Genomic DNA, 72089 nt, shown 5'->3' with positions numbered 1-72089 from the left:
GAGTGTGGAGACAAGAGTCCAACAGGATCAATATGATCATCCCCAGATCCCAGTCAGAGTGATGAGGTAAACGAGGGTTAACAGAAAGAGAGGAACCTGCAGTACTGGGTTATTGGTTAGTCCCAGGTGGATGAAATGTCACCTCTGTATTATTCTTCATGGGTGTGATTTGAGAATCATGAGCTGCTCTGCGGCAACAAGAGATTGACGAACAGAACGATCAACAAAGATAAGTTGCACAGAAATTGAAATGCATAAACATCATTTTATTAGAACTGTAACTTATTTTTGAATATTGTCCATTTCTTAGCATGGGAATGACAATGCAATTTAGTGATAACTTATCCGTACAAGAATAAACTTTTGTACAGGAAGGTTTATCACAGATCATCTTCCCAACTTCTTATTTTTGTATATGAGTACATTGAGTCACAGGAAGTGGTAAAGAGCTGTCCAAGGTCACATGCCAAGAATGGACTGAACTCCCAAATCAGACCTTTTGGGTCCGCTAATAACTTCCACGTCAATAGTGTTTATGTGTATTCAATCCTCATTGATTGGTTGTTTTGTCCATATATATCACAGGTATTTTGGCAACAAAGAGATTGAGTATTCAAGTTTACATGGTTATTGGCAGAGTCATGTTTAGACACATGCAGAATGGCTCCTCAGCTAAATGTCATCAATGAATTTGAATTTATTTTAATCCCATTCAATATACAGTTAATCATGGTGTCCATTCTTCCAAGCTTAGTGCTTGGGGTTGCACAGTAGAGCAATCCACAAATACACGTGTATAAATGCAAGGAGATTAATGTAATATTAGAGACACATACAATAAACAAAGGCAAGAGAAGATACAGAATTGGGTGTAAAATATTGGGTTCTGGGCTCCTGTGTATATATGCATTCACACAAAAGAACTCCCACTTACCACCTGGGAGACGTTGGCCCTAAACCAAGTTTCCCGAGCCTCATTTTATCCACCAGTAAAGTGAAGGTGGTATTGGAACCTACCTCTGTGCTCCTGTGAGTGTTAGATGAAATAATCAGGACAAACAGCTCACACGATATGGGTTCACACGATATCAGCACCATCCTGATGAGTTCTATCCATAATATTACAATTAAGATGGAACAATGGGTATCTGTCGGTTTAGGAAGTTTGGTGGCAACGTGTGGGGCTTCAAAGTGCAAGTGGGTTTTGACAGCTGACAGATTTACTCTGATTTGTATTTTCTCACGCGCTATGTCTACTCAGATCTTTTGTTTCTTCCAGTACTTCTCACTCTGTCCTACGTCTCTCATAGAGGTGGCTTTCTACCCATTCTGTGTGAGAACACTTACACAGATCTCTTTTGCTTAATTTCTTCCTTTCAATCCACATTTTAGCTTGGGTCAAAAGATTCCTATTTTATCTTAGACTCATTCTTATTGTCATTATTGTCAGCTGTAGCTGGGTCATAAATACTGAAGCTTGAAAACCCATGTCTTTCGGGGTTGACCCTAGTCTGTAGATTGTATTTGAGGAAACTCGATGTTTTAAATCTTTTTATTTATATTTGAAGTCTTGGAGGAATATCCACCATCTTCCTCTTGGCCCCTCCACACATTGCCATGTCTGGAGTTTATAATATTTTTGCTTGCAAACCCACAACTCAATAATAGTATAAGCCATAATTTCTTGTTTAGCATTTGTTATGTTTTGTGATGACTGGAATGTTCTTACTGGGCCCATGTAGATAATCCAGTATAAAATTGTCATCTCAAAATCCTTAACTTAGTACATACACAATACTTTTTACTATGTAAAAGAACATAATCCCAAATTCCAGGATTAGGATGTGGACGTACTGGGGAGCATTATTTTGACTGCCACAATGGGGATTAAAATAATATATAATAGGTAAATTGTCTAGGAAGTTAAAGATCGTTGAATCTGAGGGACCTTCATGTATCTCGTGGCCAATTTTCTGATTAAGTATAATGATCAGCAGAAGAGCAGAAAGAGTCATTACCTTGTCCAAGGTCACATATCTGGAATAAATCCATTTCCAAATCAGATTTCCAGGGTATAGCGACAGCCATAACACAGTGCTAAGGTGCTAGTTTATCTCATACATTGAGAGCAATCAGAAAAGACAACAGACAAAAAGGCAGGCAGACAGACATCACAGACAGAAAGATAGAAGATAGATGGATAACAAATGGAAGGAGGAATGAATGGGTGGATGGATAGATAGATAGTTAGGCAGACAGATATATATCAGAGGCTAGAGGAAGAGAGAGTATGTATACACACGAGCACACACACACACACACACATACACACACAAATACCAGTTACAGTTAAGAAAATAGAGAATTTAAGAGGTTGTATGCTTTCCTTTTATTGTACATCTAGCATGGGATCGATTCAGATTCAAACCCACGTCTAACTTATTCCAATATCTATGGCTTTAGACACCGCACTTGTCAGATTTTCCAGATGAGCAAGTCATGAGAGGGTAGGTTGTGGGAAAGTGATAGTGAAAATGGACTAGGAATCTTGGTAGCCTCGTGAAGATCCTTCTAGAATCTAAAGAAGTATCATTTCACCCTGTTTGGTTAGCTATCCCTTAAAGGACAAGTAAACACATAGTAAACAGGAGGAATTTACCACCTCCTCGATGAGAGTATCATCTATCATCAGGGTACTGTAAGCTCTGACAGTTGGTCTTTCTTTTTTTGTAACGCAAGGGCCTGATTTAGGCTTTGAGGCATCCACTTCAAAGACAGCTATCTCAATAAGCACATTGCCAGCCACTAGATAAAGAGCCAGCCTTCACCACCTCCCTGGCTCCTTGTTTTAAACATCTTGGTTGATTTAGATAAGCTACCAGTTGGAATTGGAAAAATAATTGTATTTTTCTCTTCCCATGCTCTAAATTCCCTCTCTCATAGTTTAAAAGAGTGAACGTGGAGACGTGCCTAGGTGCCTCAGTCGGTTAAGCATCAGGCTGTTGACTTTGGCTCAGGTTATGATCTCAGGTTCATGGATTTGAGCCCCACATCGGGCTTTGTGCTGGCAGTGCAGAGTCTGCGAGGGATTCTCTCCCTCCCTCTCTCCCTGCTCTTCCGCTGCTCACATGCTCTGTCTGTCTCTCAAAATAAAAAAATAAACTTTAAAAAAATTATAGAAGAGTGAGTGAATCCAGGAAACCCAGGTTTCTACCCTCAACCACAATAAAAGCAGAACCCAGGTCTGCTCTCTCTCATTGTCTGTGACCCTGCTGTGTGGCCCCAGGTGTGCCATGTGATTTCTAGGACTTGTGAGTAATAAACCTTGTGTTTTATAGTTTCCTGAAGGTTACTGCTGAGTACATAGATAGTTAGGCAGACAGATATATATCAGAGGCAAGTCCTACATCTACCATGGATTTTTCTGTGTGTTTATAAGAGTCATTTACCTTACCCTGAGCTCAGATTCCTTATTTGTGTATAGATAATAATAAAATTATTTCTCCCACAACTTCACGGAATTTTGTCTGTAAATAGTAAATGGAGATGGGTCTACAAAGACCTTAGTAAGTGTTATCCTTTCAACATAAAATAACATAATTATTATCTTAGGGTGCTTCCCCTGACTGTGGTTGCAGGGTCACTGCCAACACTCAGTTTGGGGAAAGACTGGTGTGTGTACTAAAAAACATTAGCATTCATTTTGCTAAATAGTGACCAAATCAGGGTCTGGTTCCTTTTACAATATTGTCATGTGGAGTCATGATATGATTTCAGACCCTAATTAATGGGAACCAGGAGAAAATTTGTAGGTGTGAAATTCCTAGGGGACAGGCCCGTATGAGGGCAATCACTTCTATCTAGGGAAGAAGCAATTAAACACAACATATAGTTTCTTCTGTTGAGTAACAAACAGTGCATTTGTGGTGATTTTTTTCTTCCCTCAACTTTATTAAGTTGTTATTCAGTACATGAGTAGTGGGTTCAATGCATTTATGTTTTTGTATTATTTATACTTGTAATATATTCTAAAAACATTTTCTTTTCTGTCTGCTATGATTATGCTCATTTCACTTTTCCCTTTTCTGTTCTTTTATTTCTGATAGTTAATTTAAAGCTACTGGATTTTTAGAGATTGATAAATAAAATCCTTGTTTTTCCTTTTTGTGCTTACAACAAACTGACAGTATGACACATAGGTCAGAAATATGGAGAGTAAAACGGACTTATTACTAACAACTCAATTCAAAAATTCGATTCTGATCTGTAGGCAGAGAGACCTCTTTTCTAACCTAAATTACTCTTTTCTGGCAACTATTATTGGTGCTCTATCCACATCCCCTTGGCACTCATCATCTACGTTCAGGCCAATCCTTATTATGAAAAAAAATCAGCATCTCTTAGACCAAAGGCATATTTTACTGCAAAAGCATGTTAAGCCTGTGTGGGGAACATTTAATTTTTCTAGTGTCAATGATCAATAACTGACACAGAAACAGAGTGATAAATACTCGATTCCTCATCTTTCATGTAGTATAACTCTGAGGTAAGCTGTTTACAGTCTTCCAGTGGTTTCTAGTAGATCAAGCCTCTTCCACAGGTATCACCTATTGACTAATGAAGGTCTCTTCTTTCATCCATCCCTGACTCACTTTCCTACTACTTTATCAGTGCTTTCTGCTATTAACTCCCAAATAAACTATTTGAACTTAAATCACTGATTGTGGATCTTCTTCTGGGGAAGTTAATCTCATATGCATCTCAAGATTATAGGTATTTCTTACGAATGCTATTGCATTGTCTTTACCACATAAACAGAGCAGGAGAGGACAGAAGGTGTCTGTCATGCGGATAAGCCAGTTCAAAAGAGAAAGCAAAATGAACAAAACATGTTCTATTCCATTTTCCAAATTCCTTAATCAAGATAAATACTGCTGAAATGCTTTCACTATACAACTGCACGTATATTTTTGTATATATACTAATGTCTGATTTTGCCATTAAACTCAAATGATAGTTCATCTAGGTATAAAAATCTGGACTCATATTTTTCCCTTGGCGTTTTGAAGCTATTAGTCCACTGTTTGCTAACTTTTGTTTCTTTCTGATGAGAAAATTGATATCAATATTATTATTACTTTGTATGCTTATCTCTCTGATAAGATGATAAACACATCTGAAATGTGTTTCTTGCCCTTGTTTTTCTGCATAATAAAAGAATCAACAAAATGAAAAAGGAGCCTATAGAATGGGACAAACCATTTGCAAACTACATATCTGATAATGAGTTGATATCCAAAATATATAAAGAACTCATACAACTCAATAGGAAAAAAATATAATTTTCCAATTAAAATATGGTAAAGGAGCTAGACAACATTTTTCTAAAGAAAATATTAGAATGATCAGTAGGTACACGAAAGTGTGGTCGACACAACTAATATAAAGAAAATGCAAATAAAAAACTCATGAGATATCACTTCACACCTGTCAGGATGGCTATTACAAAAAAGAAAACAGATGACAAATATTGATGAGGACCTAAACAAAAAGGGAACACTTGTGCACTATTGCTGGTAATGTATTGGTACAGCCACAGTGGAAAACACTGTGGAAGTTTCTCAAAAAATTAAAAATAAAACTACCACATGATCCAATAATTCCCACTCTGGGTATATATTGAGAGGAAATGGATTCACTGTCTCATAGAGATGTCTGCATCGCCATGCTCACTCAGTATTATTTACAACAGCCAAAAAATAGGGTCATGGAAACAACCTAAGTGTCCTATGATGGATGAATGGATAAAGAAAATGTAGTATATATTTACTCAGTGGAATAGTATTCAGCCATAAAAAAGAAAAGAAATCCTGCCATTTGCAACAACATGCATGAAACCGGAGGGCATAATGTTAAGTGAAATATGTCACATAGAGAAAAACAAATACTGTATATCTGATTTATATGTGGAATCCAAGAAAACGGAACTCATAGAAACATAATAGATTGGTGGTTCCAGAGGTGGAGGTTGGGGAAGTCAGATGAATCCATGAAGGTTGTCAATGGTACAAATATCCAGTTATAAGATAAATAAGTACTAGCGATGTCATTTTCACTATGATAACTACAATTAACAATACTGTATTGAATATTTGAAGGTTTCTAAGACATTAGAACTTAAAAGTTCTCATCACACAAAAAGAAATTTGTAACTATTTAAGGTGGTGGTTGTTAACCAAAATTATTGTGGCAATCATGCCCAATAATTATGTTGTACACTATAAACTTATATAATATAATATGTCAATTGTATCTAAATAAACTGGAAAAAACTGAAATCAGTCAAGGTAGTTAATCACTTTAATAGAACAGAAGGAAAAAACCACATAATTATCTGATTTATTAATTCAGAAAAAGTATTTGACAAAAATCTCCAATGCCATCACCATAAAAACAACCAGAAATCTAATAATAGAAGTGAATGTCCTCAAAATTATAAAGAGAATTAATGAAAAACCCACTGCTAACATCTTATGCAAATGTGAAACAGTGAAATCTTTCCCTGTAAGATCACATACTAGACAGGTATGCCTGCTTTCACCACTTGTATTAAAAGTTGTACTGAAAGTTCTATCTAAAGCAATTACATAAGAATAAAAGAATTACATGATAAATGAATTGGAAAGGAAGAAGTAAAACCATGTAATTTTCAGATGTCATGATCTTACATAGAGAAAATCCAAAAAAATGTACAAGAAATTATTAGTCAATAAACTTATTCACTAAACAAGAATAAGTTGTGCTTACATACACTAGCAAAAAATAATACCAGAAGAAAATTAAGGACAAAATTCCACTTACAATAGCATCCTTAGGTTAAAATAAAAAGAAATTTAACCAAGGGTGAAAGTGTTGTACACTGAAACTATGAAATGAATTGCTAAAATTCAAGGAGCCCTAAATAAATGGAAAGACATTCCGTGTTCATGAATTGGGTGATATGATACTGTTTACTGGCAATGCTTTCCAAAGTGATCTATAGCTTTGATGCAATCCCTGTCATAATTCTAATGAACACAAAGAGGAAGGCTATTACGAAAATTCAAATGGAATTTTAAGGGACCATCAACAGCCAAAACAATATTGAGAAGAAAGAACAAAGTGGGAGGACTCACCCTTCTGGATTTCAAAACAAATACAAATCTAAATTAATCAAAACAATTTGATACTGCCTCAAGGATGGAGACATAGATCAACTGAATAGAATTGGAAGACAAGATATAAACCCATATATCTATTGCTAACTGATTTTTAACAAAGGTGTCAAGTTCATTCAATGGGAAAAGAAATCTTCAACAAATGGGTTGGGACAGCTGGTTATCCACATGCAAGACTGAAGGTGAACTTCTTCTCACAGCATATATGAAACTCAACACAAAATGGTTGATGACTGAAATATGAGCGTTAACAACATAAAACCATTAGAAAATGTGAGAAAAATTCCAGACCTTGGATTGGGCAATGGTTTCTTATGTATTACATCAAAAACACAAGAAACAAAAGAAAAAAGAGATGAGTTGAACTTCTTCCAAATTACAAATTTTTGTATATCAAAGTACACTTTCAAGAAAATGAAAAGAAAAGCTTAAGAATGGGAGAAAAATATTTGCAAATCACATTTCTGATAAGGGCATAATATGCAGGCTATATAAAGGACTCTTACAACTCAACAACAGAGAAACCCATAGACTCGTTGATAAATGGGTAAAGTACTTGAACAGACATTTCTCCAAAGACGATTTCCTCAAAATCAATAAGCACATGGAAGTATGCTCAAAATCATTAGGCATTAGGGAAAAATAAATCAAAACCATGAGATACCATTTCACACCCATTAGGATGGTGAAAACTAACAAATTGTGGCTAGAATGTGGATAAACGGGAACCCTTGCACATTACTGGTGGGAATGAAAAATGGAACATTTATGAAAAACAGTTTGATGTTCTTTAGGGTGCCTGGGTGGCTCAGTCAGTTAAGCGGCCTACTTTGGCTCAGGTCATGAACTCACAGTTCCTGGTTTCAAGCCCCACGTCGGGCTCTGTATTGACAGCCTTTGTCCTGACAGCTCAGAGCCTGGAGCCTGCTTCAGATTCTGTGTTTCCCTCTCTCTCTGCCCCTCTCTCACTCATGCTCTCTCTCTCTCTCTCTCTCTCTCTCTCAAAAATAAGTAAAAACGTAAGAAAAATTTAAAAAAGAAGTCAGACATAAAAGATCACTTACCATATGATTCTATTTACATGAGATATCCATAATAGGTAAATTCATAGGTTATTGGTTCCCGGGGACAGGGATCCTTCATGGGTACAGGATCTTCTTTGCAAATAAAAAAAAAATTCTTTTGGAACTAAATCGAGGTGATGATTGCAGAATATTGTTAATGTGCTAAATACTACTGAGTTGCACAACTTAAAACACTAGATTTTGTTGCTAATCTCACATACATTAAAAAAGGCCAGGCAGAGGGAAATTAAACAGACAATAGGAGGAGAAAATAATGTGATCACAAAGGCAGAAACTGATGGAAATACCACTGAGGAATGCTGGCGGTCACCTGCAGCTGAAATACACCAGGGACGGAGTCTCCCCTAGAGACTCCCGAGACTGAGATCTTTGTTTCATCCCAGTGAAACTGATTTCCAACAACTGGCCTTCAGAACTGCGAGAAAACAAATGCGTGTGGTTTTAAGGTCCCAGAGTGTGGTCATTTGTTACAGCAACCATAGGAAACTAACATAAAATCTTTATTATCTTTGCTGTGTTCAACCACTGGGTTTTCAATTTAACGTGTTCCTGCAGCATGAGCTAGCATGCTTTGTTGTTTGTGTTCTGTTTTTACAAACAGATGATGAGTTTTTCTGTTCCGTGTCAGTTCCTCTTCTCATGCAGTTATTCATTCCTTAAAATCTTTTACTGAGCCTCAGCTCTGAGCTCTCAAGAGTCTTTGTTAGTGAGCAAATGAGAAATTGTTCCCGGCTGCATAGAACTTTTATTCTAATAGAGAAAACAAATAAAATGAGTAAACACACAAAAATGAATAAACAATATTTTGACCACTGTTATGAAGAAGATGATAGAGATAAATATTTGTGCCCTTTTTTTCCCCATGTAAATTTGTTCCTATACAGAATCACATTTCATTAGCTACTCTTGAGTTCTATGGAATAAACATTAGACTCTGAGAATACATATCTAAATGAGATAACATCTGTGGGCTCAAAAGTCTTGCAATTCAGTGCTACAACTAAACCTATAAAAACAAAGCAATATAATTCGTAACTGTTTTAGTAGTTCTATGGAGAAGGTTGGCATTATAGATGATTGAAAGAGAGATAAGAAAAGGAGCAGAAGGGAAAGGATGCTGACATGTTTTGAGCAGCTACTCTGTTCCAGGCACTGTGCTATAGTCTGGCTCGTTCAGTACCCGTTTAATAGAAGTCTGTGAGAGAGGCAGTAGTTTCCCCATTAGAAACTCAGAACACTTACATAACTTGCCCTACATCACAAAGTTTGGTTTGGAACTGAATTCACATTGGATTTGTTCTCTCTCCGAAACGTATGCTAAGTTGGCGCTAGCCATTTTGGTTATGATTTGGAGGCTGGTGAGGATTCAAAAGAAATCATTGTAGAATCAGGATATGCTGGAGAAATTTGATAGTTTTCTCAGCATAAATCCTCCCCACCCCCACAACATCCTCCAGATGATCTTATGGGAAACTCTCTGAATCTGTTAGGGTCAATAATACTAGCTGCCTAGCAAGCAAACTGCAAACAGCAATGACATGACCATAGAGGTCTTTCGTGCTTGCATATTGTTCCATTAGTTGTTCTGGGGGAACTTATACAGAGATTCAATTGACCTAGATTCTTTCCATTAGTGGTTTTGTCATTCTTGTGGTCTGAATCCTCTCCATCCAACTGGTAACAAAGAAAAAGAGTGAACAGGACATCACCTGGGAAGTTTCATAGTCCAAACTTGGAATTAGCATATATGACCTGTACTCACATTCTGTAGTTAAGAACACAAGCACATGGTCACTACTAATTGTATGAAGGCAGAGGAATAAAGCCTATGCAATTTTCCAGGAGTAAAAAGGAAATAGTTTGGGAAAACAACTAACCAGTCTTTTCCACTGTAATGCTTATGATCATCAAATATCCATCTTATACTTCCTTCCACACAGGAAATTTATTATTCACCTCCACTAGGGAGATAACCTAATCCCAACCAACAAATATAGAAGCACAATGTCCAAGAAGTTCAATCATTTTCTCCATCCAGTCCATGTGTGGCTCCTTGTTGCCTAGCAACTTATGCACTAAAAAGAAAACTTAGCTTGTTCCACATTCATACCCAATAAATAATGTTGGGTCTGAGTAAAGATAACCGGGGGAAAAGAAGCCTCCATTCAGAACATACAGTAATGGAAGACAAATAGGATTTCAGTTTAGAAACCTTATGGAATTGACATTACCAAGGCCCCTGATCCTGGTGATGGGATTTATTTCTCTGTGAGACCCTGATTTTTTTTTTTCTGGAGGAAACTCCATTATCCACTGTTTTCCTCAATACCTGGTCCAATATCTTAAATGTTTTTCTTTTCTTTTCCATTATTTTTTCTTACCATTTCTGAAGTACATCAAGGAAAAAAAAAGTATGTCCAATGCAATACTAACAAAGAAGTTTTCTTCATAAACTGCTTTGGTTAAAAAGAATTATCATATTTTTTCTGTATTTTGGATACCTGGATCAGTTACAAAATTAAAGAAATAAATAATATTAGAGTAAATTTTATGTTTTAATACCCTATATGGCCATGAACATTGAGTTATGGCATAGAGTAGATCTAAGTTGGATAAAGTAACTTTTGTGGATTCTACATCACTAAAAGACTAAACCTAGAGAATATTTTGCCCTCTCAACAACCTTCTTGATAGCATTCTTGACCTCTTTGTTCCTTAAGCTGTAGACCACAGGGTTCAGCATGGGGATGACCATAGTATAGAACACAGATGCGATTTTGTCTGTATCCATGGAATGACTTGAACTTGGCTGTACATACATGATGATGACTGTCCCATAAAATATGGAAACTGCAACAAGATGAGAAGCACAGGTAGATAAAGCCTTTTGGTATCCCTCACCTGACTGTATCTTCAAAACAGTAATAAATATGAACATGTAGGAAATCAAGATAACTAGAACTGCAAAAAAGATATTAAAGCTTGAAATAAGAACAAGAATCAGCTCATTAGTGTCTTTATCTGAGCAAGTCAGGGTCATGACTGCTGGAATATCACAGAAAAAGTGATGGACTACATTGGACATACAGAAAGAGAGATAGAATGTGTCTCCAATGTCAATAGCAGCAGTTAGAAAAGCAAAGACATAGGAGCCTATGGCCAGACGAGCACACACACTCGTTGTCATGGTGGTGGTGTAATGCAGGGGTTTGCACACTGCTGCGTAGCGGTCATAGGCCATTGAAGCTAAGAGGTAACTTTCCACAGTCGCAAAGAGAACAAAAAAGAACATCTGGGCGGCACATGCATTGTAGGAGATGACCTTGTCTCCTATAAGTAATCCAGCCATGACCTTAGGAGTGATTGTTGAGGAGTAACAAAAGTCTACCAGGGACAGGTTACTGAGAAAGAAGTACATGGGAATGTGGAGATGAGAGTCGAACAGGATCAGCACGATCATCCCCAGGTTCCCAATCAGAGTGACGAGGTAGATGAGGGTGAACATTAGAAAGAGAGGAACTTGCAGCTCTGTGTTATTGGTTAGTCCCAGCAGGACGAATCCTTTCACCTCTGTATTATTCTTCATGGATGTGATTTGCATATCACAAGATGCTCTGTGGCTCTGTGGCAAAGAAAAGTAAAGGAACACAGTGATGAACAAAAACCAGTTGCACAATAATCGAAATGTACAAGCATTTTTTTTTATTAGAGCAATATTTTTGTTCTTCAATATTCTTCATTTCTAAAGCGTGGGCATGGCAACACAATTTAGTGATAACTTATCTCTAGAGTAATACACTTTTGGATAGGATGGGTCCTTACAGATCATCTCCAACTTCTAGATTTTATAGATGAGTAAACTAAGTTACAGGAAAGGCTAACGAGTTGTCAAAGTTCATATGCCTGGAATCTCCTATTTCATATCTTTTAAAAAAATGTTTAATGTTTATTCAATTTTGAGAGAGAATGAGAGAGAGCAAGTGGGGGAGGGACAGAGAGAAGTGGGCTCTGTGCTGACAGCAGCAAACCTGACCTGGGGCTCGAACTCACAAACCACGAGATCATGACCTGAGCTGAAGTTGCATAATTCACAAATAAATACATAGTAGACCCAGTGGACTAAATACAGCATTAGAAGCATGTACAGTCAACAAAGCCAATTCTGAACAGAAGGTATAGCATTGGATGTAAAGTATTCGACTCTGAGAAGCATGTGTGTGCAATCACATATCACCCCTACCATTTACTGGGAGACATTTGTCCTAACTTAACTTCTCTAAATCTCTGTCCACCAGCAAAAAGGCATTGGAAACCGCCTCAAGGGATTATTGTAAGAGTTAAAAGAAATGATGTATAAACAGAGTTAGCACAATGTGGGTGCTCAAGCCTGATGAGTACTAGCTATAATATTAGCATAGAACAATCATCTCCATGTTGGTTTAGGAAAGTCAAGTGGCAGATGTCGGGGCTGGGTTTTAAAATCTGGTGGCCTTAACCTTTGATTTGCCATTTTTGCACATTCTGTCTATGAAAATATTTTGTTTCCCCCACATTTCTCACTCTGTGCTCATGGCTGGGTCAATCATTTTGTGTGAGAACCTGGGGATCTTCAAGTTTTCTTTTTCTTAATGTCTTTCTTGAGATCCACGTTTTACCTTGTGGTGGAGTACTCCCCTTTAACTTAGACTCATTCTTACCATCATTCCTATCAACACTTAGCTGGATCACAGACACTGAAGGGTGAAAATTCGTGGCACGGGGGTTAATACTAATCTGTAGATCTATTCATGAGGAAGCACAAATCTTTGTATTTTTAGTTGAAGCTTTGTGAAAGACATTCATTCTTTGGTAACCACTATTCTCTACCATCTTCCTCGTGGCTCCTAAACATTTTCTTTTACAGATCTTCACCTTAAAGTATTTGTGTTTGTCAATACCTCATCCACATAGTAATATAATAGATTGTCATGATATCACACCTATATCTGTGGTCTATGATGACTAATAGTTCTCCTGAGGTTAGTAACAGCTTAAATTTCCTGCTTACATGTAGTGTATCTCATAGATCGAGAGACAAATATATGGATAATAGATGATACTGATGATGATGATGATGATGATGATAGGAAAATAGAAATAGAAGAAGAGGAAGGGATATAATTGTGTAGGCATACTCACACACCATATACCTATAACTTTACGTTTAAGAAAATGGAAGATTCGAGAAGTTATGTGTCTTCTTAAAATTCTACAGCTAGTATGAGATATTTAAGATACAGACCCATGTCTAACTGATCTTAATGCCTGTAGCTTTCATCACTGCCTTGTCAGATTTTCTAGATGAACAAATAGTAACAGAGTAAGTTGTAGGGAAATAATAGTGAAGAGTGTGTAAGGGTTTTGGTAGCTTCCTGATGATCTTTCTGGATTCTAAAGAAGTATCATTTCACCTTGTCTGGTTAGTTATTCCTTCAGTGACAAGTCGACACATTACCACCTACTCAATCAGAATACCATCTATCACAGTTTTTTGCTATCCTCTTAAGAAATTACAATGCTGATGACAATGCTTTGCCTTTGACTCCTACACTTATGCCAATGTTCAGAAATAGTGTCCAAGCAACCAGATAAGAGATCAATAACTCACAGAAGATGTAGCCACCCTGCTGTTTCTGCATCAATCACATATTTCACTGCAAATGTATATTGAATCTAGAAGCTTACCTTGCTCTTGAAAAGAAGGGAAAGACAATTCTGAATTGTGAGTCTGCAATCAGGAACTCAGCCCTAGAAGAATGTTATAAATAATGTAGGAGAAATTCTGTCTCATGTTCTGGTGAAGACATTCCAAGTTTCCTGAAGCATGAAGACATGCAGAAAGGATCATTAATGTGAGTCTCCTAGGAAGCCTGCATTTAACAATCGCATCTACCATGGATTTCTCTGGGTACACGGAAATTATTTACCTTCTGCTCATCTCAGTTTCCTTCTTTATGATAAAGAGATAATAAAGTGATCTCTCCCACATACTTTACAGAATTGTATCTGTGACCAGCAAGTGAGGGTGGGTGCATGAAAGACCTTAGTAAAGGCTTAACTTTTCAACATGAATCAATTTTGTTTTTATTTCAGGGTGTTCTCCCTGTCTGTCATTGCAGACTCACTGAAACTACCCAGTTGGGGCAGAAGCCAACAGTTGTAGCTTTCAGTTCAATAAATTATGACCAAATAGGCTCTGCTCAGAATCTGGTCCTTTTAAATAAGGGCTGGCAGAATCATGATGGGATTCCAGCATCTAATGAACAAGAACAAGTAGAAAATTATACAGGGATGGAACTCTTGGGGGAACAGAATCCCCATGAGGGCAATCACTTCTTTTCATTGTACTTACTAAGGAGGAAACAACTGAACTGTGTGTAGGGACATAATTTGATATGTTGAGTAGCATATACGTTTATTGGCAGTCTTGCTGCCTTTTCTTCCTCTACCCCATTTAAAAAATTCAAGTGCCTTTTACACACGTCAAGAGTAGCTTTGTTTAATCCATTTATAATTATTTTGATTTTTGATGCTTGACATGTATTTTTTTATTGAAGTATAATTGATAGACAATGTTAATTAGTTTCAGGTATACAACATAATGATTAACAATCCTACACATTATATTATGCTCACCACAAGTGTAGCTACAATGTGTCACCATACAACCATTACGATACCATCAACTACATTCCCTCTGATGTACCTTTTATCCCCATTTCTGAAAATTACTTTTGTTTTTTATCTGCCACATTTTGTATTATGTTTTTCGCCTTTCTGTTTTTGAGATGCGACAACTAAGTCTTAGAAATTGTAAATATTGATAAATAGCATCCAGGTTTTTTTCCTTCTTGAGTTTACAAGGAACAAATATGGCACATGGGTCAAAGAGATGAAGATTAAATTCCGCCTTAATTCTGGGTGGTCAATTTGAAAGTTTGGTTCAAACCTGTAGAAAGATGGGTTGCTTTTCTTCAATTTACCCTTCTGTAGTCAGTGCTGATGGTGCTCTGCCCACATACCCTTGGTGCTCCTCACTGCTGTACAGGCCGACACTTACTGTGGGAAAAAAATGAATCTGACACTTGTATCTTTTTAAAGATTTATTTATTTAAATTCAAGTTAGTTGACATACAATGTAGTATTGGTTTGAGGAGTAGAACCCAATGATTCATACTTACATATAACACCCAGTGCTCATCCCAACAAGTGCCCTCCTTAATGCCCATCACCCAGTTAGCCCATAACCCTACTCATCTGCCCTCCAGAAACCCTCAGTTTATTCTCCGTATTTAAGAGTCTCTTATGGTTTGCCTCCCTCTCTGTTTTTATCTTATTTTTCATTCCCTTCCTCCTTGTTCATCTGTTTTATTTCTTAAATTTCACATATGAGTAAATTCATTTGATATTTGTGTTTCCCTGACTGACTTATTTTGCTTAGTATAATACACTCTAGCTCCATCCACATTGTTGTCAATTGTAAGATTTCATTCCTTTAGATTGCTAAGTAGCATTCCACAGTATATATACACCACATCTTCTTTGTTCACTTGTCAGTCAATGGACATTTGGGCTTTTTCCATAATTTAGCTATCATGATAGCACTGCTATAAACATTGGAGTGCAGGGGGCACCTGGGTGGCTCAGTTGGTTGAGCACCCTGCTTTGGTTCAGGTCATGATCTCGTGGTTCATGAGTTCGAGCCCCACATATGGCTCACTGCTGTCAGCCTGTCAGTGCAGAGCCCACTTCAGATCCTCTGTCTTCCTCTTTCTGCCCACTTGCACTTGCACTTGCCCAAAAATAAGTAAATAAATACAAATTTAAGAAAAACATTGGGGTGTATGTGCCCCTTCAAATCAGCGGTTTTGTATTCTTTGGATAAAAACCTACTAGTGCAATTGCTGGGTCATAGGGTAGTTCTATTTTTAATTTTTCGAGGATCATCCATAACTGTTTTCCAGAGTAGTTGCACCAGTTTGTATTCCCACTAGCAATGCAGAAGGGTCTTTTTCTGCATCCTCACCAACATCTATTGTTGCCTGAGTTGTTAATTTTAGCCATTCTGACAGGTGTGAGGTGATATCTCATTTTGGTTTTGATTTGTATTTCCCTCATAAGGAGTGAAGTTGGGCATTTTTTCATGTGCCAGTTAGCCATCTGGATGTCTTCTTTGGAGAAGTGTCTATTCATGTCTTTTGCCCATTTCTTCACTGGATGATTTGTTTTTTGGGTGTTGAGTTTGATAAGGTCTTTATAGATTTTGGATACTAACCCTTTATCTGAAATGTCACTTGCAAATATCTTCTCCCATTCTGTCAGTTGCCTTTTAGTTTTGTTGATTGTTTCTTTTGCTGTGCAGATGCTTTTTATCTTGATGAGGCCCCGACAGTTCATTTTTGCTTTTGTTTTCCTTGCCTCTGGATACATGTCTAGTAAGAGGTTGCTGTGGCTGAGGTCAAAAGGTTGCTGCCTGTTTTCTCTGTAGGATTTGGATAGTTTCCTGTCTCACATTTAGGTCTTTCATCCATTTTGAATTTATATTTGTGTATGGTATAAGTAAGTGATCCAGTTTCATTCTTCTGAATGTTGCTGTCCAGTTTTCCCAGCACAATTTGCTTACATGACTCTTTTTTCCATTGGATCCTTTTTCCTGCTTTGTCGAAGATTAGTTGGCCATACGTTTATGGGTCCATTTCTGGGTTCTGCACTCTATTCCATTGATGTTTATTTTTGTACCGGTACTATACTGTCTAGATGATTACAGCTTTGTAGTATACGTACCTTGAAGTCTGAAACTGTGGTGCCTCCAACTTTGGTTTTCTTTTTCAACATTACTTTGGCTATTCAGGGTCTCTTGTGGTTCCATACAGATTTTAGAATAGTTTGTTCTAGCTCTATGAAGAATGCTGGTGTTATTTTGATAGGGATTGCATTGAATGTGTATATTCCTTTGAGTAGTATCAACATTTTAATAATATTTATTCTTCCAATCCATGAACATGGAATATTTTTCCATTTCTTTGTGTCTTCTTCAATTTCTTTCATAAGGTTTCTATATTTTTCAGTGTACAGAACTTTTACCTCTTCGGTTAGGTTTATTCCTAGGTATCTTATGGGGTTTGGTGCAATTATAAATGGGATCAATTCCTTGATTTCTCTTTCTGCTGCTTCATTATTGGTATACAGAAATGCAACCAATTTCTGTATGTTGATTTTTATATCCTGCAACTTTGCTGAATTCCCATATCAGTTCTAGCAGTTTTCTGGTCGAGTCTTTCCAGTTTTCCATGTAGAGTATCATATCATCTGTGAAGAGTGGAAGTTTGACTTCTTTGCCAATTTATATGCCTTTTATCTCTTTTGTTGTCTGATTGCTGAGGCTAGGACTTCCAGTACTATGTTGAACAACAGGGGTGAGAGTGGACATCCTTGTCATTCTCCTGACCTTAGGGGGAAAGCTTTCAGTTTTTCCCCATCAGGATGATATTAGCTGTGGACCTTTCATATATGGCCTTTATGATGTTGAGGTATGTACCTTTGTCCCTACTTTGTTGAGAGTTTTTATCAAGAATGGATGCTGTATTTTGTCAAATGCTTTTTCTGCATCTATTGAGAGGATCATGTGGTTCTTATCCTTTCTTTTATTAATGTGGCGTATCACATTGATTGATTTGCAAATATTGAACCAGACCTGCATCCCAGGCATAAATCCCACTTGATTGTGGAGAATAATTCTTTTAATATACTGTTGAAATCGATTTGCTAGTATCTGGTGGAGAATTTTTGTATCCGTGTTCATCAGGGATATTGGCCTGTAATTCTCCTTTGTTTGGTCTTGGAATCAAGGTAATGCTGGCTTTGTGGAATGAGTTTGGAAGCTTTCCTTTCATTTCTATTTTTTGGAACAATTTGAGGAGAATAGGTATTAGCACTTCTTTAAATGTCTAGTTGAATTCCCCTGGGAAGCCATCTAACCCAGGTCCCTAGTTTGCTGGGAGATTTTAGATTACTGATTCAATTTCTTTGCTGGCTATGGGCCTATTCAAAATTTCTATTTCTTACTGTTTCAGTTTTGGTAGTGCATGAGTTTCTAGGAATTTGTCCATTTCTTTCAGATTTCCCAGTTTGTCAGCATATAATTTTTCATAGTACTCTCTTATAATTGTTTATATTTCTGTGGTGTTGGTTGTGATATGTTCTCTTTCATTCATAATTTTATCTATTTGGGTCCTCTCCCTTGTCTTTTTGATAAGTCTGACAAAAGGGTTTGTTGGTTTTGTTTATTCTTTCAGAGAAGCAGCACTTAGTTTCATTGATCTATTCTACTGGGTTTTTTTGTTTGTTTCTATATCATTTATTTCTTCTCTAATCTGATCTAATCTTTATTATTTCCCTTCCCTTATTATTATTTGCTGTTCCTTTTCTAGCTCCTTTAGGTTAGGTTGTACATTTGAGACCTTTCTTACTTCTGGAGATAGGACTGAATTGCAATACACTTTCCTCTTAGATTGCTTTTGCCGCATCCCAAAGGGTTTGGGCTGCCTTTTTTTCTTTCATTTTTCTTTGCTTCCATATATATTTTTTTAAGTTTATTTGTTTATATTGGAGAGAAAGATAGACACCTCACAGGAATGGCACAGAGAGAGAGAGAGAGAGAGAGAGAGAGAGAGAGGAGACTAATGTGGGGTAGAACTCCCAAACGGTGAGATCACGACATGAGCTGAAATCAAAAGCTGGACACTTAACTGACTGAGCCAGCCAGGCACCCTGACTAATATTTCTTTGTCTGGTGTACCAGTTTAAAAACCATTTATCCAATGAAGGACATCTTCATCACTTCAAGACTTACCCATTATGAATAAAGCAGCTATAAATATGTAGGTGCAGATTTTGAGTAGATGGAAGTTTTCAGCTCTTTTGACTAAAGAACAAAGAGAAATTGCAAGATAATATGATAAAAGTATGTTTAATGTTTTTTAAAATGTTTATTTTTTATTTTTGAGAGACAGAGAGCAAGAGAGAGTGTGGGAAGTGCGGGGGGGGGGGTGGTGGTGGAGGGAGGGGACAGAAGATCCAAAGCGGGCTCTGTGCTAACAACAGGAGCCCGATGCAGGGCTTGAATTCACAAACTGTGATATAATGACCTGAGCCGAAGTTGGACACTTAGCCGACTGAGCTACCCAGGTGCCTCATATGTTTAATTTTGTAAGAAACTGACAAACAGTCTTCCAAAGTAGCTGTACCATTTTGCTTTCCCACCAGCAGTGAATAAGAGTTCCTGTTGCTCTATATCCTCTCCAGCATTTGGTATTGTCAAGCTTCCAGATTCGGGCCATTCTGATAGGTGTGTGGTGGTATTTCACTGATTTTTTTTTAATGAGGTATAATTCACATACAACTTTAGCTTTAGGCATAGAACCTAATGATTTGATATCTGCATACATTGTAAAATGAGCATCACTAAAAATCTAGTGAACCTCCATCATTAAACATAGTTACAGATTTTTTTCTTGTTTTAAGTTATATTCCCTCATGACATATGCTGTGTATCATCTTTCCATATGCTTATTTGTCTTCTGTATGTCTTGTTTGGTGAGGTGTTTGTTACGGTCTTTGTCTTTTAATCAGCTTGTGTTTTTTTGTTTTGTTTTTTTTACTTATTGTTAAGTTTTAAGAGTTCTTTGTATGTGTGGGTAACAGTCTTTTATCAGATGTGGTTTTTGCAAATATTTCCCCCAGTCTGTGGTTTGTCTTGTCATTCTCTTGAAGATATCTTTCATAAGCAGAAGTTTTTAATTTTTATGAAGTCCAGGTACTCAGTTGTTTTCGTTCATGGATCATGCCTTTGGTGTCATCTCTAAAAAGTCATTGCCAAACCCAAGGTCATCTAGGCTTTCTTCTGTTACCTTTCAGGAGTTTTATAATTTTGTATTTTATATTCAGGTCTATGATCCATTTTGAGTTAATTTTTGTGTAGGAGGTAAGATTTGTGTGTAGATTCACATTTTTCCATGAGGATGTCCAGTTATTCCAGCATCATTTGTTGAAAACGTTATCTTTGCTCTTCATTGGATTGCCTTTGCTTCTTTATTACAAATTAGTTGAATATATTTATGTAAGTCTATTTCTGGGCTCTCTATTTTGTTCCGCTGATCTATTGGTCTATTCATTTGCCGATACCTCACTGTCTTTTTTTTTTTTATCATGATAAGTGTACTCTTAATCCCCATCACCTATTTCACCCACTCTCCCCCCAACCTCATCTCTGGTAACCATCAGTTTGTTCTCTGTACTTAAGTGTCTGTTTCTTGGTTTGTTTCTCTATCTTATTTCCCTTTGCTCATTTGTTTTGTTTCTTAAATTGCACATAAGAGTAAAAGCATATAGTTGTTTTTCTCTGACTGACTTATTTCACTTAGCATAATACTTTTTAACTCCATACATGTTGCAAGTGGGAAGTTTTCATTCTTTTCTATGGCTATATATATATATATATATATATATACCACTTTGTTGTTAACCACTCATCAGTCAATGAACATTTGGGTTGTTTCCATAATTTGGCTATTGTAAATAAAGCTGTAATACCTTATCATCTTGATTATTAAAATTTTATAGTAAGTCTTGAAGTTCAGTAGTGTCAATTTCTAATTTTGTTCTTTCCCTTTAATATTGTGTTAGCTCTTCTGGGTCTCTTACCTTTCTCTATAAACATTAGAATCAATTTGTTGATATTCACAAAATAACTTACTGGGATTTTGTTTGAGACTGCAATGAATCTATAGATAATATTGGGAGAAATGACATCTTGACAATGTTGCGTCTTCTTATCCATGAAAATGGAATATCTTTCCATTTACTTAGTTATTCTTTGGATTTACTCAACAACATCAGAGTTTTGTAGTTTTCTTCATTAGATTTTGCATATATTTTCTGAGATTTATAACTAAGTATATCCTTTTTGGGGTGCTAATATAAAAGGTTTTGTATTTTTTATTTCAACTTTTGCTTGTTCCTTGTCAGTATATAGGAAAGTGATAGAATTTTGGGTATTAACCTGGCAGCATACAACCCTGCTATAATCAATTAGTACCAAGAGGGTTTTTTATTTGTCTATTATTTCAGATTTTTCTGCATAGACAATCATATCACCTGTGAGCAAAGACAATATTTATTTCTTTCTTCCCAAAGCCTCCATATTGTGTGATTCCATCCATATAACATAGGGTTGGAAAACAAAAAAGCTCAGTGATTTCCAAGGGTTGGAGGAGTAAGAGTGGCTGTCTATAAAAGGAATGGACATGGAAATTTTAGGATGATAATATATTCTTTAGGGTACTGAGCTGATGAACACATGACTTTGTACTTGTTAAAACTCATAGAACTCCACATAGCAAAGGTAAAATTTAATATATGTAAATCAGGAGAATCAGCCAGGAGCACAGGAGAATCCCAGAAGTGAATATAGACTGTGAAAAAAAAAATCTAAATGTACTACAAATGTATGAGTTAACCTCACTGAAGGGAGACAAGGAAAGAAATGCATTAAGTTAAGTAATGCTGGAAATCAGTGTGTTGATCAGAAACTGCAAGGCTAAAAATAAAAGAAACTATTTTAAAATGTTGTACTTTACTTACTATTGTATATGTGCATTTAGTAAAGTATATGTTTCTCGTGGGGGGGGGATGTGTTAACAATTATGGAACTGCTCTACTTGTTAATTTGTCACACAAATAAATGGAAAATGAGATTGTTGAGACCCAAGTTTCTCACTATTATAAATGGAAATTATAGATAATACAGGGGGAATGTTGGATAAACAGATTAGAATCAGAGCATCAGTATGCACTAATGTTCAGTTTAATATAGATACGAATGATAGGTAGGGGAAATAGTATAATTATGAATGTATACAGACTAATATGCTGCCTACTTCTGTCAACAAAAAGACCTAGAAGAAGTGGAACTCCAGTATCAGGAAGCACACTCAGCATCCAAGTCTTGGCTTTTAAATACCATTCTCTAGTAAAATAAGGGGTCTTAATAGAAATCATCAATTCTATGTTAGGGGCAGAGAAAATACAAGATGAGCCCAGAGCATCATGTAATACCATAAAGTAAGGACGTGCTCAAAACACAAAAGAATGAACCAATGTCAAAGGGACACAGGAGTTAACCGAAAGAGTCTTGAATGGTGAAAGTGGAACAATTTGAACAAAAATAAGTAACCTTGTATTGGTTGTTATGTAACATATAAAGCCAATAAATGAGAACACATTCAGATAAATAAATGATTGGGTAAATAAATAATTGAGGGAAAATAAGCAAATATTGTCTTTTTAAAAATTTTTTAAATTTTTTTTTCAACGTTTTTATTTATTTTTGGGACAGAGAGAGACAGAGCATGAACGGGGGAGGGGCAGAGAGAGAGGGAGACACAGAATCAGAAACAGGCTCCAGGCTCTGAGCCATCAGCCCAGAGCCTGACGCGGGGCTCGAACTCATGGACCGCGAGATCGTGACCTGGTTGAAGTCGGATGCTTAACTGACTGCGCCACCCAGGCGCCCCGTTTTTTAAAAAATTAAAAAAAAATGTTTATTTATTTTTGAGACAGAGAGAGACAGAGCATGAACGGGGGAGGGTCAGAGAGAGGGAAACACAGAATCTGAAACAGGCTCCAGGCTCTGAGCTGTCAGCACAGAGCCTGATGAGGGGCTCAAACTCACAGACCATGAGATCATGACCTGAGCTGAAGTAGGATGCCCAACCGACTGAGCCACCCAGGGACCCCGCAAATATTGTTAACAGAAGAACTTCAAATAAGTTATTTAAATATTGCCCTCTCCAGAATGTGGAGCTTGCTTCTCCAACACCTGGAGTGTGAGCTGAACTTTGTGACTTATTTCTTTAAAATAGACCTTAGAAAAAGGGAGGAAAAGTAACTCCACAAAGGAGAAACCTTGAAATCTTCATGGATGACATGTGATCAAGGTTAATGTTATCAGGGATAAATCATCTTGATAGCATGTACCCTTGATACGATGTGATGAGAAGAACATTTCACCTTAGTGGTAGTACTCTATGAAAACTACAATCCCAATCTCATCATGAGAAAACATCAGAAAATCACTACTGAAGGACATTTTATGATATACCTGATGAGTACTCTTCAAAGCTGTCAAGACCATCGAAAACAGGGACAGAGAGTTTGTCATAGACCAGAAGAGACTAACGAGGTATGACAGCTGAATATAAGAAGAGGAAAAGGATGCTACTAATGAAATCTGAATAAAGTCTGAAATTTCAAAAATAATATGGTGTCACGCTTGGTTTCCTAGTTTTACAAATTTTCCAGGTAATATAAGATTACGTTGTAGGGGAAACCAGCCAAGAGCTGTATTAGTTGCCTATGGTTGCTATAACAAATGACCGCAACCTTGGAGGCTTAAATAATATGTATTCATTCTTTCACAGTCTAGAATCCAGAAATCCAAAACCAATTTTCCTGGACAAAAGTCAGTGTATTAGAAGAGCCATTCTCCCTCCATAGGCTCTAAGACAAAATCTATTTCTTGCGTCTCCCATTTTCTGGTGACCACTGTCCTCCACGGTTTGTGGTCACATTACTTCAATCTGTTTTCAAGGTCACATTGTCTACTCCTCTTTTACCTGTGGTCACATCTCTCTGACTCCCTATGTATACATGGCATTTCCTCTATGGTCCACACAGAAAATCTGGGATAAAATCCTTAAGTTAACCACATATGCACAGTCCTTTTACAGCATATAAGGTAACTTTTGGAAGGTTCTAGGAATTAGGTTGTGAATGTCTTTGCAGGCCATTATCCGGACTGTCACAGAGTTATACTGAACATTCTACACTGTTTTGAAAAATTTCTGTATCTCTGAAATAGTTCTAAAATTAAATAATTATTCAAAATAATAATTAGAAATGTTTTCAATAGGAGAAGCCTCACCATAAACATTGAAGTGAATGTTTGTGTTATACTACACTGCCCCCACATAGTAGCATGAGAATATTAGTATATTCAAGCACAGTCTTACAAATACCAAAATAATAAAGCTTCCTAGGAGTCTCAGAGCATAATTCAAATAAAGAAGTGAAAAATATTGGACATAAATTTCTATTCTAATACATAAATTAAAATTTTAAATCATTATTATTAAAACCTAGCAACATTCCATTTAATTCTGGGAAATTTCCTACTCCAATGTGTGTGTATGCTCATGGGCACATGCATGCACTTCTGTTCATGGTCTCATTTGTGCCCCTATTTTATGTGTTTCTGCATTAATGTGGTACAAAAAAAATGCATGTAGAGTAAATGAATAAACCCATATCTTTTTTTTTTTCAATGTTTATTTTATTTTTGGGACAGAGAGAGACAGAGCATGAACGGGGGAGGGGCAGAGAGAGAGGGAGACACAGAATCGGAAACAGGCTCCAGGCTCTGAGCCATCAGCCCAGAGCCTGATGTGGGGCTCGAACTCACGGACCGCGAGATCGTGACCTGGCTGAATTCGGACGCTTAACCGACTGCGCCACCCAGGCGCCCCTAAACCCATATCTTTACTAAGTTTTTGACAAGGAGGCCCCAAGTCATCTTAACCATTCTTGTTCAGTATTGTATTTCTGTATATATATTTTCTTTTTTCAGGACAAGAGATATTGAATAAGTAAGGATACAATTTCAGACTCTTAATTTCACTGTGGTCTTAACAAAACTAGATTCATTTACATTGTACAATGTTAAAAATCACAATCTTAAAGATAATTTTGCCTCTGAAATGACCTTCATGAGTGCACTCTTAACCTCTTTGTTCCTCAGGCTATAGACCACAGGGTTCAGCATGGGGATGACCATGGTGTAGAACACAGATGCCATTTTGTCTGTGTCCATGGAATGGCTGGAACTGGGCTGTAAGTACATAAAAATGACTGTCCCATAGAAGATGGAGACTGCAGAGAGGTGAGAAGCACAGGTAGATAAAGCCTTCTGATATCCTGTAGATGAGTGCATCTTTAGGATGGTGATAAATATGAATATGTAGGAAATCAAGATGACCATGAGAGCAAAAAAGCTGTTGAAGCTCACTACATAAACAAGAACCAGCTCGCTGACACGTCTATCAGAGCAAGAAAGAACCATGACTGCAGGAACATCACAGAAAAAATGATGAATCACATTGGACATACAAAAGGAGAGACTGAACGTGTCTCCAGTGTGGATAGAGGCATTCAGGAAACCACAGGTGTAGGAACCTATGGCCAGACATGCACACACACCTGTCGTCATGGTGGTGGTGTAATGGAGGGGTTTGCACACTGCTGCATAGCGGTCATAGGCCATTGAAGCCAACAGGTAACTCTCCACAGTGGCAAATGCTACAAAAAAGAACATTTGAGCAGCACATGCACTGTAGGAGATGACCTTGTCTCTTATAAGTAATCCAGTCATGACCTTGGGAGTGACAGCTGTAGAGTAACAAAGGTCCACCAGAGACAGGTTACTGAGGAAAAAGTACATGGGAGTGTGGAGACGAGAGTCCAACAGAATCAACACTATTATCCCCAGGTTTCCAACCAGAGTGATGAGGTAGATGAGGGTGAACATGATAAAGAAGGGAACCTGCAGTTCTGGATCACTGGTTAGTCCCAGCAAGATGAACTGCGTCACTTCTGTCCTGTTATCCATCAGTGTTGAGAACCACAAACGCTATGACAACGAGAAGAAAGAAATGGGTGATAAACCAAGAGACTTATATTGAAAAGCGTATACATACAGTATGTGTTATTTCATTAGAGCAGTGCTTGTATATCAAGTTTCTCCAGATAAAAAAAAAAGCTTGACAACAAAAGTTAGCGCATTAATGATGTGTAGATTTGAAAACTGTTGAATCTGAAGTATGGAGCATCTCCTCAATTCTAAAGTTTTGGAAATCTGTAAACTGAGACGTAGAGAATTAAATAACTTGATCAAGATGGCTCATCCGGAAGGAATGTCTGGCCGTTCACTTCCCCCCAAGCCTAGTGAAAGCAGGTACTTGCTCATGACTCACCCACCAGGAACTGCTGCAGACCCTGTAGAGGTACAGACGGTCCCCAACCTACGATGATTCGATTTAATGATTCTTCCACTTTACGATGGTGAAACAGTGACACACATGCGATAGAAACCATACTTCAGATGGTTATTTTTCCAGGTTAGCGATACCTGGTACAATCTCTCCTGGCGCAGGGTAGGGGCAGTGAGCCAAGCTCCAGGTCGGCCAGGCAATCATGAGGGTCAACAACTGATGCATCTCCAACCATCCTGTACCGACAACAGGCATTCTGTGTTTCACTTTCAGTACCGTATTCAATAAATTACACGAGATATTCAATGCTTCATTATTTAATAGGCTTTGTGTGAGACCATTTTTGCCCATCGGTGCACTAATGCAAGTGCCAGGAACATGTTTAAGGTAGAAAAGGCTAAGCTATAATGTTCAGTGGGTCAGATGTAGTAAATGAATTTTCTCTCTTTTTTTTAAAGGACTAAGTGTTGTGTGATCCCATCTTTTTAGTTTTATCTATTTAAGTAATCTCCACACCCAACATGGGAACTCACAATCCCTAGATCAGGAATCTCATGGTCTTACAACCGAGCCTTCCAGGCGCCCCAGTGAATTTTCATCTTATGATATTTTCAATGTGCACTGGGTTTATTGGCATATCAGCAATTGGGACATAACGCCATTGTAAGTACAAGAAGTTCTGTGTATTCATTACATCTTCTCAAGAACATTATGAGTTTTATTTGTTATTTCTTGCATTTGACTTATGATACACAGAGGGGTGTCTGGCTGGCTCAGTCAGTAGAGCCTGTGACTCTTTCTCTCAGGGAGTAAGTTTGAGCCCCTGGGTGTAGAGACTATTTTAAAAAAAATCTTAAAACAAGTGGAAGGAAAGTAAATTATGATGCACAGAGGTTGAGTAACTTTTTATATTTAAAATGAGTATTAATTGACAAGCTGTGCTTTGGACCCCAGCCAACTTTTGAACCCACACTATTCTTGACATGATAGTCTAAATCATGTTTAAATCAAGTTGAATTGAACTCAATGCAATTGCTCATTGTCTCCATTCGTCCAAATTCATTGTTTGAGGTTCCCCAGTGAAGTATCAAGAGACACATGCATAGTGCATGAGGTGGTCTACCTGCAGCCCGAAGGGCCAGGACAGCCATCAGAGGCAACCTGAGGGGAAGGCACAGAATCACATGGACCTTGGGCTCTAGGATGAGGTGCATATCAGCCCTTGTAACACTTACTGACTCATGAATCCCAACTTACCCGAGCCTCCTATTTCCACCTGCAAACAAATAAGACAATAATGAGACCACATTATAAGAATTAGGAGCATTAATCCTTATGAGAATTAAATGAGGTAATGCCTAAAAATAGAGTGAAATCAGGTGTGCATGATGTAAGAAGTCTCTTCAATTTGCCTTTTCTCACACATGAGGGCCTCAAAGATTTCTGCGATCTCCAGGGTTTCTGTCTGTCTTTCCTTCATCCATGTGATTGGCTGCCCCAATAGTTCCATGCGAACCTTCTCGTGCCTCATCTCTTCCTTGAATCCATACAGTACCTTGGATGAGAGTCCCTGTGGCTGTCACTCCGTCTCTCATGCCTGCCATCTCATAGCAGAATCAGAGATCAAGGGTTAGTGGTTCCTTGTTTGTGGTCTCTCTTCAACCTGCAGATCTGTTTTGGTGGCAAGTACCACGTTGTAAAATATTTCATTTGAATCTGTTCTTCCATAAGAACAGTACTGTAAATCTGTTCACTTGACTTTGAAGCCTTGAAAGGGCATCTCTCCTCTGCTAACTATTAACATCTTCCTCCTAAACTTTGGCAATTTCCCTGTACAAGCCTGTGTCATGTGGACATTGTTTGCCAACCTTAACACACGTACCTACTTGGACCCTGTACTACATTCTATGAGCAATAATAAAGGCTTTATATGTCAAATGTGTGTGCATACAGGAGGTAGTATTATTATGCCTCCTTCACCATTGTGGAGCGTGAGGATTTGAGAAGTTATGCGATGCTCTAAAATACACAGCTAGCATGGGAAAGAGTCAAGATTCAAGAGTTAAATCCACTTTCTGTGTAATCAAAAGGCTCTGCTTTTAGCCGTTCGCTGTCAACATCTGTGGCTGTACTGCTGACGATAAGCTTGAAATTATAGGGGAAAGTTATAGGGAAATTATAGGGGATCTTGTTAATTCATATGAGGGATTTTGTAGTTTAAAGGTTATTTCACTCTTGCTCTCGCTTGTTTGTGTCCAATGAGAGGCCAGCATTGAGTGACCAGGATGAAATCACCACTCGATCAATTAGAGAATCATCTGTGGCTGTTTTGTTCATATCTTTAGCAAAGCAGGATGATGTTCCTTAAGTATCAATAAACTCCCTTCTGAAGGAAATTTTGACATGTATACGCCAGTCTCACCTCCATAGTTTGGAAAAACATTGAAGACATCGATTTCTGTTCTCGAATAACTCGAAGTAAGCACAGCTGCCCTACTGCTTTTGCATGGATTACACTTGTTAAAAACGTTTACGGAATATGGATGCTTGCCGTGAGCAGGAAGAGCCAATGTTGCGTAGTGGGTCTGAATCAGAATCTCAGCCGTAGAATAATGCATAAATCCTACTACAGGAGCTCTCTCAGGACATGGTCATAAGGCTCCAAGGTCTCCGAGGCAGGGAAAAATGGAGGAAGGAACACTAACGTGGTTAATTTCTGAACCTACCATGCATTCCTTCTGTGTCCTTAGAAGAATCACCGACTTCCTCCTTATTTGTAAAATAAAGATGATATGATTCCCTCTGACATAATTCAGACTTATGTCTGTAAATAACAAGCAGGGAGGGTCTGTAAAGCATCTGAGTATGAAATTATCATTTTTAAAGTCAATCGATGTGATTTTTCTCTTGGGGTGTTTCCCCTGAATGTGGTTGCAGGCTGATAGAGAATTCCACGATAAGACTTCTGTGCACTAGCAAGTTTAACATTCACATGAATAAATGATCACCAAATGGGTTCAGCATGCAGACTGGTGCCTCTACAATGATGTCATGTGGAGTCATCTTGGGATTTCATTGGCTAATGCATGGGGACATGGAAAGAATTATAGAGACACAGGGACTTCTGGGACTTTCCCCTGGGAGAACATTTCTGGCACCTTATCCCACTTTCCCAGGACAGAAGTAATTAAACTGCCTGTGGGGGCCATGCTGGTAATTTTCACTGAACACACATATTTTTGTATTACTTGTTAGTGCTTATTATTTTTGTCAGTTTATAATTATGTATTATTTTTCATGCAATAATATCCATAATCCCAGTGGGTAGTTGTAAGATTCTGTCAAATTTACGACAAGTGAGCACTAGCACCTAAAGAAATTCATAGGAACTGCTTTTGGTAAACCCATTCTCCTACCCAAGGTCCCAGGCAACCTATAAACTGTTTTGTCTAAATAAATTTGCCTTGGCAAGAGTATCCTAACTGTAATTTGAAACTATGTACTCTTTGAGTCTACAATCTTTCACTTAGCATTTGAGGCCCATCTATGTTTCTACCTGTGACAAAGGGCAATATTTTTTACTGTAGAGTAGTATTTAACTGTATGGTCATTACCGATTGTTTATCCCTCTGTTCAACTGAGGTACATCTGTGTTGGTTCTAGTGTTTGGTGATTATGAATAAGGACGATCTATGGATAGGCATTTTTCCAAAGAAGACCCATAGATGGCCAACAGACACAAGAAAAGATGTTCAACATCAGTTATCATCAGGAAAACGCAAGTCAAAACCACAATGAGATACCACCTCACACCCGTCAGAAAGGCTAAAAGTGACGACACAGAGAACAACAGGTGTTAGAGAGGATGCAGAGAAAGGGAAACCCTCTTACACTGTTGGTGGGAGGCAAACTGGTGCAGCCACTCTGGAAAACAGTAGGGAGTTTCCTCGAAAAGTTAAAAAATAGAACTACCCTATGATTCAGCAATTGCACTACTAGACATTTACCCAAAGATTACAAAAATATGGACTCGAAGGGGCACAGGCACACCAATGTTTACAGCAGCCTTATCAACAATAGCCAAATTATGAAAAGAGCCCAAATGTCCATCGACTGGTGAATGGATAAAGAAGATGTGGCACATATATACGATAGGACATTGCTCAGCCGCGTCAAAAAGAATGAAATCTTGCCATTTTCAATGATGTGGGTGGAGCTAGAGCGTATTAGGCTAAGCGAAATAAGTCAGAGAAAGACAAATACCACACGATTTCATTTATATGTGGAACTTAAGAAACAAAATATATGAACATAGGAGAAAAAAAGAGAGAGACAAACCATAAAACAGATTCTTAATGCTAGAGAACAACCGGGGGCTGCCGGAGGGAGGTGGGTGAGGGATGGGCTGAATGGGTGATGGGTAATAAGGAGGGCACGTGTTGGGATGAGCCCTGGATGTTCTATACAAGTGACGAATCACTAAATTCTACTCCTGAAACTAATATCACACTGCAGGTGAACTAACTGGAATTTAAATAACTACTCAAAACAAAAACAAACAAGAGACATGATCTAAACCTTTACCTAACGTTTTTTTCTTTCAATGAAGAAACGCTCGTTTTATTTTTTATTGAAGCATAGGTGGTGCCCAATGATGCACTGGTTTCAGACCTACAATATTGTGATTTGACTGTTCTATGCGTTATGCTCTGCCACAACTCTAGCTCCTATCCATCACCACGCCACCCTTGTAACACTGTTTACAATACCACTGACTGTATTCCCTACGTTGTAGCTTCCTTCTCCTGGTTTATTCATTTCCTAAGTGAAAGTCTATATCTCCCATTTCCCCTTTGCTCACTTTGCCCTTCCCCCACATGTGTCCCCGCAGGCAACCACCGGTGTGTTCTCTGGATTTATGGGCCTGTTTCAGCTTTTTGTTTGTATGTAACCTCTCTCTGGTGGACCCTGTTTACTTCCTAACTGTTACTACCAAGGTGATGGCTGGGTTTCTCACAGAGGATAAAGTCAACTCCTCTGGTGACCGTGCTGCTCATGTGTTCTGTGTGGCTTTTGCCAGTGTAGACTGTTTCTTGCTAGTGGTCATGGCTTACGATCGGCCTGCAGCGGTATGTAAGCCCTTACATTATACCACCGCTGTGACCACTAGCTTGTGTGCTCAAATGGCAGTAGGCTGCTATGTCTGGGGTCACCCACCCTGGATTCACCTTCTGCCTCTTCTGCCATTCCAATGTGGTCCATCACTTTTTCTGTGATATCTCCCCAATCTAGGCTCCTTCTTGTTGTGACAACTACATAAATGAGATAGTGCTCTTTATCTTAGTAGATTTCTAAGTTTGCTTTGTCCTGATAGTAATCTTGACCTCCTATCTGTTCATATTCATTGCCCTCCTGAGGATGCGCTCAGCCGACGGACAGAAGAAAGCCTTCTCCACCTGTGCCTCACACCTCACTGCAGTCACCCTCTTCTATGGAACTGTCACGTTCGTGTACTTACAACCCAGTTCTAGTGATTCTACAGACAATGACCAAATGGCATCTGTGTTCTATGCAATTAGAGTCCTCATGTTGAGGCCTACTGTCTACAGTCTAAGGAATAAAGAGGTGAATAATGCTTTCAGGAAATCCACTAAGAAGATGAAGATTCTGTTCAGCCCATAGATTAATTAGAGAGATTATAAAACTGAATAGATAACCAGTTCTCTATTGTTGTGTAACAAAATATCACAATGCCTAGTGACTTAAAACAACAGTTTATTATTTCTGATAATTCTGTGGTTGGCAGGGCAGTTCCTTTGCTGCTTCCACACAGGCTCATTCACGTCTTCTGCACAGTCAGCTGGGCTGAAAGGTTCAAGATGGCCTTACTCACGTTTCTAACTGTTGATTCTGGTTATGCCCTACCTCTTCTCCACAGAAGGATGGACCTCCTCCAGAGGATGGACCAGCTTTCTTACATAATATTCTCATTGTAAAAATAAAACAGAATGGTTCTCAAAACACAGACTCCTCTATCATATTATACTAATTAATGGTATCAAAAGGTTGGCCCCAATGCAAGCATGAAGAAAGATTCCACCTCTTGAAGAAAACAGCTGCAAAGGATTTGTGCCCAGAGTTAACCTACCACAATTAGAAATTAGGCTAAAATACTGTAACAAAGAAAGCCAAACTACAGTGGCTTAAATACAAGAGCAACTTATTCTCAACTAGTGGATGCGGATTCAGCAGGATATATATCAATTATCTGAACATGATGTGTCTTGATCATTCTGGGGCCAAGTTCAGTCCACATAGTCTCTACCATCTCCCAGAATATTGAAAGTCTTTCCTCATCATAACTATTTTATCTGCAGGAAAAGAGGAAGAGACGGATTGAAGGAAAAACAATTTCTTTTCAAGAAAGTGATATCGTAGCTATATGCAATACTTCTGAATACATCCCATTGGCAAGAATTCAGTCATAAGGCCACAAAAATGACCTGGAAAGCTAAGTTCAAAATTTAATCTTTAGCTGAAAGTTAATGTACTTAGCTGAAATTCCCATCCTTTTGAAGAAGAAAAGAATGTTTTTTGAGGAAAACCAGCATCCCGCCACACAACTTGTACCTGAATCTGAATGGCTGGCCTTGTCTCCAAAATTGGGTCTCTGGCTTGTGTTTGCCCTTAGTGTAAGGTCTTTTCCTAGACCTCACATTGCTTTATCAAGAGCCCTTTTCTTGACCACACCATCTAAGATAGCTTTTTATCTCTTATCGACTCTTACGTTTTCATAATTTAAAATAAGTCTATGAAATTAATATTTTACTTGTTTGATGGCTTTTTTTGTTTCTTCCAAACCATATGAGGTATTTTATATTGATCCAAGCTGGCCGGGTTGTTTGTATTATGTTTAAAATAATGAGATGACATGATATGATGGTGTACTGGATGTGGAGTGGGAGGAAAATGGTAGCCTAGCTGCCTAAGCACTAGAAGGACTACTATGTGAGGTGTGACAGGCACGAAAGCAAGAAGTTTGGGTGAGACGAGGGCATGAATTTCACTTGGGGCATACAAGACTTGAGATGCCTCTCAGATACCACAGGGAAGGTTTAGGACTGGAATCGTATAAATTTAGAGTTTTCAGCATGAGAATGAGAACATAGGTAAGAGAATGTAGGTAGAGAGAAGCTGAATGTTTTCAAGGACTGGCATCTGGAACTCTCTTAATAAAATATCACCAAGATGAGGAGCCAGTGAAGGTGTCCTGGGAACCTAGTGGTGAGAAAAGCATCAAGAGGGAACGGCTGTGTCAAAGCTGTTGGTAGGTCAAGCAGTATCAACACTTAGAACTGGCAATATGTCACAGTGATATGAAGTTGGTGGATGACTTGGAGTGGTTTTGGTGGGATGGTGGGGTTACAAATCTCATAAATGTTTACTCAACAATCTATTCCATGATTATTCTTTGCTTTACATAGTTTCTAAGTATTTTCCCAACCTGAATGATGGAGGAAATGCATGTTGTCTTTTCCCAGAGCATCTAGAAAGACAGGGTCTTGAGACTTTAAACTTTGGGAAGAGAGAAGATGGGTGGAACCTAACAACATGGTGGGAACAGAGAGTTTTAGGAGAGAGCTGGCTGGGAAGAGATGTTTGACAGTAGATGATGCTTCATGAACCTGAGGATAAGTTATATCAAATTCTTACTTTGCATCAATTCATCATTCTGGGCTTCACTTCCTGTCCATTTTGTCTGAGTACCAGGTTACTGTGTATTTTGTTCTCTGGAAGAATTAAGGAGAGTGGGTGGTTTATGTCACCCTGGGAAAAACAGTGTAGAGACAGGGAGAGAGGAGGCACAAGAAGTGGTGTGGTGCTTGAAGTGAGGAACAAGTGAGACAAAGGCGAGGACTTGGAACAGGTCCTCAGCCTCCTGTAGCTAGTTGTTATTTCATTTACCAGTTATAGGAAAGAAGGCTGGAGGGTTTGGGGTCATTTGAGTTCCAATGGAGAGTGAACTGGGCTCTTTGGAGAAAGGGCTGATGACTGGGTTGGGACCGGAATAGCACAACAGGAGCCCGGAGTGCCTTACAGTTCCAGAAAGTAAGGAGGAGTTCAGAAAACAGAAGGGTTGGGGGGCGCCTGGGTGGCTCAGTCGGTGAAGCGTCCAACTTCGGCTCAGGTCACGATCTCGCGGTCCGTGAGTTCGAGCCCCGCGTCGGGCTCTGGGCTGATGGCTCAGAGCCTGGAGCCTGTTTCAGATTCTGTGTCTCCCTCTCTCTCTGACCCTCCCCCGTTCATGCTCTGTCTCTCTCTGTCTCAAAAATAAATAAACGTTAAAAAAAAAAAAAAAAAAAAGAAAACGGAAGGGTTGAGCATCTCACAAGGAAACAAAAGTAAAAATGGAAGTGCCCCCAATGGCCAAAGACAGAGCGATCTGAACAATAAAATAAATAATACAGTACAAATTGTACCCCAAAGCACAAAGCAGGTATATGTAAGTCCACATAGATGTAAATAATAAACAAAAAAAATTTTTTCCTACAGAAAAATTCTAAATTACATGTTGAGACTTCCCCTAAGAGATGGACAATCCACATTGATTGTGGCCTGAACTTAGTGACGTGATTCTAAAGTATAGAACTTGCTGGTGGAAAACGATAGCATTATACTGAAGAACCTGGAAAACATATCTTGTTTTGGTGATTAAGGTTACTATCCCCAGTGACAAGTCACGGTAATATGTGTCCCCTGATAAGGTGTGATGACAATGGCAATTCTTATTTTTCTGAAAACCTATAATCCTGACCACACACACACAAAAATCAGACAAACACCGATTGGAAAACCTTCTAAAAAACAAAAATTGGAAGACCTTCTACTTCTGAGCTGTTAAGGTCGTGAAAATCCAAGAAGGACTGAGACACTGTCACCAATCAAAGGAGATTAAGGAAATGGGACAATATATTCAGTGCTGTATTCTGAATCTTTAAGAGCAAAATGACATGAGTTGAAAAATAATAATCTCAATGAATTTTTTAAGTTTAGAAAACAGAACTGTATCAATGTTGGTTTCTTAGTTTTGACTAATGTATTATGATAAAATAAGATGTTAACAATAGGGGAAACTGGGTGAGAGGTATAAAGGACATGTATTATATAATACCCCAGCTAATATTTTGAAAATCTAAAATTGTTTTCAAATTTCAGATATATTTAAAGTAATTATTAAGAAATGGTTCCGATGGGGCGCCTGGGTGGCTCAGTCGGTTGAGCGTCTGACTTTGGCTCAGGTCATGATCTCGCGATTTGTGAGTTGGGGCCCCGTGTCGGACTCTGTGCTGACAGCTCAGAGCCTGCAGCCTGCTTGAAATTCTTTGTCTCCCTCTCTCTCTGCCCCTCCCCTGCTCATACTCTGTCTCTCTCTGTCTCTCAAAATTAAATAAGTGTTTAAAAAAAATTTTTTTTTAAAAGAAATGGTTCCAGAAGAGAAACTATTTTCATAGACTTCAGAGCAGATACTTGTGTTGCCCTGCACATTTCCCACTAATGTCAACATATCCCTCTTAGGACATTTATGCACCGTTTTGCAAATCTTGAGAAGTTGAATGCTTTTAAAATTATAGAGATGGGAAAGGAAGATGGGTAAAAATTCCTTTGGAAGGCTTTGTTATAAAATTCAGCTCACTTCTAATTCAAATAAAATACGCACTGACCAGGGGCGCCTGGGTGGCGCAATCGGTTAAGCGTCCGACTTCAGCCAGGTCACGATCTCGCGGTCCGTGAGTTCGAGCCCCGCGTCGGGCTCTGGGCTGATGGCTCAGAGCCTGGAGCCTGTTTCCGGTTCTGTGTCTCCCACTCTCTCTGCCCCTCCCCCGTTCATGCTCTGTCTCTCCCCATCTCAAAAATAAATAAAACATTAAAAAAAAAATATGCACTGACCATAGATTATATTAGCGTATTGAGGTAGGTTATGTTAATTGTAAAATATTGCCATGCTTACATTTTCTATGGATGTTTAGAATCATTGGAGTTGATTGAATAATCATTATTTATGAAGGAATTTTGCAAATTGAACAGTTAGGAAACTTTGCAGACTCATATTTTGTGTTATTATAATTTATTAAAAACAATTTATTTCATGCATTTTCATTTAATGAGAAATTCCTAATAGAAAAGAATTAAAGTAGTTTTATATGATCTATTTGATAATGTGGTTTTCAAAAGGTTATTTGTGCAAAAGAGTGAAATGCAAATAGTCAGTGAGAGAATATAGAAAAAAAAGCAAGCACATCTCCTAAAATGCTCTCAAATTCTTTTTTAAAGAATTACATAATGCATTATCAAGCTAAAATTAACAATTCAGGGAACAACAGATGCTGGCAAGGATGTGGAGAAACGGGAACCCTCTTGCACTGCTGGTGGGAATGCAAACTGGTGCAGCCACTCTGGAAAACAGTGTGGAGTTTCCTCAAAAAATTAAAAATAGAACTACCCTACGACCCAGCAATTATACAACTAGGAAATTATCCAAAGGATATAGGAGTGCTGATTCATAGAGGCACTTGTACCCCAATGTTTATAGCAGCACTTTCAACAATAGCCAAATTATGGAAAGAGCCTAAAGGTCCATCAACTGATGAATGGATAAAGAAGATATGGTTTATATATACAATGGAATACTACTTGGCAATGAGAAAGAATGAAATCTGGCCATTTGTAGCAACGTGGATGGAACTGGAAGGTATTATGCTAAAGGAAATGAGTCAGTCAGAGAAAGACAAATAACGTATGTTTTCACTCATATGTGGAACTTGAGAAACTTAACAGAAGACCATGGGGTAAGGGAAAGGGAAAAAAATAGTTACAAACAGAGAGGGAGTGAGGCAAACTATAAGAGACTCTTAAATACAGAGAATAAACTGAGGGTTGATGGGGTGGGAGGAGAAAAGGGGAAAAAAGGATGATGGACATTGAGGGCACTTGGAATGAGCACTGGGTGTTGTATGTAAGTGATATATCATGGGAATCTACCCACCAAAACCAAGAGCACACTGTATACACTGTATTTTAGCCAACTTGACAATAAATTATATTTAAAAAAGAATTACATAATGCATTATTATCTATAATTATCAGTGGCTCAAATATATTGACTTCTGGGCTCAAAGCTTAATTAATTTATTCATTAATTTAACAAATGTTTATTGAGAAATTATTATGACCAATTTAAGTATTGGGGATAACGTTGTTAATAAAGAAGGTTCGCTGTCTTGTGTGGTGTATGTCCTAGCTGGACCAGTAAACAAGTAAACAAGCTAACAAACAAATAAATAGAAATTGTTGTATGGAAACCAATTTGACAATAAATTTCATATATTTCAAAAATAAAAAGAAATTGTTGAGTATTGATCAGGACTATGAAGAATAGAGCAAGTTGAGAACAGTGTCCATAGGAGGTGGGAGGGCTGTGATATGCTAATATTTAAACAAAGACCTGAGGGAAGTGAGGAAGCTTTTTGAACCTCAGCAAGTATAGCAAGTACAAAGGCCCTGAGGCAGGAGGGAGGTTGGATTGTCCAGGAACAGCAGGGAACTCAGTGTGAGGGGAGAGGAGGCAGGGTATAGGAGAGGGGCAAGACATGACGTAGCTCATCTGAAACTAAAGTATCCCTGCCTGAGTGTCATTAGCCATCTCGTAGTATTTTCAGCAGGAAGATAGATAACATTATCCTTACTCAGTGCCTTTATTGTTTTACAAAATATAAGAAAAGATAAACAGAAAAATTGGAAAAATCTCTTGTAATATACAGACGGACTTTTCTTTTTCTGGCCTTCTTGCTTTTGAAAATTGCCCTGTGACAAATCTGTTTCTAACAAACACTAAAGACAGAAGTATTGATTCCTTTAAAATATTGTATGCATGTAGCTCTGAATAAAATGTGCCACAAAAGTATACATTTTTATTTAAAAATTTATGTCATGTCTTACTTCATTTGGGACCTTTGTTTTGCCACCTTCAGTCATTTTTCTTCTTATTCAAGTATAATTAACATACAGTGTTATATTAGTTTCAAGTGTACAATGTAATGATTTGACAATGTTATACATTTCTCGGTGCTCACCAAGGTAAGTGTATTCTTAATCCCCATTTTGGACTCTTGAAAAAATTTTAACTACAGAAATAAATAACGTCAGACATAAATTCATATTCTAATATTTAAATTGACTATTTTAACTTTTCTATTAAAAACTAGCCACACTACATTTAACTCCTTTAACTAATTCCCCACTCCTGTGTGCGTCTGCACATATGGGATTCTTCCATATGCTTCTATTCATGGATTCTCGTGTGCCATGGTTTACATATAGAGATGCATTGTTATACGGTAAGGAAAATAATGAACATATAATTAATAAGTTTTACTACAAGCAGGGCCCCCAAATTTTTAAGGTTCCCATTGGCCATCCTCATTTGGATATCATGTATTTGGACATACACTTCTTTTTCCAGATGATAGACTTTTGAACAAGAGATCGTATTGCCTCAGTAATTTAGGTGGAGTGGGGGGCATTAAAATGTGACTAACTGCATGTTGGAAATCTGAGAGGATTTACACAGATCATTGTGCATGCTATGACTTTAGTAGAAAGCCTAGAGACAGTTTTGCCTTCTCACCCACCTTCTTGAAAGCAGTTTTAACCTCCTTGTTTCTTAAGCTATAGACCAGGGGGTTCAGCATGGGAATAACCATAGTGTAGAACATGGATGCGATTTTGTCTGAGTCCATGGAATGGCTGGAGGTGGGCTGGGAGTACATAAAGATGGCTGTCCCATAGAAGATGGAGACTGTAGTGAGGTGGGAAGTGCACGTGGATAAAGCCTTCTGATAACCCTGAGTTGAGTGCATCTTCAGGATGGTGATAAATATGAGCAGGTAGGAAATCAAGATAACAAAGACAGCAAAAAAGATGTTGAAGCTTGCTACCACAATAAGAATAAGTTCACTGACATGTCTGTCAGAACAAGATAGAGCCATGACAGCTGGAACATCACAGAAAAAGTGATGGATCAGATTGGACTTGCAGAATGAGAGACTGAACGTGTCCCGAATGTGGATGGAGGCATTCAAGAAACCATAGATGTAGGAACCTATCGCCAGACATGCACACACCCTTGTCGTCATGGTGGTGGTGTAATGGAGGGGTTTGCACACTGCTGTGTAGCGGTCATAGGCCATTGAGGCCAAAAGGAAATTTTCCACAGTGGCCAAGGCTCCAAAAAAGAACATCTGGGCAGCACATGCATTGTAAGAGATGACTTTGTCTCCCATAAGGAGCCCAGTCATAACTTTGGGAGTGACAGCTGTAGAGTAACCAAAGTCCACCAGAGACAGGTTACTGAGGAAAAAGTACATGGGAGTGTGGAGATGAGCATCTAAGAGAATCAAAACAATCATCCCTACGTTTCCAAACAGCGTGATGAGGTAAATGAGGGTGAACATGATAAATAGAAGGATCTGTAGCTTTGGGTCATCGGTTAGTCCCAGCAGGATGAATTCAGCCACTTCCGTGTTGTTCTTCATGATGTTGTTTGGGAACCACAATATGCCCTGTAGTGATGAAAATAAAGGAAGAGTCATAAACAAAAAAGCAAGTGAAGTGAAATTGAAACAGATACATAGAAAGATAGATATATAGAAAGATAGATGATAGATAGATAGATAGTCTAGATAGATATCTCAATCGATAGATTGATAGGTAGATAGATGATAGATGTGTATTATTTATAGCAGTAATTCTTCATATTATTCAGATCTCAAGTGTGAGGTTGACAATGAAATGTAATGCATGAATTCTCTATACAGTCACACATTGCTAAAACTGAAGGATCTTCATGGATCGAGTCTCACTTTCTAAATTTTGTAAATTTGTAAACTGAGATGTGAAGAGTAATGTCTTGATCAAGATGGCAAGTCTGAAATCAAATATATCTGTCATTTCAGTTCCATGGATCATTAAATGTTTATACTTGAATGTTGCTCTAGACAGAAACTACTCTAGACACTTTGTGTGTATTCATTCATTTTTTTCAACAACCCTATGGGATTGACTAGCTCTTTATTACCCCCATTTAACTTGTGAAGCACAGAGATTAAATCACGTATTTAAGTTTACGAAATTATTACTGCCAAAGCCAAGTTTTGCACCCACGACTGGTTCTTCAGTCCACTGGTCTTAATTTAAGTAAAATTGAACTTAACTCAATTTACACATACTCATTGACTTCATTGTTCCAAACTCAGTGTTCGTGGCTTTCTACTTAAGTAACTGAGACATACAAGCATTATGGATGTAGTGGGATAACTTGAGCAGTAGGGCATGTATAGCCAGAAGAGGCAATTCTGAGGGCAAGGCACAATGTCAGGTGTAGAGCTGAGGCTCTAGGAAGTGGTGCCTATCAAGAACCACCCAAGAAACATTGATTCCAACCTCAGTACCAGGACCTGATTTCTTCCATATACACAGTGCAGATTGTAATGAGATCTACTCCAAGATACTGTTGAGTGATCCAAATGAGATAATGCATTATAAACAATGGGTAAAATGTTGGATGTTTAGCATGGACTGACCAGTGTTACTGTAGTATTATTTCTAGGATGGAATGATAACCTTTCTGTTTGGGAGAGGTGGGTGGTGACATGAGGGATTCAGGTGTGGATGAGTTCTGAGGCCTTGTAGCCTCTCCTTGGTTTCCTTTTTCTGACACACTTAGTCCACTGATTATTTTGTTCCTTCCAGTGTTCCTCAGTCTGTCCTCTCCCAGCTCAAGTTCTGTTCTAGTCATTCCAAATGAGCCATTCTTTTGCTTAATTTCTTTCTTAAAATCCATATTGCAGCAAGAGTCAAAAGAGTGTCTTTTTTTTTTTTTTTTATTTAAAAAATTTTTTTTTTTCAACGTTTATTTATTTTTGGGACAGAGAGAGACAGAGCATGAACGGGGGAGGGGCAGAGAGAGAGGGAGACACAGAATCGGAAACAGGCTCCAGGCTCTGAGCCATCAGCCCAGAGCCCGACGCGGGGCTCGAACTCAGGGACCGCGAGATCGTGACCTGGCTGAAGTCGGACGCTTAACCGACTGCGCCACCCAGGCGCCCCCAAAAGAGTGTCTTAAACTCACTCTTCCTCCCATTACTATCATCTCACAGTTGAATCACCAAGATCAAGGGTTGAAAGGTCCCAGTTTTTGACTGCCTTGAGCCTGCAGGTCTGTTTTGGTGGGGCGCTCCACGTTTTTAATTTATGTGATATGTTCTTGTGTAGGAACAGTGTCTTAAATCTTTTAACTTTGAATTTGAAGCCTTTAGAAAGACATCTGTCCTCAACTGATTACTCTCTACCATTCCCTCCTGATTCTGTCACATCCTCACTCACCAAACCTAGACCCTGAGGTCATTGTGTCTGTCAAGCTTTGACAATCAAAACATCTCAGAATAGGACATGTTCTACAAACCGTAAGAGCTATATGCATATACATTTCTATTCGTGCATGTGGACATATATTTATGCATGTGTTTGTATATATGTATAAAAATGTGTCATTTCATTTAAATTCACTGAGATGTTGTAAGGTCAGTGTAATTGTTATTCCCCTTTTACCATTTGAGAGGTTATGTAAAGCTCTACAATTACATAGCTTGAATGAGGAAGATTCAAGATTCAAATGACCCTGTGACCAAGTCAAAAGCCTGTGCTTTCAGCGACCTTATCATTGGCCTCTGTAGATGTGCTAGCAATATTAATAAGGACCAGATAATGCTGGAGAGATTACAGCGGAGTACTAATCTTGTTAATTGAATTATAACACTTTGTAGTTTATAGAGAAATTGTTTCACTGTCTTCTGGTTTGTTTTTTTTTTTTTAACTTCCAGTGACAGGACAGAGATAGTAAATAAGATGAATTTAAAAGTTACTGAATCAGGGCATCATTTAACTTTTTTGTTTGGCTGATCTTATTAAAGAAAGCAGTTGACGTTACTCCATAAATATCGCTAAACTCCCCATTGATGGAAATCTTGATACTAAAATCCCAGCCTCAGCTTACTGCTTTAGAAGTAATGTTCAAATCATCTATTTTGGTGCTCAAATAACTCACAGTAGGTAGAGCGCCCCATGGATTTTTCATGAATTATACTTCTTACTAAAAAAAAATAAAATACATGAAACATAGAAGCTTACCTCGCTGGCGGAAAAGAAGACAGGCAATCCTGAATAGTGAGTCTGAAATCAGACTTTTTGCTATGAAATAATGCATATATCCTGTTGGAGATGTTCTCTATCAGGTACTAGTGAAAATTCCAAGACTTCTAAGACAGGTAAAATTGGAGGAAAGATCCCAACATGGAGTCACAAACATGATCCAAGTCCTAAACCCACCCTTAGTTCTGACTATGCTTTTGGAGCAGCCGCTTGTCTTCTCCCTATTTGTAAAATAAAGGATAAAATCACCTCTCCTACATAATTCACAGAATTGTGCCGTGATGAGCAAAGGAGGGAAGCTCTAGAAAACACCTTGCTGAGGGGTTCTCGCTTTGAACTCAATCAATATCATTTCCATGAGGAGATGTTTTCCCTGGCCACGATCGCAGGCTGGAAACAAATTCTCAGGTCCAAGGTCAGGGAGGAAGGTCTGCATGTACCAGCAACGGTAGCAGTCATCTGAATAAATGATGGCCAGAGGGGCATGGCACATGGCCTGGTCCCTCTGAAATGATGTCATGTTGAGTCCTACTGGGATTTCAGGGGCTATCTCATGGAATCAGGAGGGAGTGAGATAGACACGGAGTTCTCCATGCATGTCCCCCAGGAGGGCGTCTGTAGCTCTCATCCACCTTCTCAGGGAGAAGCAGTTAAACAGCCTGTGGGGACCTAACTGGATCTGATCAGGGTGCACACATGGTTTTATATCACATGTTCTTTCTTATATTTCACCCATTTTCTAACTGAAGTAGAATTTAGAAACAACAATGATACCCCTAGTTTTGGTTGTATAAATCTAAGAGTTTGGCCACATTTACAAGGTCACGTAGCCACCAGCACCATCGTGATATAGAAGAGTTCCATTGTCGACACCAAACCCCAAGCTTCTTTGTGCTCAACCCCTTCTCCCACCTGCTGTCCCTGGAAACCACGTAACGGCTTTTGTCCATGTAATTTTGTCTTTGCAATAATGTCCTGTAAGTTGAGTCCTAGTGTGTGTAGCCTTTGTGTCTGGATTCCTTCACGTAAGATGTATCTGTGATTCATCCATATTGTTGCCTATATTAATTTCCTAAGACTGCTCTTAAAAAGTACCACAAAGAAGGTGGCATTAACAACAGAAATGTATCGTCTCACATTTCTGGATACTAGAAATCTGAGGTCCATGTGTCGATGGGGTTGGTTCTGTTGGTTACTTGTGAATTCTGTAAGGGGGAATTTGTCTCATATCTGTCCCCGAGCATCAGGGTGATGTCCCGGCGTTCGTTTTCATTCCTTGGTCTGCTGACCATTCTGACCTCTGTCTTCCTCTTCACTTGGTGTTCCCCCCTTGTGCCTGCATCTGTCTAAATATTCCATTTTTTAAAGGGGCACGAGTCCTATTAGATTTGGGGCCTACTCTACCCCAGTGGGACCTCATCTTAAGTATGTAAATCTGCAACAATCCTATTTCTATACAAGATCACATTTCGGAGTACTGAAGGTTAGGAATTCAACAGATGAGACACTGAACTGGACTTCGGACTTCTCAGAAGGGTATTTTGTTACTTAAATTGTTAAACCTGTGTTTCTATCAGGGGATGTAGATTTGGACTTTCTATTCCTTCTTCCTGCTAATCTTACTCTGCTCATTTATTTTTTGTATTTTGTTCATAAATACAGTAAGTCCTTGGTTTGTGAGCCTAATTCGTTCCAGAAACATGCTTGTAATCCAAAGCACTTGTCTGTCAAAGCAAATTTCCCCATAGGAAATAATCGAAACTCAGATGATTAGTTCTACAACCCAAAAATATTCATGTAAAACTGATTACAATACCATAATATAATACAAAATAATTTTAAAAAATACAAAATACAAGGATAAATAAACAAATTAACCTGTGCTTACCTTTGAAAACCTTCGTGGCTGAGGGAGACATGAACGAGGAGGATTATTGTATAGGACAACTTTCACTATCACTAACTGATGTTGACTACAGTACAGTATTAATAAACTCTTGTCATATACTGTATTTAATATAACTGGCAATAAGACAGCAGAGGAAAGGGTCTATACCTTCAAGCAGCCTGACCAAAACCAAGCAAAGCATTCCTAAGCTTACTCTTGTATGGAAAATCAAAGAACTGTCCATAGGTGCTTTGAAGCGACAAAAATTACACCAGTTTGGGGCACCTCCCAAAGTTCTGAAAAATAAATAATTTTTGCCAAACACCACAGCATGGGACCTAGCATCCAAGCATGAGAGATGATCACCCACAATCTCACAGCGGCGAGCGAGAGAGAGAGAGAGAGAGAGAAGAATCATTGGCTCGGTTGTGATCATGTGATGTTCGGCATCATGTACTACTCATATTGCAAGACGTCGTTCATTTATCAAGTTAAAATTTATTAGAAATGTTTGCTCGTCTTGCAGAACACTTGGAGAACAAGTTACTTGCAATCCAAGGTTTTACTGTAGTATACGTTTTTACACCGAACAATAGTTGACACACAATGTTATACTAGTTTCAGGCATGCAACCAAGTGACTAGAAAAGTCTGTATGCTATGTGCTCACCGCGAGTGTAGCTACCATCTGACCCCATACAATGCTATCACAACACCTGTGACTATATTCCCTATGCTGTAACTTCATTCCTTATGCTGTACCTTTTATACATTCCATAACTGGAAGCCTGTGTCTCCCACTCCCCCTCACCCCTTTCTCCCATCCCTGCCTACCCCTTCCCTCTGGAAACCGTCTATTTGTTTCTTGTATTTATGGGTCTGCTTCTTTTTTTGTTTGTTTGTTCATTTGTTTCTTTAGATTTCACATATAAGTGAAATTGTATGGTATTTGTCTTTCTTTGACTAACTTACTTCACTGAGTGTAATACCCTCTAGGTCAATCCATGTTGTCACAATGGCAAGATCCCATCTTTTTTTATGGATGAACAATATATAGATATATATACACATATATATAGATATATATATATATCACTTCTTCTTTATCCATTACTCTATCAGGGGACACCTGGATTGCTTCCATATCTTGGCTATTATAAGCAAAGCCACAACAAACATTTTTTTGAGGAAGTGCTATAGTTCCTAGAAGTGGGTGCACTAATTTACATTCCCACAAATGGTATATGAGGGTCCTTTGTCTCCACATTCTTGCCAATACTTCTTATTTCCTGTCTTTTTTTAAAAATGAAAAATATTATTTATTGAGTTATAATGGACATATAATATATTAGTTTCAGGTGTATAACATAGTGACTTGATATGTATCAAGTATATATTGTATATATTACAAACTGATTACCACAATAAGGCTAGATATTGTCTGTCACCATACAACGCTAATACAATATTATTGACTATATCCCCCATGCTGTACATTATATTCCTATGACGTATTTATTTTATAACTGGAAATTTGTTTTTCTTGATCCCCTTCACCCTTTCCCCACTGATGCCCCCTAAGTCTTCTTTCTCTCTGTCAACCCCAATCTATTCTGTGTATGAGTCTGGGTTTTTTGTTGTTGTTTTACTTGTTTTGTTTTTAAAATTCCACATATAGGAGGATCCTGGGAAGATGGCAGCATAGGAGGACGCTGGGCTCACCACATCCTGCTGATCACGTAGATTCCGCCCACATCTGCCTAAATAACCCAGAAAACCGCCAGAAGACTAGCAGAACAGAGTTTCTGGAGCCAAGCGCAGACGAGAAGCCCACGGAAGAGGGTAGGAAGGGCGGAGAGGCGGTGCGCGCTCCACGGACTGGCTGGAGGGAGCCGGGGCAGAGGGGCAGCCTGCGGGCCAAGCAGAGCCCCTGAGTCTGGCTTGCAAAAGCGGAGGGGCCAGACGGAGTGTGTTCCGACAGCAAGAGGGACTTGACATCTGGAAGGTTATAAGCTAACCGCTCTGCTCAGAGAGCGGGAGGGCTGGAGGACAACGGGAGGGAGAGTTGTTGAGCCCCAGATGACAGAGCTCAGCTTGGCGTGGAACAAAGGCGCTCGCCAGCACCATCTCCCTCACCCATCCCCCAGCCAAAGTCCCAAAGGGAACCAGTTCCTGCCAGAGAACTTGCTTGCACCACGCAAACACCCAACGCTGTGCTTCTGCGGAGCCATCCCTCCGGCGGGTCTCACTCAATCCTGGTGCAGCAGGGTCCCTCCCCAAGCTGATCACTGAAGGATAAGTAGGCTGAGTCTGCTCCTCCCACCACCGTGCACATTGCCGATCCACCCCAGCTAATATGCCAGAACCCCAGCACCACAAGCCTGGCAGTGTGCAAGTAGCCCAGATGGGCCACGCCACCCGACAGTGAATCCCGCCCCTAGGAGAGGGGAAGAGAAGGCACACACCAGTCTGACTGTGGCCCCAGTGGTGGGCTGGGGGCAGACAGCAGGTCTGACTGCGGCCCCGCCCACCAACTCCAGTTATACACCACAGCACAGGGGAAGTGCCCTGCAGGTCCGCACCACTCCAGGGACTATCCAAAATGACGAAATGGGAGAATTCCCCTCAAAAAAACCTCCAGGAAATAATGACAGCTAACGAACTGATCAAAAACGATTTAAACAATATAACAGAAAGTGAATTTAGAATAATAGTCATAAAATTAATCGCTGGGCTTGAAAACAGTATAAAGGACAGCAGAGAATCTATTGCTACAGAGATCAAGGGACTAAGGAACAGCCAGGAGGAGCTAAAAAATGCTATCAATGAGCTGCAAAATAAAATGGAGACAACCGCAGCTTGGATTAAAGAGGCAGAGGAGAGAATAGGTGAACTAGAAGATAAAATTATGGAAAAAGAAGAAGCTGAGAAAAAGAGAGATAAAAAAAAATCCAGGAGTATGAGGGGAGAATTAGAGAACTAAGTGATGCACTAAAGAGAAATAATATACGCATAATTGGTATTCCAGAGGAGGAAGAGAGAGGGAAAGGTGCTGAAGGGGTACTTGAAGAAATAATAGCTGAGAACTTCCCTGATCTGGGGAAGGAAAAAAGCATTGAAATCCAAGAGGCACAGAGAACTCCCTTCAGATGTAACTTGAATCGATCTTCTGCACGACATATCATAGTGAAACTGGCAAAATACAAGGATAAAGAGAAAATTCTGAAAGCAGCAAGGGGTAAATGTGCTCTCACATATAAAGGGAGACCTATAAGACTCGTGACCGATCTCTCTACTGAAACTTGGCAGGCCAGAAAGGAATGGCAGGAGATCTTCAATGTGATGAACAGAAAAAATATGCAGCCGAGAATCCTTTACCCAGCAAGTCTGTCATTTAGAATAGAAGGAGAGATAAAGGTCTTCCCAAACAAACAAAAACTGAAGGAATTTGTCACCACTAAACCAGCCCTACAAGAGATCCTAAGGGGGATCCTGTGAGACAAAGTACCAGAGACATCGCTACAAGCATGAAACCTACGGACATCACAATGACTCTAAACCCATATCTTTCTATATAACACTGAATGTAAATGGACTAAATGCGCCAACCAAAAGACATAGGGTATCAGAATGAATAAAAAAACAAGACCCATCTATTTGCTGTCTACAAGAGACTCATTTTAGACCTGAGGACACCTTCAGATTGAGAGTGAGGGGATGGAGAACTATTTATCATGCCACTGGAAGTCAAAAGAAAGCTGGAGTAGCCATACTTATATCAGACAAACTAACTTTAAATTAAAGGCTGTAACAAGAGATGAAGAAAGGCATTATATAATCATTACAGGGTCTATCCATCAGGAAGAGCTAACAATTATAAATGTCTATGCGCCGAATACGGGAGCCCCCAAATATATAAAACAATTACTCACAAATATAAGCAACCTTATTGATAAGAATGTGGTAATTGCAGGGGACTTTAACACCCCACTTACAGAAATGGATAGATCATCTAGACACACGGTCAATAAAGAAACAAGGGCCCCGAATGATACATTGGATCAGATGGACTTGACAGATATATTTAGAACTCTGCATCCCAAAGCAACAGAATATACTTTCTTCTTGAGTGCACATGGAACATTCTCCAAGATAGATCACATACTGGTCACAAAACAGCTCTTCATAAGTATACAAGAATTGAAATTATACCATGCATACTTTCAGACCACAATGCTATGAAGCTTGAAATCAACCACAGGAAAAAGTCTGGAAAACCTCAAAAAGCATGGAGGTTAAAGAACACCCTACTAAAGTGTGAATGGGTCAACTAGGCAATTAGAGAAGAAATTAAAAAATATATGGAAACAAATGAAAATGAAAATACAACAGTCCAAAAGCTTTGGGATGCAGCGAAGGCAGTCCTGAGAGGAAAATACATTGCAATCCAGGCCTATCTCAAGAAACAAGAAAAATCCCAAATGCAAAATCTAACAGCACACCTAAAGGAAATAGAAGCAGAACAGCAAAGGCAGCCTAAACCCAGCAGAAGAAGAGAAATAATAAAGATCAGAGCAGAAATAAACAATATAGAATCTAAAAAAACTGTAGAGCAGATCAACGAAACCAAGAGTTGGTTTTTTGAAAAAATAAACAAAATTGACAAACCTCTAGCCAGGCTTCTCAAAAAGAAAAGGGAGATGACCCAAATAGATAAAATCATGAGTAAAAATGGAATTATTACAATCAATCCCTCAGAGATACAAGCAATTATCAGGGAATACTATGAAAAATTATATGCCAACAAACTGGACAACCTGGAAGAAATGGACAAATTCCTAAACACCCACACTCTTCCAAAACTCAATCAGGAGGAAATAGAAAGCTTGAACAGACCCATAACCAGCGAAGAAATTGAATCAGTCATCAAAAATCTCCCAACAAATAAGAGTCCAGGACCAGATGGCTACCCAGGGGAGTTCTACCAGATGTTTAAAGCAGAGATAATACCTATCCTTTCAAGCTATTCCAAAAAATAGTAAGGGAAGGAAAACTTCCAGACTCATTCTATGAAGCCAGTATTACTTTGATTCCTAAACCAGACAGAGACCCAGGAAAAAAGAGAACTACAGGCCAATATCCCTGATGAATATGGATGCAAAAATTCTCAATAAGATACTAGCAAATCGAATTCAACAGCATATAAAAAGAATTATTCACCATGATCAAGTGGGGTTCATTCCTGGGATGCAGGGCTGGTTCAACATTCGCAAGTCAATCAACGTGATACATCAGATTAATAAAAGAAAAGATAAGAACCATATGATCCTGTCAATCGATGCAGAAAAGGCCTTTGACAAAATTCAGCACCTTTCTTAATAAAAACCCTTGAGAAAGTCGGGATAGAAGGAACATACTTAAACATCATAAAAGCCATTTATGAAAAGCCCACAGCTAACATCATCCTCAATGGGGAAAAACTGAGCTTTTTCCCTGAGATCAGGAACACGACAGGGATGTCCACTCTCACCGCTGTTGTTTAACATAGTGTTGGAAGTTCTAGCATCAGCAATCAGACAACAAAAGGAAATCAAAGGCAACAAAATTGGCAAAGATGAAGTTAAGCTTTCACTTTTTGCAGATGACATATTATACATGGAAAATCCAATAGACTCCACCAGAAGTCTGCTAGAACTGATATATAAATTTAGCAAAGTTGCAGGATACAAAATCAATGTACAGAAATCAGTTGCATTCTTATACACTAATAATGAAGCAACAGAAAGACAAACAAAGAAACTGATCCCATTCACAATTGCACCAAGAAGCATAAAATACCTAGGAATAAATCTAACCAAAGATGTAAAAGATCTGTATGCTGAAAACTATAGAAAGCTTATGAAGGAAATTGAAGAAGATTTAAAGAAATGGAAAGACATTCCGTGCTCATGGATTGGAAGAATAAATATTGTCAAAATGTCAATACTACCCAAAGCTATCTACACATTCAATGCAATCCCAATCAAAATTGCACCAGCATTCTTCTCGAAACTAGAACAAGCAATCCTAACATTCATATGGAACCACAAAAGGCCCCGAATAGCCAAAGTAATTTTGAAGAAGACCAAAGCAGGAGGCATCACAGTCCCAGACTTTAGCCTCTACTATAAAGCTGTCATCATCAAGACAGCATGGTATTGGCACAAAAACAGACACATAGACCAATGGAATAGAATAGAAACCCCACAACTAGACCCACAAACGTATGGCCGACTAATCTTTGACAAAGCAGGAAAGAATATCCAATGGAAAAAAGACAGTCTCTTTAACAAATGGTGCTGGGAGAACTGGACAGCAACAGGCAGAAGATTGAAACTAGACCACTTTCTCACACCATTCACAAAAATAAACTCAAAATGGATAAAGGACCTGAATCTGAGATAGGAAACCATCAAAACCCTAGAGGAGAAAGCAGGAAAAGACCTCTCTGACCTCAGCCGTAGCAAGTTCTTACTTGACACATCCCCAAAAGCAAGGGAATTAAAAGCAAAAATGAACTACTGGGACCTTCTGAAGATAAAAAGCTTCTGGGGGCGCCTGGGTGGCTCAGTCGGTTGAGCGGCCGACTTCGGCTCAGGTCATGATCTCACGGTCCGTAAGTTCGAGCCCCGCGTCAGGCTCTGTGCTGACAGCTCAGAGCCTGGAGCCTGTTTCAGATTCTGTGTCTCCCTCTCTCTGACACTCCCCTGTTCATGCTTTGTCTCTCTCTGTCTCAAAAACAAATAAACGTTAAAAAAAAAAATTAAAAAAAAAAAAAAAGCTTCTGCACAGCAAAGGAAACAACCAACAAAACTAAAAGGCAACCAAAGGAATGGGAAAAGATATTTGCAAATGACATATTGGACAAAGGGCTAGTATCCAAAATCTATAAAGAGCTCACCAAACTCCACACCCGAAAAACAAATAACCCAGTGAAGAAATGGGCAGAAAACATGAATAGACACTTCTCTAAAGAAGACATCCGGATGGCCAACAGGCACATGAAAAGATGCTCAACGTCGCTCCTTATCAGGGAAATACAAATCAAAACCACACTCAGATATCACCTCATGCCAGTCAGAGTGGCCAAAATGAACAAATCAGGAGACTATAGATGCTGGGGAGGATGTGGAGAAACGGGAACCCTCTTGCACTGTTGGTGGGAATGCAAATTGGTGCAGCCGCTCTGGAAAACAGTGTGAAGGTTCCTCAAAAAATTAAAAATAGACCTACCCTATGACCCAGCAATAGCACTGCTAGGAATTTACCCAAGGGATACAAGAGTACTGATGCATAGGGGCACTTGTACCCCAATGTTTATAGCAGCACTCTCAACAATAGCCAAATTATGGAAAGAGCCAAAATGTCCATCAACTGATGAATGGATAAAGAAATTGTGGTTTATATACACAATGGAGTACTACGTGGCAATGAGAAAGAATGAAATATGGCCCTTTGTAGCAACGTGGATGGAACTGGAGAGTGTGATGCTAAGTGAAATAAGCCATACAGAGAAAGACAGATACCATATGGTTTCACTCTTATGTGATCCTGAGAAACTTAACAGAAACCCATGGGCGAGGGGAAGGAAAAAAAAAGGAGGTTAGAGTGGGAGAAAGCAAAAGCATAAGAGACTCTTAAAAACTGAGAACAAACTGAGGGTTGATGTGGGTGGGAAGGAGGGGAGGGTGGGTGATGGGTATTGAGAAGGGCACCTTTTGGGATGAGCACTGGGTGTTGTATGGAAACCAATTTGACAATAAACTTCATATATTGGGAAAAAATTCCACATATAAATAAAATCATACAGTATTTGTCTTTCTCTATCTGACTTATTTCACTTAGAATAATACCCGCAAGGTCTATCCATATTGTTGCAAATGGCAAAATTTCATGCTTTTTAATGGCTGAATAGTATTCCATTATATATAAATTACATATTATCCACACACATCCATACACACACACCCCACACACATCTTTACCTATTTATCCATTAGTGAACACTTAGGTTGTTTCCATATCTTGGCTATTGTAAATAATGCTGTTATAAAAAGATTTTTTTCAGGATAGTGTTTTTGTTTTGTTAGGATAAATAACCAGTAGTGGGATTCTGGGATCATATGGTAGTTCTATTTTTAATTTTGTTGAAGAACTTCCATACTGTTTTCCATAGTAGCTGCACCTATTTACGTTCCCGTAAACAATACACAAGGTTCACTTTTTTCCATACCCTCACCTACATGTGTTGTTTCTTGTCTTTTTGATAAATAAAGCCAATTTAACAGCTAAAGATGTTATTTAATTGTGGTTTTGGTTTGCTTTTCCCTGAAGATTGTGATGTAGAGCATCATTTCATGTGCCTGTTGGCCTTCTGTATGTCTTCTTTGGAAAAATGTCTGTTAAGATCTTCTGCCCATTTTTTGATTGAATTGTTTATTTTTTGTCATTGAATTGTATAAGTTCTTTATGTACTTTGAATATTAAGCTTTTGTCAGATATATAATTTGTAAATATCTTCTCTCATTCAGTACATTGGCTTTTTGCTTTGTTGATGGTTTCTTTCACTTTTCAGAGCTTTTTAGTTTGGTATATTTCTGTTTGTTTATTTTTACTTTTGTTCCCCTTCCCTTTGGAGTCAGATCCAAAGGAACATCACTAAGACTGATGTCAAGGAGCTTACTGCTTATGTTTTCTTTCTTTTTTTTTTTAAAGGATAAAAGCATATTTATTCATAACATTATTTTAAAATATTTTGGAGTTCTTGATATGGGGCCTGATTAATATTTATGATTTAAAAGTTGTATTTTATAGTGAGGAGCAAACCTGGAGTGAGCAGAATGTTCTCCAAGTCAAATTCTTGGATAACTAGAGAATTCTAATATATTGATGTACATGCAAGTATATTTATTGAAAACTAATCATACCGTAGCTCTTGTCTTTGAGGCTCTAGTACATTTCTTTTTATAAAATTTTATTTCTTATTTTTACAAATTTACATCCAAATTAGTGAGCATATAGTGAAACAATTATTTCAGGAGTAGATTACTTAGTGCCCCTTACCCATTTAGCCCATCCCCCCTCCACACCCCCTCTAGTAGCCCTCAGTTTGTTCTCCATATTTATGAGTCTCTTCTGTTTTGTCCCCCTCCTTGTTTTTATATTCTTTTTGTTTCCCTTCCTTTATGTTCATCTGTTTTGTCTCTTAAAGTCCTCATATGAGTGAAGTCATATGATTTTTGTCTTTCTCTGCCTGACTAATTTCACTTAGTATAATACCCTCCAGTTCCATCCACGTAGTTGCAAATGGCAGGATTTCATTCTTTTTGATTGCTTAGTAATACTCCATTGTGTATATATATATATATATATATATATATATATATATATATATACCACATCTTCTTTATCCATTCATCCACTGATGGACAGTTGGGCTCTTTCCATACTTTGGCTATTGTTGATAGTGCTGCTATAAACATGGGGGTGCATGTGCCCCTTCGAAACAGCACACCTGTATCCCGTGGGTAAATACCTAGTAGTGCAAATTCTGGGTCATAGGGTAGTTCTATTTTTAGTTTTTTGAGGCACCTCCATACTGTTTTACAGAGTGGCTGCACCAGCTTGCATTCCCATCCTGTCTTTTTTGCTTTGAAAATATAGTTTTCAGCAAATAGTGCTGGAACAACTTGACAACCACGTGCAAAACTGAATCTAGAAACCTAGTTTACTTACACCCCACACAAAAATTAAGTCAAAATGGATCACAGGCCAAAATGCAAAATGTGAAACTAAAATTCCTAGAAGAAAACATAGGGGGAAAAACCTAGATGTCCTTGGGTATGGTGAGTACTCTGTAGATACAACAATAAAGTCATAATTCATAAAAGAAATAATTAGTGCTCGCTTTGGAAGCACATATAAGAAAAGAAATAATTAATATACTGGACTTCACCAATGTTAAAAACTTTTGCTCTATGATGAACAATGTCAAGAGAATGGGAGAACAATTTACAAACTGGGAGAAAATACTTGCAAAGGACACATCTGGTAAAGGACTATTATGCCAAATATAAAAGGGACTCTTAAAACTTAATAAGAAAACAAACAACTGGATTTTTAAATGGGCCAAAGCTTTAAGAGACTCTTCAACAAAGAAGATATACAGATGTCCACATCATATGCCATCAGAGAAATGCAAATTAAAACACCAATAGATTTCTCTATACACTTATTAAAAATGGCCAAAATCCAGAACACCAAAAACATCAGTGGCGGCGGAGCAAAAGGAACTTTCATTCATTGCTGGTCAAAATGAAAAGTGGGACAGCCACTTTGGGAGGACAGTGTGGACATTTGTTAAAAACCTAAACATACTCTCACCATATGATGCAGCAATCATCGTTATTGGTATTTACCCAAACGAGTTGAAAACTTATGTTCACACAACAACTTGCACATGAATGTTTACAGCACCTTCATTCATGATTGCCCAAACTGGCAGCAACCAAGATGTCTTTCATTAGGTTAATGGATAAATGAAAGGAAAGACATGGAGGAATTTTAAATGCATACTACCGCATCAAAGAAGCCAATCTGAGAAGGCTGGTTTCCAACTATATGATTCCAACTATATTAAACTCTGGTAAAGGCAGAACCATGGAGACACCTGAAAGATCAGTAGTTGCCAGTGGTTTGGGGGTGGGGGTGGGGAGGATGACTAGGCAGAGAACAGGTGATTTTTAGAGCAGTGAAAACACCCTGTATGATGCTACAATGACAGATTCAATTCATTACACATTTGCCCGAAGCCATAGCGTATATACCACCAAGACAGAACCCTAAGGTAAGTTATAGAATTTAGGTGATTCTTTTGTCTTTTTCAAAATTATAATGTGAACGTGTTGATTCTGCAAAATGACTCAGTCAAGACAGAGATTCATTTAGATTTGATATGTATGTACCTCCCAATGAAATGTGCCAAAACAATACATACTTTCATTTAAAAGTACATGATTCTGCTTCTACTCAGAATCTTAAAACAGTTGTTCAATAAAAGAAATAATTACAATTAAATATGACTTTACATTTAATACCTCAATTAACTACTTAAATTATTTTTATTCAAAACTTGTCACACTCCATTTACCTCTGACAAAATTTCTACTCCAATGTGTATGTGCCTACATGGGGCATATACATGTGCTTTGTTCCTGGGCTTGTTTTGACCCCTACTTAACATGTATGTTTGCGTTGGGTAGAAAAAAATATAAGTGCAACAAGCGAATAATTCAAATATCATTAGTCAAGTTTGACAAGTGGGTCCCCAAATTTTTAATGCTTCTTGTTAACATCCCCATTCAGGAATTACATTTCTGAACATGTTTTTTTAAAGTTTATTTATTTATTTTGAGAAAGAGAGACTGCCTGAGAGAGAGAGAGAGAGAGAGCCAGCAGGGGAAGGGCAGAGAGAGAGAGAGAGACGAGTGAGAAATGCAAACAGACTCTGTGCTGACAGCAGAGGGCCTGAGACAGGGCTCAAACTCACGAACCGTGAGATAATCACCTGAGCCAAAGTCAAACACTTAACCAACTGAGCCATCTGGTGCCCCTGAATATGTTTTCTTTTTGCCAAACAATAGACTTTTGAAGAGAGAAGGATGTCACTTCAGAAGTTTAAATGCAGCATGGGTCTTAAAAAGTAGCTCATTGCATGGGGAAAGTCTGAGTGGAATTAAACAAGGTTATGCACACTGTAATGTTAAATTCCCAATCCTGTAGAAAAATTTGCCTTCTCCACCACCTTCTTGAATGCACACTTGACCTCTTTGTTTCTCAGGCTATAGACCACAGGATTCAGCATGGGGATGACCATAGAATAGAACACGGAAGCCATTTTGTCTGTGTCCATGGAATGGCTGGAACTGGGCTGTAAATACATAAAGATGACTGTCCCATAGAAGATGGAGACTGTAGTGAGGTGGGAAGCGCAGGTGGACAAAGCCTTTTGGTGCCCCTGAGCTGACTGCATCTTCAAGATGGATATAAATATGAATAGGTAGGAAATCAATATAACCAGAAGAGCAAAAAGGGCATTAAAGCTTGACATAAAAACAAGAACCAGTTCACTACCGTGTTTATCAAAGCAAGAGAGAGCCATGACAGCTGGAACATCACAGAAAAAGTGATGGATCAGATTGGACTTACATAAAGACAGACTGAATATGTCCCCAACATGGAAAGAGGCATTCAGAAAACCACAGATGTAGGAGCCTATAGCTAGAGAAGCACACACACCTGTGGTCAAGGTGGTGGTATAATGGAGGGGTTTGCACACTGCTGTGTAGCGGTCATAGGCCATTGAGGCCAAGAGGTAATTTTCCACAGTGGCAAATGCTACAAAAAAGAACATCTGAGCAGCACATGCATTGTAGGAGATGACCTTGTCTCCCATAAGTAATCCAGCCATGACCTTGGGAGTGACAGCTGTAGAGTAACAAAGATCCACCAGAGACAGGTTACTGAGGAAAAAGTACATGGGAGTGTGGAGACGGGAGTCCAAGAGAATCAGCACCATCATCCCCAGGTTCCCAACCACATTGATAAGGTAGATGAGGGTGAACATGATAAAAAGGGGGATCAGCAGTTCTGGCTCACTGGTTAGTCCCACCAGGATGAATTGTGTCTCTTCTGTCCTGTTATCCATCAATGTGATCAGGGAATCATGAGATGTCCTGTTAAAGAGAAATAAAGGAGAAAACGAAAAGAAATTCTAATGACATTGAAACGTATAAATACCACGTGCATTATTTCATTAATAATTTGTACTTCAGAATGATCCTGGTCTAATGTTAAGGGCTTTATATATAAATATGTGTGTTAGTGTGTGTGTGTGTGTGTGTGTGTGTGTGTGTGTACAATGGATAGTATTATTTTAATTTTACCATTGAAGGAATTAGGGATTTGAGGAATTATGCGATATTTTACAATGATATCACTAGTATGAAAAAGATTCAAGTTTGAAACTCAGTTTTGACCTAACCAGAATCTGTGCACTTTTAACTCCTTCACTCGGAATATTTAAAGGTGCCAATAACAATAAGGATGAGATTAGGGAGAAAAGGTTACACTGCAGTTAGATCTTACTAAATCACTCAATTCCCTTTGTAGCTTAAAGAAGAGTCACTTCACACTTTCTTTCACCTCCAATGAGAGACCATCTGATAGGGAACAAAATGAAATTACCATATACTCAAGTATAGCATCAACTATCTTATTTTTTTTAAAGGAAGCCACAGGGTATTTTATAAGTATCATTAAATCCCCTGCTAATGGAATTTTGAGTTTATACTCCAGCTTCAACTTACTATTTTAGAAAAAAATGTTTCAAAACATCAATTTCTCTACTCAAACAACTCATAGCATGTTTAGCTTTCATACTCCTTTTGCGTGAATTACACTTTTCACTAATAATGTATATGGAATATAGTGGCTTACCTTGCTCCTTGAAGAGAAGAGACAGTCAGTCCTCAATAGTGAGTGTGAAATTCATGAGAAAATCATCCAAGAAATAACCCACACAAACTGTAGAGAAGCTATATATTCGGTAGTGGCCAAAAGTTTCCAAGTTCTCCAAGGCAGCAAAAAACGAATGGAAACACACCAACAAGTACCCAGGAACCTGGGCTCAGATTCTGAATCTACCATTAATTCATGCTGTGCCCTTGGAGAAGTCACTTACCTTCTCCTTATTTGTAAAATAAACAGTAAAAATACTTCTCCCACATATTTTACAGAATTGTGTCTGTAAATAGCAAATAAGGGAAGGTCTATAAAATAACTCAGTAAGGGGTTACCATTTTAAAGCCACTCAATACAACTTTTGTCTTGAGGTGCATTCCTTGGTCATGGTTGCAGGCTGACAGCAACTCTTCAGGGAAGGAGAAAGCCTGAGGGCAATGATGCCCACTGACATTCAGATGAATGTAGGATGATCATGGAGCCCAGTGTGCAATCTGATCTCTCTAGAATGATGCCATGTGGACTGTTGTTGCTATTTCAGAGGCTGATATAAGGGCACCAAAAATGAGTTATTAAGATATGGGGCTCAGGGGAAGCTCTTTCAAGAGCATCTATGGCTCTTCATCCCACCTTTCTACGGAAGAAGCAATTAAACTACCTACGAGGACCTCGCTACATGTATTGAGTGGGCATGCACAGTTGTCATTACTTGGTATTTCTTTTTTTCCCTGAATGTATGATTTAGCTATTTTCAGCCTACAATGGGTCATATGGGAACATTCCACACCATCTTTGAAGACTTTCTGTAACTCTAAAAAAATTATACATTCAAATAATTAGATTTCAACAAGAGAAACATCCCTATAAAGAAAAAAAGTGAGTCTTGTAATAGGCTACACTGTCCCACAAGTAGTAGCATGACATTTCTGTACATTGAAGAAAAATTTTACAAATATGGAGAGGTTGCAGCCTGTAATTAGACAGAGACCAAAAAATAGAGCCATGAGTGCATATTCCCAGAGGTAGCTTCGGTATAGAATGGGGCTCCCTGCGGGGCAAATTAAATGCATAAATGTTGCTCATTACTTTGGGACTTTGAAAGTACATTATGTTTATTACTGACAGTTATTTTCTGGTTTATCTTCTATATGGATATTTTGAACCATTTCAGTTAGGTGTATGTTCCAGAGTGCATGAAGTAATTTTCCAAATTAAATCATATAGCAAATTTTATATAATCTCCTCTTAATGTATTTCTATAATTTACTAAATAGCATTTATCTTGTGCTTCCTTGACACCTTGCAAGCCATACTTCTGAGTGAAAATTATAAAATGGTTTGAGGTCACACAGCTGTTGAGATTTCCAGGCAATCATGCCAAAAGTGACGGCTGCAAGCACTGAGTGAGAACGTAGATGAAAATATTTCAGCAAAGTGGAAAATAAGCTATAATATAGGAAATGCTCTAGGAGCATATCTAGACAGTTGCTACAGAGAATTCCCAAAGACTCAAGGACCTAACATATGGTCCAATTGGACTCAATTTATTCATTTCTTAGATAATTATTTATTGAGAATCTACAATGAATCACATACTCATTTTAGTGTTGGTGATCATGTGGTAAGTACAATGGATAAAGTCACTGTTCTTATGGAGTTAGATTCTAGTTAGGAGAGATGTTCACAAAGCAAAAGGCCGATAAATATACAACAGGCGAGTGTTTGTAAGGATGACAAAGAATAATGCAGGGTGAGAAGTTGGTGTATGCGGGAAGGAGAAAGTGACGAATTTTTAAAGGTAGGCAGAGAAGGCCTCTAAGATTAAGGAGACCCTGAATGGACTAAGAGAAGATTTATTTCAGAAGGAACAGCAAGTACAAAGACCCTGAGGTGGAAGTGTATTTGAGTTGTCCAGAAAAACCAAGGAAATCACTGTGGATGAAGTGAGGGTGAAGTCTGGGAGAGGGACAAGAGATGACCTAACAACACTGCAGTATGAAAAATAGGAAACATTAGCCATTTCAAAGCATTTTTAGACAGAAAAGTGTGCATTCTTGATAGTCTCTGTTCATTTTTTAAGCATTATGAGAGTTTGAGGTTACATGTGAATAACGGAAAATGTGTTTATTTCCCTCCATTTTTTGTGTGTATAGTCTAGATCTTTTGTCCTTTTAAAAAGTGTAATGTGAATATGTTGACTCTACAGAATGACTCAGTCAAGACAGAAATATAACTCTTTTTATTCTTTTAAAATTGTTAACATTTTTATTTGTTTTCGAGAGGCAGAGAGAGACAGAGCATGGGCAGAGGAGGGGCAGAGAGAGAGAGGGAGACACAGAATCCGAAGCAGGCTCCTGGCTCTGAGCTGTCAGCACAGAACCTGATGCAGGGCTCAAACCCATCAACTGTGAGATCCTGACCCGAGCTGAAGTTGGACATTTAACTGACTGAGCCACCCAGGCGCCCCAATATAACTCCATTTAAATGCAATATCTATGTGTCTTTCAATAAAATGTGCCAACAAAGAAAATACTTCTATTTAGAATTACGTAGTTTTTCTTCAGTTAAGATTTTACAACAGGAATTCAGCAAAAGAAACAAATATTATTAGACACAAATTTATATTCTAATCCCCAAATTATTTAAAATCATTTTATTCAAAACCACTGACACTTCGTTTACCTCTGCCAAATTTACTACTGCCATGTGTATATGTCCTCAGAGTCATAGAGGATGTGTGTATGTGTCTCTGCTCATAGACTCGTTTTTCCCACTAATTTACATGTATGTTTACACAGGCATGTGGTAGAGAAAATGCATGTGGAACAAGCGAATAAAACAAATGCCATTAGTAAGTGTTTTGAGAAGCAGGACCCCTGGCTTTTCATGGTTTTCTTTGAGCCATACTAGCTCAAGTATTATATTTTAGACATGCTTTATTTTTACAAGACAGAAGGCTTTTCAAGTGTTAGGGATATAACTTGAGGAATTAAGTGCAGGGTAAGTCTTAAAAATATGAATGGGATAAACCGAGAGAAATGAAACTAGATTATTGTGCATAATGTAATATTAAAATCCCAGTACGAGAGATGATTTTGCCTTTTCCAAAACTTTCTTGAAAGCATTCTTGACCTCTTTGTTTCTCAGGCTATAGACCACAGGGTTCAGCATGGAGATGACCATGGTGTAGAACACGGATGCCATTTTGTCTGTGTCCATGGAATGGCTGGAACTGGGCTATAAATACATAAAGATGGCTGTCCCATAAAAGATGGAGACTGTAGTGAGGTGGGAAGCGCAGGTGGACAAAGCCTTTTGGTGCCCCTGAGCTGACTGCATCTTCAAGCTGGTTATAAATATGAATAGGTAGGATAGGATTATAACGAGAAGAGCAAAAAAGACATTAAAGCTTGACACATACACAAGAACCACCTTACTAATGTGTTTATCAGAGCAAGAGAGAGCCATGACCGCTGGAATATCACAGGAAAAAGTGATGGACCACATTGGACTTACAGAAAGAAAGACTGAACGTATTCCCAACCTGAATGGATGCATTCAGGAGACTACAGATGTAGCAACCCATGGCCAGAAGAGCACACACGCTCATCGTCACGGTGGTGGTGGGATGGAGGGGCTTCACACTGCTGCGTAGAGGTTACGGGCTGCTGAGGATAAGAGATAACGTTCCACAGTTGCAAAGGCTGCGGAAGAGAACGTTTGAGCAGCACACGCATTATAGGAGATGACCTGGTCTCCTATAAGGAATCCAGCCGTGACCCTGGGAGTGACAGCTGTAGAGTAACCAAAGTCCACCAGAGACAGGTTACTGAGGATAAAGTACATGAGAGAGTGGAAATGGGAGTCCAGTAGGATCAGTATGATCATCCCCAGGTTCCCCCAAACACTGATGAAGTAAATGAGGGGTGAACACAATAAAAAGTGGAATCTGAAGTTCTAGAGTATTGGTCAGATCCATCAGGATGAAATCTGTCACTTCTGTATTAGTGTCCATGGGAATTACTAAATTCTTTGTAGTAATGAGAAAGAAAGGAATGTTTGGTAAGCAGAAAATAGATAGCACTGAAATTTATTTATTTATTTATTCATAAGTATGTTTATTTATTTGAGAGAGACAGAAACAGCACAAGCTGGGAAAGAGGCAGAGAGACAAGGAAAGAGAATCCCAAGCAGGCTCTAAGCTGCCAGCACAAAGCCCTACACAGGGCTCACACTCAGAAAACTGTGAGATCATGACCTGAGCTGAAACCAAGTCAGATGCTTAACCAACTGAGCCACCCAGGCCCCCCTGCACTGAAATTTAAATATATAAATACCTCATTTATTTCACCATTTAATTATGGCAATAATTTATTCTTCATGATTTTCTGATATAAAGCATAGATTTGAACAAAAAACTTAGGACTTAGATAAATGATCTATATGGTTACATACTGTTGAAGCCAAAAGATCCTTACAAGTCCCATAGCCAACCTCTTGTGCCAATGCACAAAGAGAGGCTCAGAAAGAGGTTATGATTTATCCAAGGTCACATATTTGCTGTACCTACATTTCCTAAGTCAGATTTCCTGAGTTTATTGACAGCTAAAGTTTATACAGTGCTCACATCAAGTACACGCTTATGTCTAATGTTGAAATATGCTTAATCCTCTCCACAAACCCACAAATGACTAAGTGTTTGTGCAAGTCTACATCAGTATCAACCAATAGAGTCAAGCCTTGGACCCAGGCAAAGTGATTTCCTACACCCAGGCTCTTAACTGAAGTTTAATTGAATTTATTTTAGCTGAGTTCACATTTATTCATTGTGTCCATTAGGCCAAACTCAGTACTTGTAGGTGTTCAGTAGAATAGCTATGTATATACAAACTAGATGTACTGGGATAACAGCACAACTACAGTAGAGGCATGTACAACCAGGAATTCCAGTTCAATTCAATTCTGAAGAAGGTATGGCATTGGGTGTTAGAGCTTGGGCTCTGAGAAGAGGTTCATAAGCATCCAGAAAGCAGCCCTACCATTTTCAACCAAGGAGACATTGGTCCTAACATAACTTCCTTGAGCCTCATTTTCTTTATAAAATGAAGATGGTGGGGCACCTGCGTGGTTCAGTTGGTTAAGCGTCCAGCTCTTGATCTCAGCTCAGGTCTTGATCTCAGGATGGTGAGTTCAAGCCATGCTGGGCATGGAGCCCCCTTAAAAAAATAAATAAATAAAGATGGTAATGGGATGATTCAAAAGGGATTTTTTACAAAATCTAAATGAGGTAATTCATTTTTAAAAAGCACAATGTGGGCATTCATCACAATCCTGATGAGTTACTACGTTATTATTAGGATGGAACGATGGTCTCCATCTTGGTTAAGGACAGGTAGGGGTGGGATGCAGGGCTTCAAGATGTGGAGGCAGTATGAAGTCTGGCAGCCTCCAGCCTCTTGTACAGTCACAGAGATGGAGAGTTGAAGAGTCTTGGACCAGGAATTTCATTCTAGTCTGCAGATCTGTTATGTGGTCAGCTCCATGGTTTTGCTTTTTAATTTTTAATTTGACCTTGGAGCTTTTGGTAGCATGTCTATTCTCTGGTAACTACTTTCTCTATCTCCTCTCTACCTTCTATTTCCTCCTGGCCATTTTGCAACTTCACGTTACATTCCTGTCCCTAAAGGCACTTGTGTGTTTATAAATTTCTAACATACATGATAATATAACCTACAACTTTTAAAGCAAATAGAATGTGCTGCATTCTATGACCACTAATAAGGGAATGACATATTCAGATATAGATATGTTTCACTTTAATCTTCATGATAACATTAAACGTCAGTCGGCACTAGTATCCCTATTTTACAAATAAGAAAAGAGGATTTGAGAAGTTACTTCCTAAAATTACGTGTCTAAGAGGAAGCAGCTCTGAGATTCAAATGTATCTATGATCTATTTTACAACCTACGCACTGAATGACTGCTCTGTCGACTTTTCTAGACGTCAGGAAAAGGGTGAGCTTCGGGGGTAAAGAATATTAAAGTGGAGTACAGATCTAAATAATCTCATGAAGATCCTTCTGGCATCTAAAGAAATGTCCAATCAAACTTTGCTTGTGAGCCTCCCCTACAATGACAGGAAAAGATAGAAAATGGGAGGAAATTACCTCCTGTTCAATCAGAGCATCATCCACCATCCGTCTTTGCCCATCCTCTTTAGGAACATAACAACGTTTCATAAGTGCCACTGAGCTTCCTGCTAACGGAAGTGGTTTTTAATTGGACATAAAGTCCCAAGCATTTCAGAAAAGATGTTCATGGCATTCTATTTTGAGCTCAAATAACTCATAATATCAGCTTCATTAGTACTTTTACATGTATTACACTTCTCACTAAAAATGTGTGTGAAATACAAAAGGTTACTTACCTGGTCCTTGAAAACAGGCGATGGAAATCCTGAATGTTTAGTCATTGATCTGAAACTCTGCGGGGGAAGAATGTAGCAATCCCATCAACAAAGCTCCCTCCCAGAAGCGAATCAAAAGGTGCCCTTAGAGTTGTCCCTTACCTGATGTCAAACTTAGTTTATTTGTGAAATAGAGTGTTATTAACACATGGGCATGATTCGCAGGACTGTGGCTGTGAATAGCAAATAAAAAGGCTATAAAACAACTCAGTAAAGTGTTATCACTTGGACTGCATTCAGTATAATCTTCATGCTAGGGGGTTTCCTGACGATGGTTGCAGACTCACAGAAATTCCACAATTTGGGGGAAGATCAGCATGTGTACTAACAACCATTCACATTCACACGAGTAAATAAATTACCCAGATGCCTTGGTATATAGTCTGCTCCTTTCAAAATGATGTCAGGCAGAAGAACCATGTTGGGATTCTAAAAGATAATAATGAATAAGAACCAGAAACCTGGAGATCTCAGGGGAACAGGCCCTTGTGAGGGCAGCTCTAGGACTTTCTCCTACTACTTAAGGGAGAGGCAATTAAACCATCTGTGAATACCTAGCTTAATGTGTTGAGTGAACACACAGATGCATTTACATTTTTTTTTTTTTTTGCCATTTCTTCCTTATTTTCAGTTTAGGCATAATTCACTTACAGCAAATTTCATGCATTTTAGTGTATAGTCCTGAAAGTTGGTTAAATGCATATGATCGTGAGCCACCAACACAATCAAAACAAAGACTAGTACCATCTGTCCTCCAAAGTCCCTGTGTTCCTTTGTGGTGAAGCCCTCCTGCCGCCCTCAGATCCTGAAACTGATTTTGTTCTTGAGACTTTTCCTCTGGAAGAAATGTCATATAAATGAGGTCATACACTATCTAATTTGTTGAGTCTGGCTTGTTTCACTCAGCATAAAGTGTATATGAAATTCATCCATTTCTTGCACGTATCAGTGGTTTGTTCCTTTTTATTGTCGAGTAGTATTCTATTATGTGGACCTAACCACACCGTTTATTTCTAGATTGTATTGATTACAGTTACATCAGCTATAAACATTTGCATACAGAACTGTTGTATAAACATAGGTTTGAGTAAATACCTTGAAGTGAGATTGTTAGCAGATATGGTAGGTTTATGTTTAACCTTATCAGACATTGCCAAACGATTTTTTTAAGTTTATTTTTATTTTTGACAGAGAGAGAAAGTGCGGGGGGGGGGGGGGCGGGGAGGGAGAGCACACAAGTGGGGGAGGGGCAGAGAGCGAAAGAGAGAGACACAGAATCTGAAGCAGGATCCAGGCTCTGAGCAGTCAGCACAAAGTCTAGCATGGGGCTCAAGCCCATGAACCATGAGATCATGCCTGAGCAGAACTCAGACGCTTAATCTGCTGAGCCACCCAGGCGCCCAGCCAAACAATTTTTTTGAGTAATGCGCCATTTTGTATTTCCATTGGTAGTCCATGATAATCTCAATTTCCTCATGTCATTGCCAAACCTTAGTACTGTCTACCCCGAGGTAGAGTATTCCTGACAGAACAAAGAGCCTGAATGAAAATTCTAAGGCTGTGAGAAATTATGTTGGTTATAGAGCAAAAGAAGTCCATTAGCCCCACAACAGCATGTGACAGAACTATTGCAGAAGGGCAAGTCACAGCTGCCAAGAGCTGTGACACTGTTTGGGGAAAATAAGGGACAAGTCAAACATTAAAAAGGGATATTCAGGAAATGATACAGGGGCTTTGAAAAGCTCTGACATATTTCTGGGTATGCTCATGTAGTATGCAGGTAAAAACAGAGCTGATGCCAGTTACTTATTCCTGGCTGATCTTATGGTTCCCCTCCAAGAAGAAAGCAAAAACCAGGGAAGATTTGTCAACTGCCCAAACTTTGAATAAATTCCCCAAACCATTCCCAGAACCTTCCTTCAAAATGGGTCTAAGAAAAACTTCCGGCACATCATTCGCTGACCACTGATACAGTGGCTACCCTTAAGAGCACAGGCTTATTAATAAGAACAAGAGTTGAAAAGATTGGGTTGAAACTTCAAAGGCTACACACAGAAGGGAAACAGACTCTAAAATCAGTGTAGTTCGATCAATGAAACAAGAATGAGTATCAAACAACAACTCTGGGGATGGTCAGAATTCCAAGTTTCTATACTATGTGATCTGAAGGGCCCATTTTTTCAGCCAAAAAAAAAAAAAATTGTAAGGCATGAAAATAAGGAGAAAAATGTGGTCCAAACAAAGGGGAGAACCGTCAATAGAAACTCTCTGAGGGAGGTCAGATATATTCAAAGAACTGAAGAAAACAAGGAGAGGAAAATATGATGCCAGTGATTCATCTAATAAAGAATAGCAATACACAAGATGAAAGTTATAAAAAAGGAAGAAGCTGTAATTTTGGAGTCCAAATTTTAACCGCATCAAAATTCAATTGTTTTTCCATATCAAGCAATGCCATGAATACAATTTTTAAAAAGACAAATCACAAATTGGAAGAAAGTGTTTGCAAATACAATAGGTGATTTAAAAGTTCATTTTGAGACTATAGACATCTTGCAACTCAATTATGAGAAAACAAACATTTCGATTAAAAAGCGGGGAAAGGTTTGAAGAGATGTGCTAACAAAGAAAGCATGTGAGTGCTAAGAAGCACATGAAAAGATACAAAATATCAATAAGCATAAATACTAAAACCAGAAGGAGACACCAGTTCACACACATTTGTATGGCTGCCATTGAGTAAACAGATAATAACAGATGCTTGTACAGCTGTGGTAAAGGAGAGTCCTCTTACATCACTGGTAGTATTTGAAGTTGGGGTTACTGGAGAGGCTGGAGAATTGGGACAAACTCTTGGTAGAATAAAGAGGTCGAATAAAATCCTCTGCGGTCTCATTATACAAAAAAAGCAAATAACTACTGGCGGAAGGAAGTCTGTTTCAGGCACAAAGACAATATCACTCACAAGATATAGCTGTCTTTAGAAGGTCAAGGAGTGAGGTGCTAGGGGACTGCTCTGGAAACTTCTGAAGACATTAAGGACAGAAGACTTTTTATTTTAGTTTTTGTATATTTTTAGTTTTTACTTATTTTGAGGGAGAGAGAGAGAGAGAGCACAAGCAGGAGAAAGGCAGAAAGAGGGAGAGAGAGGATCCCAAGCAGGCTCCACACTGTCAGCACAGAGTCTGATGTGGGGCTCAAACTCACTACCCACGAGATCATGACCTAAGCCAAAATCAAGAGTCAGATGCTTAACTGACTGAGCCACCCAGGCACCCCCATACAGACTTTTTAGAGTTCCAATAAAAATTCCTGGGAGGAAGCAGCTGAAATTCTAGTGATTATAATGACTCTAGAAGCTCAGTGTATCTAAGGGATAAATTTATCGTCTCCATCCACTGCAAGTGTGGGTCCTTTCAATCCAATAGCTTATGAACTAAGAAGAAAAGTTAGTTCATCCCGTATACACATCCAATATATAATATTGAACTAGGGTAAAGATAATAAGGAAAAAGCCACCAACTCATTCACAAAAGTGAACAAAGGAAGACAAAGTTAATTCCAGAATTTTGCTGAGTTGACAAAGGCCCTTCCACCATGAGGATGATAGATAATTCTTCATTATATCTTGATTCTTATTTTTGTGACGAACTCTATTTGCCATTCTTTTTCTTAGAACCTCGTTCAGTTTTTTGAAATTGTTTTCTTACCCATTATTCTTTATTTACAACTTGTGAAGTGATTTTGAAGGGTCTGTTCTCCTTGAGGAACATCATTTGGCAGACTTACTTCCACCCATGCAATTTTTTAATTTCCACAGGTGGTTTAAGACTTTTTCAATGAAGGTATAACCTTCTTAGAGATGCAGCTCCTTAAAAAACCTGGATGTTTCTTATCAATTTGCTCCCATATTCTAGTCACCACACCCCAAATGATTTTCTAGATATAACTCTCTAGATTATTTTATTTATTTTCCTCCTTACTCCTGTATCTTTCTCTCTTAACTTAATAATGCCTGTGATTTTAAGGGACACGTGGATGCTGATGTTTATAGCAGTGCTATCAACAATAGCCAAATTATGGAAAGAGCCCAAATGTCCATTGATTGATGAATGGATAAAGAAGTTGTGGTGTTTATAATACTATGGAATATTTTCAGCCACAAAAAAGAATGAAATTTTGCCATTGGCAATGACATGGATGGAGCTAGAGAGTATTATGCTAAGCAATATAAGTCAGTCAGAGAAAGACAAATACCATATGATTTCTCTCATATGTGGTACTTAAGAAACAAAACATGAACATAACGGGGAAAAAGAGAGAGGCAAACCATAAAACAGACTCTTAACTAAAGAGAACAAGCTGAGGATTGCTGGAAGGGGGGGCAGGGAATGGGTCAAATGGGTGATGGGTATTAAGGGAACTTGTTGTGATGAGCACTGGGTGTTATATAGAAGTGATGAATCTCTAAATTCTACTCCTGAATCTAATATTACACTATATGTTAACCAACTGGAATGTAAATAAAAACCCAAAAGTACTAAAAATACTATAAAGAAAGGAAGAAAGAAGGAAAGACTATGAGTGACATATTGTTGGTGACTAATAGATTGTGGTTTAAAATTACAATGATTTTTACTTGCTTATGTGGTATCCAAGATTGGATCCTGACCAAAGGGGAGAAAGAAAGGACGTTATGAGAAAAAGTAGTAAAGTTTGAATAAACTCTGGACTTCACTTACAGTAAAGTACCAATGTTGGATGCTTTGCCTTGAAAAATGCAACATGATAATGTAAGATAATAAAACTTTAGGTGCAAAGTTTTGAGGGAAACTAGGTGAGTGGATATCCAGGAGTTCTTGGTGCTACCTGTGAAACTTTTGTGTAAATCCAAAACAATTCCAACGTTAAAAGTTTATGAGAAATAATTTAAACAGTGGGCTCTCTAGATGGCATACAAAGGGCTCAACAGAACTTCTCTTCAGTGAAACAACATCATCACTGGTGGAAATTTGTTTTTAACCGCAACAATTTGAAATCCTTTGAACTTGTCTTAAGGACATACAGCAAATGGAGAAACATGTGCTTGAGGAGATCTGCTCAGTCTCCTAAGAACAGCATTGTGGCATTTAGGCCATGACCCACCTTCCATCACCTTCCCCAGCTCTGTGCGGTAGAAGTTTTGTTACAGGAAAATGTGTCCAAGAAGGCAGGGGTATTTTCTAACTCCAGGTTCCATTGTGGACTACAGTATCATTCTCTGCAGGGCGGGACACAGGCATCTCTCATTCTCTCCACGTCCATATTGCAGAAGCATTATTCCCAATGAGCAAGGCTGGGAGCGGGGGGCAGAGGCTGTCATCTCCCATCCAGTTAATAGGGTAAAAGCTTTGCCCAACATACAGAAGGCAGGACTCAATGGTCTCTGCCTCAATTTGTTTGTTGGGTAGTGATTTCACATTGGGAAGGACAGGCCAAGAAACCTAGGGCTATGGTCTTCCCCCTAGCACTTGCTTAAAGAAGAAGAGTATCATTCTGGGAGAGCTGGATCATGTCTCCTCCTCCAGTCCTAGTACAATGGCACAGAGTTTCTATCCAGAGAGTAGGCAGTCCATGAAGACAAGAATTCTGAAGTTTTACCTGAGGTGAATGACTTTATTTAGAGCAGGTGAGAAGTTCATGCTTAAGAGTATTATGGAAAACCATGGAGCATTTGGTGATAAGCAATTAAAAGAGGGTTGGAAAATTTCATGATACTGGTAGCAAAACATAAAATGGCAGAGCATCCAGTAGATTTCAAGAGAGAACAGAAGCAAGAGATAGTCAAGAAAAGTCCTCCTAAAATCATACTCAAGCCTAAGGGTCCCGAGGGCTGAATACATACCTTACATTGCATCCACTTAAGAGTCACAAAAGCAGGATGCAGAAAAAATGCAAAAGCTTTACCAAACCACACAGTGATCTATAAGCAAAGAGCCTTGAACCCTTAGCACACTTGAGCACAACCTTCGACTAAACACTGGATGAAGAATAAACTACTCTAATCCAGGTATAACTCTAAAGGAGTAGTGTCTGAAAAAAGTCATGCTTATCCCTGTTGATCTGGAAGACGTTGTGCATTCCCAAGGTCACACTCCCTGGAGAGTCATAGGAAGGAAAACTTCTAGTCCCTGGATGTCGCTGAACTGTGAAAGCCATATCCAACACACAGAAACATCCAATGGTAAAATGTGAAAATTGGTGTCTACCTGATTCGGGAGATTTAAGAACAATTTTAATGTGGAAATGGTGCATGAGTCTTAAGAGTAATCCATTGGCAGGCAGGCTAAAAGATAAATAGGGGAAAAGGTAGGGTCAAGGACATCAGAACCCGCATACTTCAGGGGAAATAGATACACTTTGCTGAATTAGTTCTGCAAGTCATTAGCCACATAAATAAATGACTGGAGAGTGAGATTAGCAGGACAGAGGGTAGGAAATCAATATCCACATTCCCTGACAGAAAAACAAATTTAAGACTATAAGTAACGAAACACCCTTATGGGAAGTGCAAAGTCCAGTTCGATGTCTTGTGTGTTGAAATCTCAACCCTGAGTACTTCAAAGTGTGTTCTTATTTGGAAATAGGATTGTTGCAGATTTACTTATTTAAGATGAGGTTCCACTGGGGTAGGGTGGGCCCCAAATCTTATAGGATTAATCTAATCTAATAGGACTCCCTTTAAAAAGGGAAAATTTAGACAGATGCAGGCACAAGGGAATAACACCATGTGAAGAGGAAGACAGAGGTCAGAATGGTCAGCAGACCAAGGAATGCGAACGAGCACCAGCACATCACCCTGATGCTCGGAGACAGATATGAGACAATTTCTCCCTTACCGAATTCACAAGCAACCAACAGAACCAACCCCATCGACACATGGACCTCAGATTTCTAGCATCCAGAAATGTGAGATGATACATTTCTGTTAATGCCACCTTCTTTGTGGTACTTTTTAAGAGCAGTCTTAGGAAATTAATATAGGCAACAATATGGATGAATCTCAGATACATCTTATGTGAAGGAATCCAGACACAAAGGCTACACACACTAGGACTCAACTTACAGGACATTATTGCAAAGGCAAAATTACATGGACAAGCCGTTACGTGGTTTCCAGGGACAGCAGGTGGGAAAAGGGATGAAATATAGGAACATGTGACACAAAACCATATGTGCACCCTGATCAGATCCAGTTAGGTCCCCACAGGCTGTTTAACTGCTTCTCCCTGAGAAGGTGGGTGAGAGCTACAGACGTCCTCCTGGGGGACATGCATGGAGAACTCCGTGTCTATCTCACTCCCTCCTGATTCCATGAGATAGCCCCTGAAATCCCAGTAGGACTCAACATGGCATCATTTCAGAGGGACCAGGCCATGTGCCACGCCCCTCTGGCCATCATTTATTCAGCTGACTGCTATTGT

The 72089-nt window shown here is 38.7% G+C and overlaps 4 protein-coding genes and 3 pseudogenes across 4 annotated transcripts; 1 reads left to right on the top strand and 6 right to left on the bottom strand.

The window, feature by feature from the left end:
- Window positions 1-160, bottom strand: part of LOC123600541 — a 1359-nt pseudogene extending 1199 nt beyond the window's left edge.
- Window positions 161-10943: 10783 nt separating this feature from the next.
- Window positions 10944-11891, bottom strand: LOC123602720 (olfactory receptor 5B17-like). Its single transcript, XM_045487188.1, has one exon. It carries the CDS (start codon window positions 11886-11888, stop codon window positions 10944-10946), a length of 945 nt encoding a protein of 314 aa, XP_045343144.1. The 5' UTR covers window positions 11889-11891.
- Window positions 11892-25124: 13233 nt separating this feature from the next.
- On the bottom strand, window positions 25125-26063 carry LOC123602719 (olfactory receptor 5B3-like). The gene has a single exon (XM_045487187.1). The coding sequence runs from the start codon at window positions 26061-26063 to the stop codon at window positions 25125-25127; it is 939 nt and encodes a 312-aa protein (XP_045343143.1).
- Window positions 26064-31322: 5259 nt separating this feature from the next.
- Window positions 31323-32127, top strand: LOC123600540 (annotated as a pseudogene).
- Window positions 32128-39086: 6959 nt separating this feature from the next.
- On the bottom strand, window positions 39087-40037 carry LOC123600539 (olfactory receptor 5B2-like). Its single transcript, XM_045482571.1, has one exon. It carries the CDS (start codon window positions 40035-40037, stop codon window positions 39087-39089), a length of 951 nt encoding a protein of 316 aa, XP_045338527.1.
- A 16361-nt stretch (window positions 40038-56398) lies between these two features.
- Window positions 56399-57346, bottom strand: LOC123601721 (olfactory receptor 5B2-like). The gene has a single exon (XM_045485318.1). The coding sequence runs from the start codon at window positions 57341-57343 to the stop codon at window positions 56399-56401; it is 945 nt and encodes a 314-aa protein (XP_045341274.1). The 5' UTR covers window positions 57344-57346.
- Window positions 57347-61227: 3881 nt separating this feature from the next.
- On the bottom strand, window positions 61228-62173 carry LOC123601720 (annotated as a pseudogene).
- Window positions 62174-72089: the final 9916 nt, after the last annotated feature.

This window comes from Leopardus geoffroyi, chromosome D1 (assembly GCF_018350155.1).
Source record: "Leopardus geoffroyi isolate Oge1 chromosome D1, O.geoffroyi_Oge1_pat1.0, whole genome shotgun sequence".
Taxonomy (NCBI): domain Eukaryota; kingdom Metazoa; phylum Chordata; class Mammalia; order Carnivora; family Felidae; genus Leopardus; species Leopardus geoffroyi.
The sequence above is the reverse complement of the archived record's forward strand: the minus strand, read 5'-3'. Positions and strand labels throughout refer to the sequence as shown.

What these genes read in the sequence shown, in the direction of transcription:
- LOC123600539 (XM_045482571.1), bottom strand. Translation starts at nt 40,037, where the DNA reads ATGAAGAACAACACGGAAGTGGCTGAATTCATCCTGCTGGGACTAACC.
- LOC123602720 (XM_045487188.1), bottom strand. Translation starts at nt 11,888, where the DNA reads ATGAAGAATAATACAGAGGTGAAAGGATTCGTCCTGCTGGGACTAACC.
- LOC123601721 (XM_045485318.1), bottom strand. Translation starts at nt 57,343, where the DNA reads ATGGATAACAGGACAGAAGAGACACAATTCATCCTGGTGGGACTAACC.
- LOC123602719 (XM_045487187.1), bottom strand. Translation starts at nt 26,063, where the DNA reads ATGGATAACAGGACAGAAGTGACGCAGTTCATCTTGCTGGGACTAACC.